Source organism: Photinus pyralis, unplaced genomic scaffold (assembly GCF_008802855.1).
Source record: "Photinus pyralis isolate 1611_PpyrPB1 unplaced genomic scaffold, Ppyr1.3 Ppyr1.4_LG7, whole genome shotgun sequence".
Lineage (NCBI taxonomy): Eukaryota > Metazoa > Arthropoda > Insecta > Coleoptera > Lampyridae > Photinus > Photinus pyralis.
In genome coordinates this window covers 12,108,461-12,167,716 of record NW_022170738.1, presented here as the reverse complement: position 1 = coordinate 12,167,716, position 59,256 = coordinate 12,108,461, and the positions used below count along the sequence as shown (strand labels likewise).

At 37.6% G+C, this 59,256-nt stretch overlaps 3 protein-coding genes and 1 non-coding gene across 4 annotated transcripts; 2 read left to right on the top strand and 2 right to left on the bottom strand.

Annotated features, from left to right (window-relative positions):
* The first annotated feature begins 7,384 nt into the window (after nt 1-7,384).
* Nucleotides 7,385-7,467, top strand: Trnal-cag. Its single transcript has one exon. It is a non-coding gene; the product is annotated as a tRNA-Leu (tRNA).
* Nucleotides 7,468-40,103: 32,636 nt separating this feature from the next.
* On the top strand, nt 40,104-41,102 carry LOC116175646 (zinc metalloproteinase nas-4-like). The gene is made up of 3 exons (XM_031493871.1): nt 40,104-40,477; nt 40,522-40,942; nt 40,990-41,102. Exons 1-3 carry the CDS (start codon nt 40,104-40,106, stop codon nt 41,083-41,085), a joined length of 891 nt encoding a protein of 296 aa, XP_031349731.1. The 3' UTR covers nt 41,086-41,102.
* A 4,982-nt stretch (nt 41,103-46,084) lies between these two features.
* LOC116176638 (aminoacylase-1-like) lies at nt 46,085-47,590 on the bottom strand. The gene is made up of 7 exons (XM_031495292.1): nt 47,478-47,590; nt 47,262-47,431; nt 47,048-47,219; nt 46,855-47,001; nt 46,629-46,810; nt 46,358-46,584; nt 46,085-46,311 (listed from the first exon to the last, which is right to left on the bottom strand). The coding sequence occupies exons 1-7, from the start codon at nt 47,569-47,571 to the stop codon at nt 46,107-46,109; spliced, it is 1,197 nt and encodes a 398-aa protein (XP_031351152.1). The 5' UTR covers nt 47,572-47,590; the 3' UTR covers nt 46,085-46,106.
* Nucleotides 47,591-50,312: 2,722 nt separating this feature from the next.
* LOC116176639 lies at nt 50,313-51,523 on the bottom strand. Its single transcript, XM_031495293.1, has 5 exons — nt 51,480-51,523; nt 51,087-51,415; nt 50,864-51,044; nt 50,637-50,813; nt 50,313-50,591 (listed from the first exon to the last, which is right to left on the bottom strand). Exons 2-5 carry the CDS (start codon nt 51,362-51,364, stop codon nt 50,400-50,402), a joined length of 828 nt encoding a protein of 275 aa, XP_031351153.1. The 5' UTR covers nt 51,365-51,415; nt 51,480-51,523; the 3' UTR covers nt 50,313-50,399.
* Nucleotides 51,524-59,256: the final 7,733 nt, after the last annotated feature.

Here is a 59,256-nt window from a genome sequence, read left to right as displayed (position 1 = left end):
TAGAATTGAACCCTTGCGGAACTCCACACGCTATCGCTAGATTGTCAGATATGCTGTTGCCTACCGGATAATCGGACCCTTCGTTTGTCCGTTTTTCCTTATAGATCTTACAATGAAAGATCGATTTGGTAAATCCATAGGTCCTTATAATATGCCAATAAAGGGGATATATTAAAGGGACTACAGCAAGTTTTAGAAATACGGAAATATCAAACAATAACTGACCATGTAAACACACTTCACACGTAATATTCACTTTCTCCGATTCTCCCCCAAGTTTGACGTAATCAGGTATTTCCATACGTTTTAGCGCCTCGTAAAAAATTCGCATAAGAAATTTAATTGTTAATCCGATTAATATTTATTCAATTAGTTTTTATAATTTAATAGCAACATTATATAACGTCAATCCAATTCTAATTACCCACGCTCGTTGGAAATGCTTACATCAATATTAAAGTTGGAATCATTGACATTTATTAGGGTGTTTTAATGAAAAGAAATTGTCTTAACAACTCTAATTACGGAAATCAACATAATTAGACACCGAACTGTAATACCTATAAACTCCGCTTTCCAGTTAGCTAAAGGTCCTTTTCCTTCCACGTTTAACTGAATTTTCTTTTTAGAGGGTAATTTATTCCGAATATAAGTAGATAAGATCTTTGGTTTATGTAGATTGTTGTCTAACTGTACCTACAGAGAAAGTCTTTAAAACTTATGGCTGATAGTAACAATTTTTATAAAGTGTTTCCGGCGTCTCAAGACTGACTTTGATTTGTATCAAAATCCCACAAATCAAAAAATTAAATTCTGTGAGTATTATTGCTCTGTATCGCGAGAATTATTACCCTAACCCTTATAACCTTGTAACAAAGCGATTACGAAGAGGAGCTTTATTAATCGTAGCTTATGGTTATTATGTGCTACATCCAAGGTACAATACGAAAAGTAGGGCATCACGTGCCCTTATGGCGTCACTGCGTCGACGGAATTGGGACGCTCTTACACCCCAAGAGAAATAAAGCTTTTGTGCGGAGTTTTTTCGTGTCTTCGATATTTTCTTGTTGTTTTCGTTTTGATGAATTATTATCTGATGTCGGTAACATCCTATTACTCATGGCTTGACTGTACGAGGGATGTTTTGCACATAACACAGCGCTAAAACGCTCCATTTTCGTTGGACCTTCAAATTGTATTTTTGTTTAACAAAATATCTGTTACGCTTTGTAACCGAGATGCCGAATAGGGCACTCACAAAAATTGATTATAAGACGGCCTTTATAGGGACGGAGGATAGGATAACATAACAATGCACCCGAAACACAAAGAACAGCCACTTTAAGTAGAAATCTAAACCGTAAACATCTTCAGTCTAGAAGTTACATCTAATATTATATTACCCTCCATTTCGTTTTAGGTATAGTTGACGTGTTTTCGTGTTAGATACTCATTGTTCCTTTCCAAGATTCTAAACAAGAAGCAGTAAACGTTTATATAAACAAAGGAATTCCGGTGATAAAAAGTTTGCGGGCATAGGAAAAAGGTGTTATTTTATGAGCCAATGACCATGACGCTTCAACCCCAAGGGCGTCCCAACTGTCGCGACGCTAGACGTCATTCACCTGGATGTTCATATGCCCTTATTTTATTATTAGCGACTTTATGCAAAGTTAATGGTGATTTATCAGAAAAATTGTATGTTACCATTTCCAAGTAAACGCTCATTAGTACTTATTACCATAAATTAGGCAGTTTTATAACAAAGTATTTTTCCGCCACCTCTTGAAGGGTCTAAAGGCAACGGACTTCTATTACAACCCTATCACGGTAACATACTAAAAATGAACGAACCACCATTAATAACCTTCAAAAAGAAAAGTTTTTATCGAGACTATAAAAATGAAAATATAGCGTGCATTCCGTGACGATGTTAAATTTATAGGGGCCAGTGCGATACCACCTTAACCCCCTTTATTTATTATTTATAAACATTTAGATCGCGCAATTGGCAAAACCTGTGGTTAGTTATTCGAACTAAGAGACGAGGGTGGTGTGAATAATTTCGCGACGGTCGCGTATAAAGTGACAGGATAACTTATCACTCGTTTTCGCTCGAATAAAATTTGTTCAAGGATGTTTACGAGAAAGCTTTCCGATGATTGCAAATTTTTGGTCTTTTTCTCCTTGGCAGCATCTAAATCTGCTTTTTCTTGAATAATGACGACTTTCGTCGAAAAGTCTCGGCATTGGGTACATTTATAACGTAGTTTATGATTTCCAGACGCTAAACTTTCCATCCCCTTCGGTGACCATAACGTTAGTCTTTATGAAACTCGCACTCTTTTAGTGATATTTTATATTTTGAGACCGTTACGATCGTTCATACTAAAAGTTTTGTTACTTGTCTACTGTAAGTTAACTTCGTTACGACGTTACGGCACTTTTATGTTAGTTTGACGTTTTTATACTGAAAAATATTACACGGTGCAAGATTTTGCTAATTTAAATCGTGGTTGGGAGAATATGCACCCTCAACGTAGGCAACTTATCATACACGATAGCCATCCCTGGCTCGAATTCGCCATACATTATTGTTTAAAAAATAGCTAAGAAAATTCGCTTTCATGGTTCATTTTGAACTGCTCAGACCCCTTTAAGCGTTATAGTTATACCGTAGAAAAGCCAATCAAATACTGTAACGGTTTTTTTGCATGTTTGTGGCCTCTCCACTCCCTCACGTCACACTCAAATCGCCGATTATTGAAATGCAAACTTTTCAACACGTAGTGAACCCACCTTACTTTAATCTGGCGCGCTCGAGTGAATCCCAAAGTGCCCTAGTATAGTCCGTAAAATAAAGGAATTTCAGTAAGGGGTTATTATCTACTACACTTGCAGTTAGGTTTCTTGACGTTCGAACACGTTTAAAACGCCCATATTGTAGCCTCGCTCTTAGTTTACCGCGAGATCGGTAAAACACAAACCCACATACGTCTTAGCGGAAATGTTTGATGTATGAACAGCAACGATATATAACCTCAGGAGAAGCAATAATATAAGTGCTAATCCGTTATTGAAATTCATTCAATTTACGGACTATAGTACGAATGGATGATATTGCTAAGATCATATTTTCAGAGCTTATAATTTTTATAAAAGAGGAGCTTTACTCCAATCTCTTTCCCTTGTTGTTTCTTCACGTATTCTGGACAACCAGATTCCATGTTTTTGATGCTGTTTCACCCTTCTGCTTTGATGACTCCTCCACGAAAGATTCACGCCTAGTTTACGAATTCTTTTCTCTCCCTTGCTTCACCCCCCAATACTACCATGCTTCTTTTCTGTATACATATCTGCTTGAGAATATTAATTCCTGCGTTTTCTTCAGGTCTTTCTGCCTGGTCCATTTTTTACTTATCGTTCTGCGTCGCTTTTTTTCTTTACGCTTCATTCGCACTTTCTCCCTTCTCGAGATTTTTTTGGCTCTCGTCCCTGTTTGATATACGTTCTCTTAGCGTCTCCCTTCATAATTTCCTTTTCACATCTGCTTCTGCTTTTTTCTACGCCTCCCCTTTTTTCCACTTTTTTAGGGCTTCTTCCTTCTTGCCTTCGCCTCTGTTTCCTTTACGCCTCCTCCGAATATTTTTTTAATACCTTCTTCATGCTTTTCTCTTGACTACTTTACGCCTTCAAGACTCATAATTCACGATTTTGTCACACGTTATTTTTCAAGCCTCCTCCTTATAAATCTCCTACCTCCTTAAGTCTTTTATGCATGTATTCATGTCTGTTTTCTTTACCCTTCCTTTAAACCTCATAATCATGCGCTTACAGCTCCCTGGCGCGTTCACTTACCTTCTTCAGGCACTCTTCGTGCTTTCTTTACTCCTTCACGACCCATTCGCACGTCATTTGCTCTTTATCGTAACGTGTCGCTTTCTTAAAATGTTTTCGCGCCTGTTTTCTTCGTCATATGCCTTATACACCTCCTTGAATTTGTCTTCCAACATCCTTGTTCCTTAACCTACCAATACTCATTTCACGTTACATCTCGTTCAATCACTTGCATGTGTATTTCCGTGTATTTTCTTCATCTATCCTTCTTTCACATCCCTCACGCTGTTTTTCACCTTTTTTCTTGTGACACTTTTATACCTTTTCTTTTATGTTTTTTCACGCCATCGCTACGATTAATTCATTTTCCTCCACGCGTTCACCCCACTTTAGTCCTTTCTCGCCTTCTTCTTTTACACTTTGTTCACCACACCCTCTTTTCGCATATGCCTTTCCGTCAAACCTTTTTCGTACTTTTTCATACCTCCCTCATGTCCATATTCGTAAGGGATCCGTTTGACTCCTCTTTCATACTTCCTGCCATTATGCCTCTTTTCTTTCTTAGTGTTCCAAATATCATAAACTCCTAGGTATGACACCCTCATTGAGAAATAATCATGCATTTTCATAGCCTTAAATTCACCAATCTCAGGGACCTTAAATTCAGGTACCATTTTCCATTTGATGGATGAGTACTATTATTCTGAGTGACTTAAAATGTTAAATCCTGTACCTAAAAAAATTGAAATTATACACATACAGGGTGACCCATCAGTATTATAGGTGCTTATACCAAATAAAACGTGAAAAAAAGAAAGCAATCAAGATTGCTTAATGAAGCAGCTCAGGTTGATCTTCTTGACCAATTTGCCATAAATCCCTCAATGTCAACATTTAGTTTTTTTTTGTTAATTATTAAATTTTTGTTAAATTGTCTTAATGGATATTGACTTTGTTGGTACCACTGGAAAGCATTTTTCAGTAGCTTTCCAACAATGTGTCACAAGTATTGGGTTTCCATTTAGGATTTTTGAAAAAGCTTGTGCACAGATGATCTCCCCGTTACAGATTCAGTTTGATCTTCACTACTCTTTTCCCTATACTCAATCGCAATATATTCTTTTTTACATAGTGATGAAATTATCGAACTTTTTTTTACGAAAAATCGTATGGAATGTGATACATTTTTTAATGGAGTTTAGTCCTGTCTATGAACAATAGCATCCATTTTTGAGTGACAGTTAATCGCGAATGTCAATAAAATTATTCAATTGTGGGTTATTATTGATCACTATGCAAAAAAATTTCGTGTACAACACGTGTTGAAACTTGAAAGTGTCTTTTTTCCATGAATTTGCAAACTGCAAATTCATGAAAAAAAGTATGACTTTCAAAACCAGTGGCTTTACTCATTTAAGTTTTATTGTTGTACTATAGGGGTGGTTCCAGTCGGTTCCTGCACTGCAATCTTTATAATAATCTGTTTCCTCCATCTCCTGCGATTTCTCTTACCTCACTTTGGTTTTCTCAGCCTACTTGAAATTTTCTATAATATTCTTCACACTCTGAAAGTAATATTATGTGGTCTACTTTGTGGGTTTCGTTTGATTTCAGTTGTTTTATGCTTCTTCAAATTTCCGTAGATTGCGATCTTCCTTAAACTTTCCACTTGCATACAATTTGTCATTTTTCTTCTCTTTTCCACTTCCTTGCTAATTTTCGCATCAATTTTGCGTTCAATTCCGAGGATTGTGTAAGGTGCTAAGGCAGATTTTCTTCCCTTAGCCGACGGATTTCAGTTTTCAAGCGCGGAAGACCGCCTCGTCCATTTTCTCTCTTTCACCTGCTACATAATTTACACCCCTTGTACACCACGTGGTCAAGACGTGGACGTGAATATAGAATTTTAACAGAAAATGTGTTCATATGCATTTAACCTAAACTGAATGATAGTGACCCTACCAATTGTTTACTACTAAAATTCATACTGGGGGTACTAGACAAAGAATCACCTCCCTAGGAGTGACTTTAGGCATACAAACTCACTGGCTACAGATGTGACGCAGTAAGCTTTTTTTTGGAAATGATGCGACACAACGGTGGTGATATCATTAACCCCCACCCCCATAAAAAAAGACTTAGAGTGAAATATGTATATCATGGCGTTCTTTAATCCGAATTCTAAAATGGTTGTACTAAATTAACGTGGAAATTGTGTATGGGTATTTTTCACAATATACATTTTTAAAAAGACCTTACAATTTGAATTTGCACATTTGAAGCGGTGGTTTTATTTCAGCTTAATTCCTTTGAAGCATTTCTGTAAAAGTGTTTTAGAAATAATGTAGGTATTCTTTACGAAGGGCGAATTGAAATCTATTGAAAAAGTGTTCTACGACACCCCTATAATTTAATGAAAGGGTAGCACTAAACAACTGGATTGGAATGTAAGTTATATCGTGGTATTTTTCTCGCCTTGCCTTAATATTATTGATTAATTTCGTTACTACCCCTTCGGCCTTGACCGATCGGTTCATATACTCACAAACTACACCCTGGGGAGAATGTGACATACTCTTACTGCAATTGAAGTTAGAAATGACATTTGTCGAGTCGACATCCGAAGGCTAAAAATTGAAGTTAAAATGGCAGGAAAATAGTGTTTCTAGATTTATTGGAAAACGTCCAATCCCATTCTGCAGAAGGAGAATAGACGTACGGCCTTCGGGGAAGATGCGTCATATTACTTCAACCTCCAGAGTCGTTGTAACAAAGATTGAAAAATCTTGTTCCATTTTAATGGCACCTTATGGGAAACCGACAACGACGCTTTAACGATGATGAATTAGGTTTACATGTGAAAAGTAGAGGGGTAGAAAAACGCAATGAAAGTATAGATATTCGATCTAGAGCGGGTGTGCGACCTCCCTCAAGGTCGGAAAAGCGTCATTCCCTGGGCGAGGCGAGGGAGGTGTTTGTGTACAATCAATGATGCAGCGTCGCGGGCGTCGGCAGGCGGGTCAATGTCATTGCCGTCTCGCCAGGAACGCTGCCGAATTATTCTGCACTGTTGGCACATTTTAGAGATTTTCGCCGCTTACAACGTTCGGATTCTTTCACTTTGGGGCACTTATATAATCTAATTGGAACGTGCTTATGAGATGCACCGCTTTTGTGCGTGACGCGAAAATAATATTTCCGCGAGTAGGCAACCTGTTAATCAGTAAAACAACGCTGGTTTCGAACCGTTTCGTTTACAATTGTTGCATTTTCGTTCCTTATCAAATTGTCTATGTAGGTAGTTCGAACGATATAAAAATTAAGCTAAGTACTAGCATCAATTTAGATGCAATCAATAGTTCATACGGATGGATTTAAAAAGGAAAATGACAAAACTGAAAACAAATTCCAAATGGAATTTTTGCATCCCTTAAATTATAATGTCCATTATACAAGCATTGAGTAATTTCCTAATCCTTCACTCAACGATACAAGTATAAAAGAAAATTACCAAACGTCTCGCACGTTTGTCACCAATTTACCACAAGTCAGGATGGCCGAGCGGTCTAAGGCGCTGCGTTCAGGTCGCAGTCCACTCTGTGGGCGTGGGTTCGAATCCCACTTCTGACAAACTTTTTTTTCCTTTTGAACCTGTAAGGTGCAAATTTTTAATGTACTTTTCCAGTAATGGTAAGAACATAAACCACTCGTAATACTTTCTAGACATGGTAGCTGCTTTCACCCACAGAGCAAATGTACCCATTCAGTTGAAAACAATACGAGGGGCAGTGCCAAACATGGCCTGACTATAGAAAGGGCGTAGATTAAACAATTCAAGAAACTGGAGTTTCCCCAACATTAACAACAATTCAATACCCCTAAAAAATATGCCTTCGATTTGTCCTCAAAATGTGCCCAGCAGGTTTCACCTCTTCTTCGTCCCCTTAGACCCTTTCCCAATTTCCTAAACAGGTGGGGCCTTATCTGGACTATACGGGGGGTGATCACTTCTTGAAAACCGCAATCACTAATTGCGACTTGCGCAAACGAACAAACGCACTTCTTTTCTTACGAGTAGTCTTCTGTGCAGAAGTGTTGACTGTGATGATCGTAGCCATCCTCTTTCATATCGATTGACAAACCCTGAACTCGGTGGTGCTTCTCTTTTTCTTCTCCATTCCATCGACTCCTTTTTAGACAGTGAACCATAAGTTCATCCTTGGTCTTTAAGACGTCCACAAGGTTTTCTTCACAGAGCTCCAGAACACATTTAACCCTACGCTGGCAGTAAACTGCCGTGAGCTGTTGAGGGCCGCACCTTGTGCTAATTTAATTCATCCCCAAACGGTCGTGGCTGCTTGGGCGACCGATTGTGTCAGAAACCTTGGACTTTTCTGCTATTTTTTCCTCTACAGTGGATCGTCTAACAAGAGGTCCTTACAAGGGCAATCTTTGGTGATCACATCCGCCGTCCTTCCCGCTCTGACATGGTGTTAAACGAGTAACAATTGTAAAAAACCTAATTGACATAAGTTCGTGTGTTGTTTTTAGACCTATAAGACAATAAGAGTATTGTGTCTATACTTTGGGAAGTTAAAAAACTAATACCTCCCACTCTCATTGTCTGAACCGGAATCCAAAGACAATCCAAATCGCTGATTAAATAATTCTTTTAACTAAATTCGCAAAATTGTGCACTCTAGATAATTTAAATCAACTGTTTTTTGCCTTATTTTTGGTAATCCTTGGAACTATTCAATTATATCTTGTTTAAGACACTAAATCAACAAAACTTGTGGAAATCCATTGCTTTGGAGTCGGCATTGATAATTTGGTACAAGGCCTAATTGGCGTACCTACTAGTAGTACATTAGACATACACTTTTTAGTTTTATGGTAGCTATCCAAAAAGTTTGCCACCAGTCTTTACTTTAAAATTATAGGCAGTGGCGTACCTGTGAAGAATCAATTTAGATTTTTTTATTTTTTTAATAGTAAGCACTATTTTTATTACATATTCTTGAAGTGCACACCTCCTTAGATATACAAACGTAAAAAAGATATTATCTACATAACAAAATTTAATAGAAAAACTAAAATTAAGGAAAATAGTTGTTAATAATAAGTTTATAATTTTACTAGTTCTCTTAAATTTAATTATGTAATATAATAATTTTTTTACGCATCAGCACCATTGCCAATTTGTGAGCTCTGTGGTTATCTCACAACTCCTATTTAAAGCTATCTTGCTGCAGCGCAATCACCCCCTATAAATTAACTTGTACTTGTCAAATTGACGATAAGTTAACATTAACAGAGCGTTTTTTTAAAAATTAATTTGTGAACTAACTACTGGAACAAAAAATTGCAAACGGTGCCGTTGAAAAGTTCAAAAAAAGCTCATGATTATTAACCGATTTACATTTTTTTTTAATTTCCTTATTGGCGCTTTTTTTCTTAAATAATTATTTAGACCAACTGGCGTGTCTTGCGTTCCAAAGTTCCAATTTTTCTTCATCTGCCTCATTTTTAACTACTTTTAAGTTTTATCTATTATGATTCCCTGCATAGGTACTTCGCAATAATCGTGTTTATTTTCATTGACTTTATTTCTTCCATCAATTCCTTGATCTTATTTCCATCTTTCTTTCTCTCCTTGCTGCATCCCTTGCTTTGTTTCTTATATTTGACTAACCGCTCTTGCTCTTAAAATTTTAACTCGCAACTTCTTTCCATCTTTAATTCTTCATTAAGCTTCTTTTTGTCTCATTATTGTCTTTCGTCCCTTACGCCTTTCCAACTCATGTAGGAAGGCGCTATTATGACCACTTTTTCCGTCCCTCCGTCCGTCGGTCCGAGGCCTGAACTACTCTTACAGTTTTCAAGATACACATTTAGTTCGTTCTTTTTGCATTCCTTAGCTTATAGATAGCTCTGCAGACTGCGGAATGTTATGCACATGCCTTATGTTCCTTTGTACTATGCGATCAAAAATGAGTTGCTGTCGAGTCACCTTTGGAAGGAATTTTTATTTACATTGGAAAATCGTACTTAACTTGAACTTCCAAAGGCGACTCGCAGCAACTCATTTTTGATCGCCCGTTACACATATAGACCGTTATACGACCTTTTGGGAAGGAGGATTTTCTTTTAAACCTCAATCAAATTTAAAATTACGACCATTTTTTTCCTTAAAGATTCAAACCTTTAATTTTACATAAATGAAAAAAATGGTACCTTTTAACGGACCTCTTGCATGTGACAATGTTGATACAGAATTGGGTTGGATACAATCCTCCTTCAGTAATCATGAATATTAGAATAGATCTTGTATTTTAAAAGTTACGAGCAAACCACAATTTTTATTATTAAAACTGTTTGGTGTTAACGGTTTAAGTAAAAATTTGGAGTCACATGGATAGATTATGACAAGTAAGACAAAACTTCACTACGTAAAAATTTTGCACTTTAATGTTGGTTACTTAATTTTTTCTAATGTGTCAATTAAGATGATTTTACGAACAACCAGAATTTAATCTCTTCTCCGGTTCACGACAGTAAACGTTTACACAGCAGTTTTGGCAATGGTTCTTTGTATGTAATAGCAAAATACAGGGTGTTAAACATGCGGCAAAAATTAAAGAGGTAATTCCTTGATCTGTTCTGTGCATATTTCTTCTGTTAATGAGTTTTGAAAAAATAATAATAAACGTTAACAAAAGACGATATAGTAATTTATCAATCTTGGTTGTCCAATTTCGATGGGATTAAATAGGTAACTTTTTTATTAGCGCAGATAAACGAATATGACTTCGTGGCCTCTTTTTAGCGCATTTTTGCAAAAATTTTTTTTTGTAAAAAGTAGCTTTTAATCTCACTTTGGCTGGCTGGCTGGCTGGTCGGCTGGCTGGCTGGCAGTAAATGCGCGCCCGTAGAAAAACGCTTGTAAAAAGACAAGGAGTGTACATGTAACTATCGGGGCCGTGTAATTAAGAACGTTAGGGATGGGGCTACAAGATTTGGAGTCGACGACATCTGGACGCCATCCCCGAGCGTATTATACTAACCTGGAGATTTTTCAGTTTTTATCTATCTTCTTCTACAGTTTTTCTCCGATTGTTTTCAAATTGGTGTCGTCGGGAAGATCTTGTCAACGCGCACAACTCCTGCGTGGCGGAATTTTGTTTTTTTTTCCTAGGGGCGAAATAAACCACCTTTTGCGCGGCGCGCTTCGAGGGGTAGTCGACTTTGGGCGCCCAAAAGTTTCTTACAGCGCGAATCGCGGTCTCTCTTTCTCGTGTCACTAATAGAAGGTCGAGCTATGTGAAGTACCCAAAAGTTGAATACGATTTTATGCCGGGATTTTAGCGAAATCTACCAAAATGTGAATTACGAATGAACGGGACGTCGGAACTGTGTATCGACAAAGGGAATGTGGTAACCCCCGACGAGATCTTACTGATGGTGGAGTCGAAACTTCAAATCCGAATTGTTGCGGGTGATCAGAAGTGGGTGTCGACAAAGGGAATATGGTAACCCCCAAAGGATTTTACTGATGGTGGAGTCAAAACTTCAAACCGCGAATTGCAAGTGCACGGTAAGTGAGAAAATGGTACCGACAAAGTGAACGTGGTAGCTTTCGGCAAGATCTTATTGATGGTGGCGTCAATATTGGCTAATAAAACACTGATCTGCCACACAAAAATGCGCTGAAGTCCCTTCGATCTCACACGAGGACTTTGATCATTTTTTCATACTTATTCCATTTCCGTTGCCAGAAATAAGTCCCGTCTTTGGTTTTTCCCCTACAGAGAAAAATTGAAAAAAGGCCGATTCCTTCAATTTGCTCTAACTGCTTTATTTTTGAAGTTTTGAAATTGGTAGCAATATTCAGGCAATTTTTAACGTAGAAATCAATGCCGTCAGTCGTTTGTTTCTAGCCCTTTTAGTAATTACGCTGTAACTCAAAGTTAATTTATTTTAAATGGAAATTATAGTTGGCCATGGTTCTAAAAAATGCTTGTTTTACTTAGAATGTAGATATATCATACTTGTTTTCAATAATAAGTGCTTTACAATAAATTTTGTTTATTAATACATCTTGCCTGAAGATAAATAACACAAAATGTAGTCGCCTATGAAACAGTTGAAGAATAAGTTTCACCAACATTTAAAAAAAAAACAGTAAACAAAACTGTGAACTAACTGATATTGAACAAAATCTACAAATATTTTTCAAAGTGCTCTCAATTGTGGAAAATGCACATGTTGGATCTCTTTCTCAAAGATCTTGTTGGATTCAGGATTTGTAGTGGTTGGACTGCTTCATACTTTTTCTAGACTTTCCCGTAAATCTTCCTCAGTTATATAGAAGGATATTTATAAATTTTATCAAAAATCCAATGCGTTTTAGTCGGGTGAACGTGTTGCCCATTTTATTGGTCTCTGCGTCCCCATCCAATTAGTTGATTTTGAATAATTTTGAACAATTAACGCATTATGAGCTGGAGCACCGTCTTGCTGAAAAATAACCGTTCGTCTCTCGTCTAAAATAATATTATGGGGTAAATCTTTCAGGTTGTGCTCTAATGTTTGCATATATCTGTCAGGTCTAAGCGTGCCTCTACAAATATAGTATTTTTTTCACTACTAGCGTCTGATGACATGATTATTAACCTTTTTTCCACTTGTAAAGTAGGCTTTCTCGGCATTTGTTCAAAGTGGTTAATAATTTTTTATTATTAACTAGTAGTCAATAATGAGAACTGTCACGCTGTCACTTTTAGAAAACACAACCCGAAATTTCGCTCAATGAACGTTTAGACAAGTTCTCTAAAACGAATAATTGCCACCATTCGCAATTTCCAGAGAAATTACATACCTAAAATTATCACATTTTGAAAAAATTCGAACGAAATTACTCTTTGAAAAATCTCAATGACAGAACAAAATACGGCCTGTTTGACTTGTACTTCCACGTACTTGATTGACATGTTAAATTAAGAAACAAACAATTCTGTCCAACCGTTAACTCTCTTATCAATATAATATGTTAATTTAGAGGATTTCAAGTGCTAGTAGTGAAAAAAATAGTATATATACCACGGTAGAGAAGTCTATTATTGCCTTCGCACCTTACACCCCTCGGCGCAAGCGCCTCGAGATGTAATCTTGGTGCTCAGGCAATAATAGTGGACTTCTCTACCTTGATATATAATGTACTATTAAACTATGTCGTTTCAAGCAACACCACACATTAAACGCAAATTTAGTTAGATGCGGGTTTTCATTTGCCCAGTAGCGGTTATTTTATCTATTAAAAATTCCAGTACTTGATATGTGTGCTTCGTCACTCCAAATATTGTTATCGCTAAAATTTTGGACCTTATTTTCCTTCCTAAGAAACCCATGACGAATCTCGTGCCATTTAGGTAAATCTTCAGATTTTAAATATTGGTTCTTATGATATTTATATGATTTGTATTTCTGCGTTTTAAAATTTGTAATGTTTTAGTCCTCGAAACCTAAAATGTATATGTTTAACACATAATATTATTTAATAACAATAATAAATAACAAGAATTTACTGTCTAAACATGATTTTACATTTAGTTGTATCTTTTTGGGAAATTGTAACTGATGTTGAAGACCTGCTGCTCTCGAATTTTCGCTGCAATGAATAAACACTTTTAACATGTCATATTTTTCATAGTTAGCGTGTTTGGTCATTGTAAAATGTCACTAACATGAAGAATCCAGACAAATCTACTTCGACAAACAACTTTTCCAAAAAAAACAAACTACAGCTCTCAAGTGTTTTTCATAGGCGACTATATATTTTTACTTTCAGACAATATGTACCTATGTACTAATAAACAAAACTTATTGTAGAGAACTTACTGAAAGTAAGTAGGACATATCATATACTTTCGGAAAGGTCGTAAAACTAGCATTTTTTGAAACCATGGTCAACTATAATTTCCATTTATAGAAAATTAACGTTGAGTTACAGCGTAGTTACTCGACTAGAAACAAACGACTGACGGCATTTTTTTTACGTTAAAAAGTAGCTGAATAATGCTAAAGCGATTTTGTTCTAGCTTCAAAAATAAAGAAGTTAAAGCAAATTGAATGAATCGGCCATTTTTCAGTTTTGCTCTGAAGGGGAAAAACAAAAGACGCCAGCTTATTTCTGGTAACGGTAATGGAATAAGCATGAAAGAAGAGATCACGAGTATAGGTACTCCATTTTCGTTTATCTGCGCTAATAAGAAAGTTTAATCCCATCGAAACTGGACCACACTGTACATAAAAACCGAAAAAAATAAGTTTTCATGCACCAAAGCAGTACTGTAAATACAATAACATTTTATAACGAGTTCTATTTAATTATTAGTATGTGTTTATGATGATGATAAGATTGATTACTCATAAGAGGCGGTGATAAATTGGTGCACTTGGTAAAGTGAAAATACCTACAATTTGTGATAAGTACACATATCTAGTTTAATACAAATGTACCGAAGGAGGAATTGCATATTCTTGAAAACAATCGGGCGACAATTTTTTTCAAACTCGAGCGGTTTTCTATGAACACTACAATCTTTTGTAAGGGGCAAATGTAATGTTTTATTTAGTGTTCGTTTTAATGTTTGTTGTTTGTTGCAGATTGTTACTTCAACGACCACAAATATCCTAATTTTGCAGTTTCAACGGGGAGCCTTTAATGTGGTGAGTTTCTTTATATATTATTTTTAAAGCAAATAGACAGAACGTGTATGAAACCAAGAATTAAAAAATGTGAAATGCAGCTTTTTCCTAATAGCGTGTACTAAAACAAAACTAAAAAAATTAAGGTTTTATAGCTCTAATACTAGAGGGCAGATTTTTAATATTGGAAGAATTAGTAATGCCATTTCAAATGAATAATATATCCTGTAGCAACCACAAAAAAACTTTCTTGCACTACCCACCAATAACATGAATAAAATAGTGGTGGCATTGTGAAATCTATAATGTTATGTTTGTAACGGTGTGTAAAAATATTCCATATTATATTAGACATATAATTATTATTCTTGTACTCGTACACATATAATTTGACATGTGTGCGGTATGTACCTTCACCAGGCTGATCGACGCTTCGCCCCTTGTATCAATTATGCCATGTATATGTACTATAAAATTAAAATGCCGCAGATGTGTGGTTTACGTTGTTAATTTTGTGTTTTGAAAAGCTTGGACAAAGCCTATTTGCCATCTCCATGTTATTTTCATGTGTAAACAATACCATTCACAAAATTAAACGTAAATAACAGAGCCTGTGTCAATGAATGTTCAATCCTGAAAATAAATCAAATTACGATTCAATCGAGTTGTTACACCCACCTGTATAGATACAATAGCGTCTTGGTGGAAAAATTAAGAGGTCCCATTTTCGCATATAGTAAAAAAAAACAACCTTGACGACAATTAATCAATTTTATTGCTTAACAATTAAACGTAATTAATTGCCGTACCCTTTTAGGATTTCCGTCAATTGGTATACTTATACGTCCTTCTACGTTTCAGTCGATTTTTCAACCGGCGAGTGACCTTATTTGTTAATTTTACCAAATAACCTTTTAAACTTGTTGGCATTTCCGCCGTAAACAAATTTTTTTAATTTGTAATAAGCGCATTCGTCGCACGTCCCGAAATGCCCCCAATATAAATTGTGGTCGTGTATGGAAGTAATTGAAATATATTGGCTAATAAAGTAGCAAAATGATCAGATTTATAGGCCGACCTAAATTACAACGAAAGTAAATTAGCCGCGGCGAGAAATCACCTACACGCCATTCTTCTTTCGGATCGAAATTTTACACTAAATTGATTGTCGCCGTGGACGCGCGACAATTTTTCAATCGGATTAGCAATATAGGTATCTATCGATATTGACGTGTTCAAATTCAACTTGACCCAGAATTAAATGAGTCGACATGAAAGAATTGATCGCTCTCCATTAAACAGGAATCATCCCTTTCTTCGAATGTAAATGAGGTTCAAAAATTCTTCCTAAACTATTTACAAAATTTTCACATAATTATTTATTATTGTAGGCGTTAATGTTACGAAAAAAGGAACAATGCAAAACGTCTTCGTTGATTGCACGTTTAATAGAGCAAAATAATACAGATGATAATAGTTTTATTGCCCCACCGAGATTAATCCTGTTACACAAACTTCACAAGTAAGATAAGGCTAATTATGAACGTTAACAAAAAGGTATGTAAAAAAATGAGGTGAAATAGAAGAAGGTCCATAATGGATCGTTTGGAAGCTACGTTTCAAAAATCCCAAAATTTCAATTTCTTTTTTCCCCTGCTGCTGCCATAAAATGCTTGAATCGTTTAATGATGATACAAGCATGAAATTTGGTATGAATGCTCCTATAAGGGTACTGTTTTATATGAAAACCGTGGCCACTTAAGAAATTCAAGATGGTCGCCGTTGGCGGCACAGATCATGCAAATATTAATCGCTTATTATTAGTGATAAGTAAAAACGGCTGCCATTTTGAATTTTGTTAATGTCAAGCATTTTCATATAAAACGATATTCTTGTGGAAGGGCTCATCCAAATTGCATGGTAGTATATCATCATTTGAAAGACACTTACCTACCGCTAATAAGATTCAATATGTGCCAGTGTGCCACCATCTTGGAAAACGGCGTCCATATTGAATTTATTATTATTAAATACAGTGACCAGCGTTTTTATATAAAACATGATCATTATATGGAAGCATTCAAAACAAATTTCATGCTTGTATCATCATCTGAACGATACTTGCCATTATCTGCCCCACTAACATAGGATTTTTGGTTATGCGCTTCCTATGTATGCCGCACCCCTGAAATTGTTCTACGTAGCCCCTAAATTTCATGAAATTCTGAGAATATATTTTATTTGTTCTTGCTTCTCTCACGCACAAAATGAGCGTGATTCAATTCCCTACCAGATTTTGTCTCACGTCCCAACACATACAAGAACCGATTACACAACGTATAGTGCGATTCACACTGGAGAGTTCAGTATTGGTCTTGTGCAATGTAACGTTGCCAACTGTGTTGTTGCCTCATAAGAAACCCAGGTTGGAGAAACCTATTAGCATAACAATGGCAGATACCATTGAGTACATATAATAAATGAATACAGTACATTTATTTCAAGGAAACAAGCAATTTTGGTAAACGTTATAGCTACTTCAACTCACAACTGCAACAATAGACAGGTAAAGGTATTGTGGCAATGATCTGTACTGTAATTTACGTACATAAAGAATAACATTGCCCTTTTACATACTGAACGTTAAGTGTGAATCTGTGAATCGCAGTATAGGAGTTCATTCATCCATATCGAGCCGACTTGATTATTATGATTATTTAAAAAACGCAGAAGAAGCTATGAGGCAATTAGTGCCTCCCACATTCATTCTAAATTGAAATGGCCGAAACATTGCACTTAAAAGGGAATACCTAGACACCAAGAGACTAAGAGAGTCACAATGCCCTGACAGTTTACACTCGAACGAATTGCGCTCTTATATATCATGTAGTTTTATGTCCACATCAGAACATGAAATCCCTTTTATTAGATGTTGAACGCACTCTTTAGTTTTTAAGTTCTGAGAAATGCTGGCGATTTTTTACAACATAAAAAGAATTTATGTGGATTTATAGATTATATGTTAAAATTTTTTCACTATAGTTTGGATTGCCAGGTTTCACCACAATAGTTCAACCTTAGTTCAGTTGATTGGCATAACCAAAAAGCTTGGTTGATGATTTTTTACTTTTTAAACAATCGCCTGAAGTTTGGTTCAACTATTGTGGTGCAATCGGCCCTTTTTATGATTTTAATTTATATTACCTACAGTTTAATTTCTTTTTAATCTCGAATTTTGTAACCATGTACAGTATTGTACATGTTTCTCACTTTATGAAAACAAAGGTGTGTCCTTGCACTGCCAATTGCACCAATTCCGTTAATGTATAATGTATCCGTTACATTTTTTAGTTAGATTTTGCTTAGTTTTCATTGGTAATAATAGTGTTATTCACCTTATTCATTATTAGAAAAAATAAAATTGTCTAGAAATACTTCACGCTGTCCTGATATTTTCTTCAATTGTTAAGATTAAATTACACGTGATGTCAATTTATTCTTTACTAAAATTGAAACAATAATTGAAGGTCATTAAGTTTTATTGGGCATTGTTTACATTTGTCTATTTATTTGTCAATTTTCTAGAACATAGCAACCCAAATGTGTAAAGTTGCTTCCAAGTTTGCGTAACACAATCATTTGGTACTTGGTAATCAATTGGTGACACAGAAGCAAAAGTAACCAAAAAAATGATTGATTGATCAAAATGAATGAAGGACTAGGAATAATTCTCGCATTAATTACTTTAACTGTAACATACGGGGTTCTGTGTGTTAAAACTAAGGGTATATCGTGTACTTACATTTCACTCAAAGCTTCGCATCAATATTTTCATCGACCAAAATAACAAATGGTCATTCACGAGCGGTTTCAGAAAAATCGAAAATAAGAGTAGATTACTATTTCCTTCATAAGCGCGTGTCAAAATAATCATCTCTTGTTAAATTTTAGTTTCTCCTTTAATACATTTGCTTTTATTTACCCCTACCTGTGATTAACACTACCTACCCTGTAATTAATCCTAATCAAATTTAGATAGCAAAAACACACCCTACACACTTTTTCTCGCCACGAAAGCTAAATTTCTACACCTAAGCATCCTACAAATTCCTATGAACACTAACTTCAACAATACAAATTTATTTTCCCTGGAAAATAACATGTCTGGGTACCAAAATAGTTTAACCGTATAATAAAAACGTCCCTAATCTGAATTTAAATTGGCATCGAAGTTTCGCGTTTCCCTATTTGCCTCACGTTTCGGGTGCCAAATAAAAAATGCTGTGGTCCCACGTTGGGCGCCACATAAACAATGCTCTGAGCAATAGCGTGCGATCAACTACACCACCGACAAAACAACCGTTCAGCTAGCTCAAATAAATCATAAATTTAAACTTAGAATCTTTTCTCGTACATCTTCGGCATTTTTTACAAAACAAAATCCTAATAGTAACTCAAAATTAATAATTTAGGAGACTCAGTAGCCTCGATCAAATTCCGAAATTCCAAACAAACCTATTACACAAATTTTGTTTAACACCTGAGATAAATGTTGGAACAAATAGATAAAAAATACTGAACATGAGAACTGTAGCTGGATAGTACAATGGATTCAAATAAACACACAATTAATTGATTAACAAAGAGAAAAGAATTTATTTCGAAATTCGTACGCAGACACTACTAAAGAAAAACCTGAAACAAAGATAGGCATAAACAATGATAACGCAAACTGGTTTAATTAACACAATTTCTAATGTTCAATGCGATGACAGTTCAGACGGGTGACACTTTGACTTTTATTACACGAAAGAACCTTCTCAAAGGACTCGTTATGCACTACAACCTGCTTTTTCGACAACAAACCACATTACTTTCTCACAAGACTTTAACTTCAACTGCATCTGCACTGATTGGTCGACGAAATTGCGTTTTTAAACACACAGAAATAACAATTACCTTTCTTCCTTATTTATTTATTTTCCCTTTCTTATTCTGGGCCCGCAACAAGCTTTCGCCCAATTACAGTGTGCTTTTTAGAGTTCCCCTGCAGAAGGTCTTAAGTTCTATACTACTCCGGTATTTTCCTTACGAATTAGGAAAACTGCAAGAAAACCTAATTCGGAGTAGCCGGCAGAACGCTCGAAACTGGTCTAAGGTAATTCCCACCTCTGCTACAGATGAAAAATTCACCTCAGCTCCTATTTAAGGTAAACCACCACCATTACTGTATCTAACTCCTACTTCCGCCAATTTCAATCACCAAAACAGAACGCGTCTAAACAAAAATGAAAACTGGTCTTACCATTTGGATACGATCATAAACCCTTCCACTTATTGTATTCGTTATTACTATTTCTCACACCAGGTAAAGACATAGTGAATTGAAATTTTTTTCTACTGATTGTAAGTATTTGTAGGTAATGAACTTGATGTACATCTTCATGTTGTCCGTGGCGTAAATTAAGTGGAGGTAATAGTATTAAGGAATTAAAAAATAAATGCTATTTATCCGTTTTTAATTTGTTAATACTATTACCTCCACTTCATATTTGTAGGTACTTTTCTAAAGAACATTATGACTGGCAAAACTATTTCTATGCAAATGTATTATTTTCTTGGATTGAAAAAGCGCAATTAAATAATTTTTACGGAGCTATTGAGCCCAATCTACGAATTTGGGAGTGGATACCTATAAAGGCCTTGTCGAAAAGTCTAATAAATCCTTGCATCTTTCAGAAAATTGTATATTATTTCAAGCTAATCTTGTATGTTAATATTGATGGGGTTCACATCTAAACTTCTAAAAATTTGCTTCGTAGTAATTCGAGTAAGTTAGTAATTCTGGTAATTGTCAAGTAATTCGACGTAATCGTAATGCAGAATGCAATTCGTGTGCTTTTGAGCTTCAATACTTTACATATTTATGGATTAATGACGGTTTGCACCGACAAATTTATACTAAACTTGACTTAATGTAACTTAAAATCTTTGTCCACGATTATTGCAACAGCGTATGTCATGGATTTTAAGCTACGATTAGGGAAACCTCAGCTTTAATTTGTCAAAGGAAACGGTCATAATTCATTTCGTTAGTAATCAGAAAAGGAAACGTCAATTTTAATGCAATTTTCTAATTTCTTCATACACTACGAATTCACTATTTTGCCCTTTGGGGCCAAGTACTTTAATTTCCGAGTCAAGTAGTGTCATTTTACTGACGATTTTTGTATTACATTTTTCCCGAAATCGTCTTTTTTACAATAAAATTTCATTTTTATAGAGATTTCTATATGTAATAAATAAGTCACGAAAGTGTCTTGTCATGGAAACTAAAATTTGTTAACATAAAGTAACCGAGAAAATGAAGGTTTCGTGACGATTTCGGGAAAATTATTTCAAATATAGGTACATCTTTTATGAGGGCACTTCAACATTGTTTTATTTGGAATTTTCTGAAAATATATGGATTTTAATATCTCATTATAAGGGCCCGTCGTTTATGCTTCTGTTAAATTTATGTGATATGAAACACACTTGTCTGATGTCTCCATGAACATGTCAGATAAATTTAAGGTTAAGATGAAAGACCGGCCCTTAGTTACAAAAACTTAGGAATAGTTGCATTGAGATTTAAATAATTTTCTCAACAGATTGTCCCAATTTGGGTTTTACACAAGAAATTTTATATCCCGTGCTGCCGTATGTTAACAATACTGCATAATGGGCGTAACAGTTAAAAATACCGTGAGTAGAAATTTTCAAATCTCAAGCAATGCAGCAATCAGTACCCTAAGTAATAATCTCAAGCATAACAAATCCGTAAGTTCAAATGTTAAAAAAACTAAAAAACACTTTTCGTGAACAAGACACAGAATCTGAACCAATAAGTCAAATAATATAAAATTTTCGTTGAAAAAATGTTGGGATCTTAAGAATAGATTGAGAAATATGAATATTGAAAAGACCCCAACACTTTTTTAAGGAAAATTTTAATTTGGGCTTTTTAGTTCACATTATGTTTTTTTAAACGTTTTTTTTATATTTTATTTCAAATGATTGGTGTGTTTTTAACTTTTGGGGAATGGGCCCTTTACTAAACTTCTACGTCCACAATATTTACACCGTTAATTTATAAAATCCAGGTATGTGCACTTATACTTTGTGTAAAAAAGTTATGGGGTGCAATCTTTTTCTACTGTTAAGGGGTAGAAAAAGCTCGCTGTGGAGTTTTTTATCAGTGCGTTCGTTCTGCCTTCACCTGCCCACATTCCCATTTTATAATAAAGTCAAACGTAACGTCGCCAAATTAAACGGAGAACTGTTCCCAAATTTGAGTCAACTTGGAAAAATGTTAGTAGCATGATTTAACTATGTATAGAATATTTCGTGCCATATTTAATACGCATATATACTCGTAGCATGACAAGTATGTCGCAAAGGGTGATTTTCCCTTTGCAGTTTCTAATAATTGCAGGTGGTGTGACGGTGCCACCGAGATTTCCTTATGTTTCTTCTAAATATCTTTCGAAATAAGCCCAAAATGTTTTATTTGAGAATGCCTAAAATGTTCGTTCCCTAATTTTTTCTCATATATAACACTTAGAGGGATTGAACGAAGAGATTTAGGGCGGGTTTATAAATATGTCTTAGGGTTTTTCCACAATTGCTATCTAAAGATCTTGCACGCCGCATCCTTAAAAAGGGGTTTTTCTGTAATAAAAATTTGTTTTGGGCCCTACTACCAACGTTATTTTTAAATATTTACACGTTACATCCTGTATATTTATTATAACATTCTGATAAATACATATATTCAATGATAACTCAAAAACTAAATAAATATTGTAGGGAATACAGTAAAAACTAAGAGTCATTCTTCGGATCCGATTAATCCAACTCTGCACTTCATCCGGATGGCATTGTTTGAATTTTGGGATTATTTCAGATTGTCCCGATTCTTCAGAATATTCATTTTCAGATTCTGTTCTTTGCAGACTATTCAGGTGCTTCATATTGTTGGAAGTCCTCTTCCTTTCAAAATTTCATTTTGTCAGCGAGTAGTACCACTGGTAGATTCAGTACTCTAACCAGACCTAACTTTAGTTTTACTTTTATATTTTAATCGCTTTAGTGCAATAAAAATACATTATTATTACTACGTCTTCCAGTCAGGATTCCAGTCCTCTTGTTTTGTTTACTCACGAATTTCGCCTAGAATCAATTGTGCATTGATCAATTCTTTGTTACCTTGCCTTATTATCAGGTCGGACATTTTTGCTTTTCACTTCTTAGCGCAGGGTGAAATCGCCAACATAATTTCGCTTTGTTCCTCACAGCAACATGACTATGAAGTAGAGGTAGTAGTAGGTACTGTAATTAAAAAGTAATTTTAATTTGAGAATTGTATGCGTGTAGCACCACAAACCTATTATTAGTTCAATTTAAGATAGAATGGAACACCCCAAGAAGGTGTACTCCGGAAACATGGCAAAAAATGAGATATCTAATTTCGTTTCGAAAATAATACCAAGTATAAGTTAAAGTAGCTGTAACACTACAAGTCAGTATAAGATATTCACAGCTACAGCATACTAACTACTGCATTTGCATTGAATCCAAAGAATGGACCATTAACTCACCGATTACAGGATGAATAAATAGTTTCAATTTTTATAATTAGAATATTAGAGGTTTAGTTTTGACTGTATCCGTTGTCCACGTCCTTAATTTGTAACTCCAAGTACACCAGCATAATTTAGAAACGTGTAGCTTTTTTCCCGAGCGTCATTGGTTTCGCCATCGTCTCGTTTTAATGTTATATACTTACTCATATGAATTGGAAAGATTCTTGTATAGTCGCATTATTTGTTCCTTTTTTGCGTTCAACAACTTTTTTAGTTTCGCTCGGCGCAGACCGACTGACCTTCAGACCGCTTCTGCATAGATGCATTATCGGTGACCAGTACCACATAGTCGCGATCTTTTTTTACAAAATTAGTCGCTCGTTAATTTTATCTCGTTTTGGCCGAGATACCAGAGGAGAAAAGCGATATTTTCTGCCAAAAAGAAATGTCAATCTCGCTATTTATAAGCGGCGTGAAATTCTTAGAATGCCGAAAATAATTTAATACCTGCCCGGTAAATAAAAAACTTTAGTTTTTATTGCTAATCATTTTCAAGGAACTTGAAGGTTAATGATTTCTTTTTTATATAAAACAATATCTAAATACACTGAACAGGTTCCAGCAGCGATTTTTATCTTCTGGTTCCTCTCTCTCGTTCTGTATCAAAACATCAAAATAGTAGCTATCCTTGAATATAGATTTACAATACCATAAAAAAAAATTTATATATCAATCGAAATTTCGACTACCTAAAAACGGCACTGTTTCGAGTTTGTTGAACCCATCAAAGCTGTCATTATTATTAGTTGCAAAAACTTTTCCACTACACCTATCACTTTGAAAACCTTTTTTCTGTAGGCGATTGTACAATGTGCATTATTTATGGAGTGTACCAGTCGAACGACAAGCCGAGTTCTGTATGTCTTTTCTGTTTCACTGACCTTGAATTCTCGCCAAGCCCGAGGCGCAAAAAAAAGTTGGCTGGCAAAACTGCATACTTAAAACGAGCTGGAACAAGTCTGCACAATCGATTTATGCCGCGCTCGCTTGTATAATTACCTTTAGAAAGGAGATAAATGAATATTGCCTCCGCCGGTTTGGGTCAGCCTGATCAAAATGAGGATTGGCCGTTTATGTATGGCTTCAATTTCGAACGCCTTCGCACCGAATCCTTAGATCGAGCAACAAAAATGAATTTGCACAGTTCCTTTTTTGTAAATCGATTAGCTCGAGTCGGTAGCTATTTTATTACGTTTATGTGCCTCTAACTAGCTACGGAGCTTCTTAATTGTCCTTCGTATCGGATTGACTAATGAACGTAAACAATTGCAGAGTTCCAGGAAGTTAAATGTCACCGTTTTACTTGTTGAGCTTCTAGGATTTACCGGGGGTGGTCAATTTTTTGCTCCTCAAAGCTTCGTATATGTCTCGTTATCGCAGCCTAAGATGCGACAATAAATAATATTGTAGTTACACGTTTGTTATTCTAATTAACCACACTGCCTATTGTCCAGTAAATTTTGAGGGGTGGTAGATATGTACAAGAAAGCTGTCAGGTAATAACTGCGTCTCATAAACAACCCCTTTACAATTTTAAACGGTAAACCCACATATACGCATTTTCCAAAATACATTTGGATAATTGGCTGTTAGACGAGCTAAACCAATGTAATCATGGAGATTAGCGAGTTTGCGGATGTACATTTTACGTTACAAAATTTGTCGTTATATCTTATAACGTAAAAAAGCTTAAGAATTATACCGTATAAAGACACTATTATACCTTATGTTTATAAATAACGTAAACCAATCAAATTCCAGCAACAATAAATTTATCCGCAAGCGCGTTTCACTAAATTTCCCTTACGTTATATCATAAGAAAAAATGGCCGTCTAACGTAACGGAAAATACGTGTCCGCAAACTCGCTAATAATGCAAAAAAATTTACGTTAATATATTACAGGGTGTTGCTTTTAAAACTACCAACTTTGGGTTAAATCTCAGGAACTGTGGGCAAAAATTTTTACCGCATTTTTGCAAATTTATTTGTAAAAAGTAGCTTTTAATCTCACTTTGGCTGGCTGGCTGGCTGGCTGGCTGGCTGGCTGGCCGGCTGGCTAGCTGGCAGCAAATGTGGGCGCGTAGAAGAACTCTTGTAGAAAGACAACGGGTGTACGTGTATCTACAGGGCCGTGAAATTTGTCAACCTTAGGGACATGGCTACATGATGTGGGGTTGGCGACATCTGGGCGTCATCCTCGAGCGTAGTATACTAACGTGAAGGTTTTTCAGTTTTTTTCCTATCTTCTACTACAGTTTTGGTCCGATTCTTTTCAAATTGGTGTCGTCGGAAAGATGTTGTAAACGCGCACAACTCCTGCGTGGCGGAATTTTGTTTTTTGTCATAGGGGCGAAATTAACGACCTTTTGCGAGGCGCGCGCGCGCGTCTTCGAGAAGTAGTCAACTTCGGGCGCCTTTTACCTTCCGTTGCGAACTCACGCGGTTTAACGTTTCGTAAATCTCGAATCGCTGTCTCTCTTTCTCGTGTCGCCAATAGAAGTGAATTGCGAGTGAACGGGACGTCGGAAGTGGGTACCGTCAAAGGGAATGTGGTAGCCCGCGACACGATCTTACTGATGGTGTAGTCAAATCTTCAACCGCGAATGGCGGGTGAACGGGACGTCGGAAGTGGGTACCGCCAAAGAGAATGTGGTAGCCTCCGACACGATCTTCCTGATGGTGGAGTCAAATCTTCAAACGCGAATTGCGGGTGAACGGAACGTCGGAAGTGGGTACCGTCAAAGGGAATGTGGTAGCCCCCGACACGATCTTACTGATGGTGGAGTCAAAACTTTAAAAGCGAAGTGACACAGGGTCGCGAAAACCGTCTCTATCTTTAAAAACAGCGGAGATATACTGTAGTATCAATCAAAATGGGACACACGGTACTTATACTTTGTTTCACTGGTGCTGAACCTGACGTCATAAATGTGATTCTCTCTTCATTACATTTAAATCGATTGAGACAAAAAAATTACGTCATTAACGTAAGTCGTGACAAATAAACCAATTGATCTGTCATAATATCAATCCGTCAAACGATTTCCGTTATAGACAGATTTCCAGTGTTGATTAGATAGTTTGTGTTAAAAGTGAAGTAAATATCATCAAAGTTAAAAACGCTTAGGCAAGTCGACAGTGCAGCAACGCCGTTAATAGACAAGTATTTTAAAAATTTTACCGCATAATGGTTCGATTCGCTCATATCATGAATTTAGGTCATTCCAGTTACCATTAGGTAAATATGACGAACCGATACACAGAATGAAGATGTTCGCCAGAACACTTAGGTATTGAATTGATTTTATAGATGAGAATGTTACACTCCGTTCCTTACACAGTAATCTTCAACGACTTGATGGCGTAGAAATATCTGCTACCTCTTTGTCCCGCAGTTTGAAGAAACTGAAATTCACGTGGCAGATGAGAGATGCACCGTTTCCAATAGATTATTTTTAATGGAACAGCCCTATGCAGTTCAAAGAAGACTACAATTTTTGAGAGACTTTAAACACAACGAAACTTCACTCTTTGCATTACGAGCTGTGGTTTTAGACGAAACGTGGATATACAGTAAAGGGTCTTTTAGAAGAAGCTGGCAAGATGGTACTCTCAAAACAGTTAGAAAAAGAAGTGGTGAAGGGGTCCGGTATATACCTAATACTCCATGCAGGATCAGAAGATGGATTTGTGGTGTAGTGTCGTTTTTTCTTTTGTACATACGATTTGAATATGAACATTTGAGAGTTTTTTCTTCACTATCTGTTTTCTCTCACAATTGCGTTTTTTTTTTTTAATAAATCGGATCAGAAGATATTCAAGATCCTTATGCGAATATCTCGACTGTGTGGCAAAAGAACAGAAACTGTATGTATGCGTTGTTATTTCAATGAGCCAGTGGTATATAATGACTACGCTTTATCTCAAATTTGTAAGATGTATAAATGCGAAAGGCTTACCGATAAACCATGGCCTATTCTACTTCTGCAAATGGCTAGTTAAGGGTCATTAAAATTCGCGCAACTTAACGCGTATTCTTCACATTGGTAGCATACTTAATTTCACATCAACATTATGTAAACAAAATATTAATTTACGAACTGCCTAAACAAACTTTAAGTTACAAATGTTCCTATGCGTTTTCTGTAACCATCATACACTCCATCTCAAAGAGTTTCGGATGCTCTGGCAGTATATCCATTTGGATTGTCGGTGCAAAGAATCGGTTACATGAGGTGATTACAAACGGTGGAAAAGGTTTAATTCATACCAACGGACATCCTCTACATAAAATACATGACCATTTAACCATTAGGTATAAAACCTACAAGTGATTGTCAACTTGGGCGGTCTAATAATGATGAACGATAGTGACACCTTAATAAATAAGTTGAAACGTCAATGTGACAATATTTAAACCCACTACTAATTTACGACCTGCCTTAATTTTGCTATGACGTCAGATAGTGTGACGAAAGGTTCAGCACCCTTGAAACAAAGTATACCACTGATCAATTTGCTACTTTCTGTCGCATAGGTAATCTACAACTTGTATTTGTAAATAAAATATTAACAACCGTACTAAATAATATAAACAAACAAGAAAATCTTAGGATGAAACAATCAGAAATCACTGGCGGGCTCAAAGAGCAAATGTCACCCACGTCATGGCACTCTATTTAAGCTTTGCGAATGGATGCTTCGTATATCTCGAAAATGACAATGTCTATAGTGTTCCTGCAATGGGGCTGCATATGTTAAACGTTACATGATAACAGGAGAAAATAAAACCATCAATTAACCATAAGTGGCCCGATGCAGTAGATTATTGCCACAACCTTACCACCAATGCCATCAGTTAACCATAAATCGGCCGTTGCTCATGTGTTTATTAGGTTTTAACGTACAAGTGGGGATGGTTGTAGGTTGTAGGGAATTAAATTTCCTTCTACATAGAATCATTGATAGGTGTGATTTTTATGCTTCGACAGTTAGACTTTACCTGTAACCAAAATGAAGTGAAATTTCGTGAGCGAAGATAATGTCCAATAGTCCAATTGGGATGTAGGGACAATTCCTGTCCATGACGATTGTCTACGTCCTCTTCATCTTCTGCTAGGATTGGGTGGAGAGATTAAACAGCTAGAGATAAAGAGAACGTATACGATCGTCGTAGATCTGAATTGGACATTATCTTCGCTAACGAAATTTCACTTCATTTATCCGTCAGAGCTCTATTATAATAACTAAAGTATACCTACTAAACTAAAAAGTTTACATATTTTGCAAGTTGGTGCAGAGAAATTCACTGTATGAATAAAATGCATTTTTTGACAAAAATAATTTTGTCCTGTTTTTAAATGAATTGTAAGGTAAACATTTAATGTTCGGTGGAATACAATTATAAATTTTTTTTGTCATGAAATCAAAACTATTTTGCGTTTTAGTTAATCTGCAATAAGGTACAGATATACAATGTTTGTTGCGAGTATCATTTTGATGAATATCCAATTTTTTTACAAATTTCTGCTCGTTACGTTTAGCAAAACAGAGGCATGTATGTATAAAAATACAGGGCAATGCGAGAATTTTATAACTAATGAATGCCTGACGACAATCTGCTTGAAATGGAAGATGAGCAATGATTCTTACACTTTTACGTTGAAGTTTGAATAGTGGTTTCCAACATGCATAGTAACCCCATACATTAATGGAATATGATAAGTGACCGTGTATAAGAGCAAAGTATGCAATCCTTAAAATTTGAGCAGTAACGTTTTCCGCTAATCTGCGTAAAACGAAAAGGTTCCTGCATATTTTTGCTCGAATAACTTCCGCGTGAGTATCAAAATTTAGTCGACAATCAATTGAAATTTCTAAAAAGGTGACATGGTTTAATGTTGGTAAGTTATGAGAACGTAATGATAATATCATTGATGCTGTTTTAGTGCTATTGATAGTTAACATGTTTGTTTCGCACCAAGTACTTGCCCGTTGAACCAATAAATCGGACTGATGAATTACCTGATCAATATGTTTAGACCCCACAAGCAATGTGGCGTCGTCAGCATAAAGTAGGCAATTGTCGCTGCTTGAAATATATCCCGGCATATCATTAATGTAAATTAAAAACAAGAGTGGCCCGAGAATACTCTCTTGTGGCACACCTTTAGTAAAACAAAGTTTTTCAGATAAAGTATTGTTAATTCTTACACACTGGAATCTATTTGTTAAGTATGATTGAATTAATAATTTGCTGGTCAAATTAAAATTGTATACTTTTTCTAACTTGTGTATTAAGATCTCATGCTGAACGCTATCAAATGCTTTTGACAAGTCTATAAAAATAGCGCGGGCGTACTCCCCTTTTTCAAAGTAGTCAAGAGTGAGCTTTACAAATTTGGCTATAGCGTCAGAGGTAGATTTTTCTCCACGGAAGCCAAATTGATTATTAGAAAAAAGATTGTTATCCTCAAAATATTTAGAAATTCTTTTGTTAATTAGTTTTTCAAATACCTTGGAAAATGTTGGCAAAATGGATATGGGCCGGTAGTTTGCAACGTTGTTGGTATCACCTTTTCCTTTCCTTTTAAGGAACATTGGATCTCCAGGCAAGGTAAATTTGTATCTTCTGTATGTAATAAGGCAACATTTCTTCGTTTACATCATACTTTTATTATTATTTGGGCAAAAGTCATGTGCTAAGGTCTTCATTGCAGATAACCCACAAAATGAACACAAATAGATTATAATAGTATATTAAGGTACAAGTGTATAATCAAGTCTTTAAAGCACGCGCAACGAGTTTAATGGTACGACGCGAAGCAGAGTGCCTTTAACGTTGCAAGTGCTTTAAAGACCAATTATACACGTGTATCTTATAGTATTTTTATTATACCTGCAGTTTAATTTAAAAATAGGAAATACAATGAAATCATATTGACGTTATACTCGAATACATGTCTAATTAAGTGGGCCGGGTGTTCGTAATTACACGATTGCCATGGAAATGTCACTTGACGTTTCCTTATAAAAATCATCGTCTTTGCGAATGAAACGATTTCCGTTGCAAAAGATAATACACCGTCCATTAAATCGCTTCTTGTAAAATCGAAAGAAAACTTGGTAGGTGTAAAATCCAAATCCAATAAAGCCCGTTATAAAGAATTTGAAAAGTTGTTTCCATAGATGAATAGGAAGTTACTTACGAATAAAGTTTTAAATGCATCGATAATGCTGGCATATGAAGGAAATGTCAAAGGTATTTAAATCTTCTATCTTTTGGTGCATTCATTCAAAACTTCAAACAATGCTGCGATTAAAAAGTGGAACAGATTTGGAAGCATACCCAAAATTACGCGCGTTTGTGAAAGCTTCAACCAAAGGGTAGGTACAAGCCAATGAAATGTTCCGTATTTACAGAAAGCGACCTAAGAGGATTTTTTATTTCACCCACATGCGACAGTTTCAAAAGTCATACTTGAGTATCATTACTTAGCAACTTTAAAGCACGTGTGTTTTAAAGGCCTTTTTTCGCGCGCATTTGAGTGCTTAAAACGGAGATTGTGATTCAGGTATAATAAAAAAGCGATTATTTTGTGTTCATGGGGTGTTGCTTTCAATGCAAAAATCACTTGAGTTTTAAATATACATTAAGCATCCAAATTGGCATATTGGTATCCCCTAAATGCACAATTTGGCGCGAAATCATCCCCCATGGTGACCGTATTGGTCGTTGTTGGGTGTTGTGATCGCGATCGCTATTACCAGGGTGGTCGTAGGGATCAAAAACTAACGTTGGCTGGTCTGAACCCCATTCACAACTTATGACTCAAATTATTTAGCTGTACAAGCGAGATCTTGAATAGAGGGTGTTACAGTTCTGTGAAATGAATGCATTTTTAGACTCATTTCTTCAGAATTATCTACTCTAAATCTAATACGAAATACCGATACGTAGTCAACGTCCATTTTTCCGTATAGTGTTCCTAAACTATAAAGAACGCTTGTCTCAAATGCTGTTTATTGTACATTTAAACGATTATCTACATGCTACAACTGCTTTTAACCCTGTTGCAACAGTTTTGACCTGCAATACTAGCATTCTGTTAGGTAAATGCCACTTTCTGTGCTACCGTGTACCTATAGATAGGAAAAATTCAATTTTTAACAGGTAGGGGACACTTATTAAAGTAGAACGCACAACGATGGGCATCACTTTAAAGAATAGTTTATGTGGTGGCAAAATTTGAATCTAAACATTCAAGTTGATGATGGTCCCTTGCCAAAAGTGAACGAGCTGCTAAGACAGAAGGAAAAACTACGAAATTGTACGACTGCTGTAGACAGTTGGAGTAAATCTCCCCTTATCAGTGATGTGTAGCATAAATTTTTGTCTATCTACCCCTAACTGATAATTAGGATAAATAAACTATATTTAAGCATGTTGATAGCATGACAATCGCGACCGAGGCGAATGAAACGGTTCTATTTATAAACGTAGTTCTATTCCTTATATAACAGGAAAGAAGAATGTCGATAATAAAATAGTAACGCGACTGTATAAAGGCATTTAAAGCACGTGCTTAATAATGTTTTGTTGATCAACATAGTTGGATAAGCAAGTATGAAGCGCAAGCACATGCACCTATTAGATTAAAATAATGGCATTTGTTGACATTTTGTATTGGCGGGCTGCTATTTAAAAGGCGCATGACCGGCCACCATTACATTTCCACGAAGGATGAAACGTTCATGCGCAGGAAATCAGTTGGTCGTGTCAGTGATTGTAGTGTGGACGTTTGTGTATTACGGCCGTACGTTAGAATTTTATTTACATGCACAAAAATTTATATATATAACTCAAAGGGTGAATAACTGTGTGTATATGTGACACTGTTTCAAGTGAACCTTCACTAAAAATAGCGAGTAAATGGATTAATCTCGTCGACATCATTCGAAAGTAAGTTTTTTTACACAACATCATTTTTGTAGGTCGCTGCTCCGAATATTTCTTATCAAGTCGGTCATGTGTCTATGCGCTCTTTTTACTACACTCATTGTGATCCAATCTTTCACTTTATTCCTTCCGACCAGATCAATTTCCCTCAATTATTTGCTCCAACATTTTTTTTAAATTCGTCTCCCCTCCTTCCCCACCCCAAAATGTATTTTACTGGGACGTATTCGATGAAATTGACCTCTTTAATCTAAAGAGTCAGGGTCATTCGTTTCCTTTTACTCTTCTTTTTTGGAGCCATTTTAATTTATTTAAATTCGAATCGATATTTTTCATTTGAGTAGTAGCTTGCAGCTTTCCCTTTTTTTCGTGTTTTTCTAACGGGCTTCGTTTTTATAATGTTAATGTTTATGAAGGATTTTTACTGTTCTTGTCGTAAAATCCTCAATAAAGTACAGCACATTTTTTTACGCTTAAAAGCGTTTTTTAATGTAGGTTGCTGATGTGCAAGGTGTTAATCTTTGTGTTGTTTCCTAATGAACTTATATATATTTTTTTACAGTCGGCACTTCTCGCAAATGGAACAATTATTATCGCTGTTAATGTTGTGCTTTGGGGAAAAATAAGCCGTCAGGATTTATTTTTGCCTTGAACGTAGAAAAAGCCAGACGAGCGGCAAACAAAACACGCTCGGTATGCATAACTGCTCTGTTAAATATGTCGTAGTAAAGGCACAAATGAGAGTTGCATTTGTTTATTTTGTTATGCCGGCATTGCCAATGGTTTAAACCGGAAGCCGATCCGAGTCGAAAGGTAGTCAATCAAAACCGGCACCGGTATGACAGCAATTAAATTTCCAACTGAGTTTATGATCATCTTCATAACAAAATTGTAAATTTAAAAACCCGCTGTAACCTATTTAATTTATGGCACTTAAAGTCACTTTCAACTTGAAGCACTGTCACTAAATAAAAGTTCTGAAGCGTGTCACCGTTAGCTGCAGTACCGGTTAAAATTGTGTGTAGAATTTTATATTGCAACCAATGATTACTTTACTATTAGGTAATTTCGTTATAACAAATTTCATAAGACGCGTCAACAAAAAACCACTATCACGTGTTGACAAAGGGACTGATCGGAAGTGGTTTCTGATTCGGTACTCAATAATGAATCGCTATTCTTTTATCCTTTCAAGGATCAAATGATCGTCTCACATGTTTACTCAATTTTACTATACACCTCGCACTCGCTATACACTAAAGACGCTTGAATTACACGGCACTAGAATTTACCAGTCCCTTTTGACGTACATATATAATTTAGACGTACCGTTGCGAATAGTTTCTTTGCTTAAAATCGACTGAGATCCCTTTACAAGAAGACCGAGTATAGTGTTAATGCAGTTCTGTTTATCTCGCCAACACCTGCATTTCGATAATGAAATCGAGGGTTCGTTTATGTCTTTTAACCTGCCACATATATCAGATACTAAATTTAAAATATTGAAATTAAAATCCTTCTATTTTATACTCGATTTTATATGTTCCTTTACCGAGGATATCTACAAAATTGTTTTTACAGCGCGCGTTTGGAAGTATACTAGCTTTATAATATACCGTTTGATATAAAAGGCTTGCTTGATGGAAAATTTTCGTTCTAACAGTAATTAAAAATTTAAACATTTCGAACTTTTAATTGAGGTTCTATTTACACCCACATTTGAAAATTGTTTATAGGGGCAAAATAAAATGTTAAAAGGATTGGCTGCACTTCCATGTCCAACAATCCCAAGTGCCATTACTACTTCTATTTAAAGCAATAATTGATGTACAGTTCAGTCTATTTTCTTAACAAATCACAATCTAACGAGTTTAGGTTGATAAAAATCGTCACGGCATCCTCATTCCGTATTCCTTATTCCCCATCTTAGATCTACTTAAATTGTTGTGCTTGGCATCTGCAGCGTGTCTACTAATTTGACTGAATTTTTATGATTTCTTCCAAATACACTCACAATAGGTATACGATTCTAGATAAGTTTAAAAAAGGATCTTTAAAACCGAGGGGGAAATCCCAGATAGAAATTCGTACACCAAACATCCATTCAATGGAAGTAGATCCATGGATATGCCCCAGATATCTTCGGAAATCCTTGATGGCCATCCTTTGCTCAGGTTTTCAAGGATATCCTCGAGGATATCCTTGGGGTCTCGATGAATATCCTCGGACATCCATTATATTTCTCTGTAAATCCGCCAACATCTTCGAATTCCGCCTTTATAAAGATACCCGTACTAGACTCGGTACTAGGATTTAGAATCCAAAACAATTCGTACTTTTTCGATCAGACTTCTCAATCAAAAGTTATAGACTAGAAACCAATTTCGAAAGAAAATTCAAAGGGCTGTAACTTTTGAACTAGTAGCCCAATCTTGGAACTGTTGAAATTATGGATTCTACAGGCCACATTCTATAAGAAAATTTTTTTTCCGGGTCGATCTGAGACAATTTTTTTTTCGGGGCTCAAAAAAAGGCAGTGTATAACCTTTCTTTTTTACCAAAAATCGACTACACCAAAATTTCTCGGGAAAACACTTTTTCTTATTAATTTTGGTGCGTAGAATCCAAAACAATTCCTACTTTTTCGATCAGACTTCTCAATCAAAAGTTATAGACTAGAAACCAATTTCGAAAGAAAATTCAAAGGGCTGTAACCTTTGAACTAGTAGCCCAATCTTGGAACTGTTTGAAATTATGGATTCTACAGGCCACATTCTATAAGAAAATTTTTTTTCCGGGTCGATCTGAGACAATTTTTTTTTCGGGGCTCAAAAAAAAGGCAGTGTATAACCTTCCTTTTTTACCAAAAATCGACTGCACCAAAATTTCTCGGGAAAACACTTTTTCTTATAAATTTTGGTGCGTAGAATCCTAAACAATTCCTACTTTTTCGATGAGACTTCTCAATCAAAAGTTATAGACTAGAAACCAATTTCGAAAGAAAATTCAAAGGGGTGTAACTTTTGAACTAGTAGCCCAATCGTGGAATTGTTTGAAATTATGGATTCTACAGGCCACATTCTATGAGAAAATTTTTTTTCCGGATCGATCTGAGACAATTTTTTTTTCGTGCCTTAAAAAAGGCAGTGTACAACCTTCCTTTTTTACCAAAAATCGACTGCACCAAAATTTCTCGGGAAAACACTTTTTCTTATTAATTTTGGTGCGTAGAATCCCAAACAATTCGTACTTTTTCGATCAGACTTCTCAATCAAAAGTTATAGACTAGAAACCAATTTCGAAAGAAAATTCAAAGGGCTGTAACTTTTGAACTAGTAGCCCAATCTTGGAACTGTTTGAAATTATGGATTCTACAGGCCACATTCTATAAGAAAATTTTTTTCCGTGTCGATCTGAGACAATTTTTTTTTCGGGGCTCAAAAAAAGGCAGTGTATAACCTTCCTTTTTTACCAAAAATCGACTGCACCAAAATTTCTCGGGAAAACACTTTTTCTTATTAATTTTGGTGCGTAGAATCCAAAACAATTCGTACTTTTTCGATCAGACTTCTCAATCAAAAGTTATAGACTAGAAACCAATTTCGAAAAAAATTCAAAGGGCTGTAACTTTTGAACTAGTAGCCCAATCTTGGAACTGTTTGAAATTATGGATTCTACAGGCCACATTCTATAAGAAAATTTTTTTCCGGGTCGATCTGAGACAATTTTTTTTTGAGGGCCTCAAAAAAAGGCAGTGTACAACCTTCCTTTTTTACCAAAAATCGACTGCACCAAAATTTCTCGGGAAAACACTTTTTCTTATTAATTTTGGAGCGTAGAATCCAAAACAATTCGTACTTTTTCGATCAGACTTCTCAATCAAAGTTATAGACTAGAAACCAATTTCGAAAAAAAATTCAAAGGGCTGTAACTTTTGAACTAGTAGCCCAATCTTGGAACTGTTTGAAATTATGGATTCTACGGGCCACATTCTATAAGAAAATTTTTTTTCCGGGTCGATCTGAGACAATTTTTTTTTCGGGGCTCAAAAAAAGGCAGTGTACAACCTTCCTTTTTTACCAAAAAAATCGACTACACCAAAATTTCTCGGGAAAACACTTTTTCTTATTAATTTGGGTGCGTAGAATCCAAATCAATTCGTACTTTTTCGATCAGACTTCTCAATCAAAAGTTATAGACTAGAAACCAATTTCGAAAAAAAATTCAAAGGGCTGTAACTTTTGAACTAGTAGCTCAATCTTCGAACTGATTGAAATTATGGATTTTACAGGTCACATTCTAAAAGAAAAATTGGTAGTCTATTATGGATTGCTAATTACCGCTAAAGGCTACAAAATCTCTAGAAAACTGCTAAAGGCTCTTACAGCTTATCTTTTAGACCTTTTACTGTTCGTCCGTTAAGGGAATTTTAAAAATTACGTTAGATCTGTTTCCTTGACGTCTCTGAGATATTTGTAACCATTAAAAGCTCCTTACGACCCTTGAAAACTCTTTAAGGGGTTTAGAGGTTCAAAGAGGATTGAAAGCTCTTAGATGCATTACAGGTTTATATAAAGGTTCAAATCTGAAATATCCGATTATCATGAAAGCTCTATAAATGTCTAGTTAGTTAATGAGATCAATGAGACTCCTGCTTATTACTCTTCGAACACCATTACTTTAATGATCTTTAATGACGCCTAAAAGACCCTTTGCCAGTTCGTCTCTTTAGGCTTGAAAAGAGAGTCCTAAATACCCTTAAAGTACCAATAAAAACTATTAAATACTGTAGCGAATATTCCAGATATCCCGATAGACATCGTGGGGCAATGAAAGATGAGTCATCGGCGATAAAGAACGAAGGCTAAAATATTTCCGAGAAATATGACGTGTTTGTTCTAGAACATTCTGAAGCGTCCTTGAGCACTCGACATGCTATATAAGCAAATCCTAGAGCAAATCGAATTAGAAACGTCGCTGTAAGTTTGTTGCCGTCTTTGCATCGGCATGAGGCGTCGCTTGGCTTCGAAAAAGCGTCTCTCTACAGCATCCAGAGAAGACTCTCTTAATTTTTTAGAAGCTGATAAGGCTCTTAAGTATCCCCTAGGTATTTTACAATACACCACTCCCTTTGGGGAGTGTTTTGGGATTATTAAATACTTTTGGAGACTGTTGAAAGCTCATGTGAACTTTTCAAGTCCTTTAAGGTGTTCTTCTTTAATGAAGCTCCCCTAGAGTATCCTCCTCGGGGGAAACAACTTTGAATTGTTGGTCTACACCCCTCTGAATTAATTAGAATTAACGTGAATTAATTACAATTGACATGAATTAATTTGAATTTTCGTGAATGAATTTGAATTTACGTTAATTAATTTGAATTAGCGTGAATTAACATGAATTAACGTAAATTAATTTGAATTTGAATGTTTAGGGTACACCAAAAATTGTACTTGTTCTCCTTAAGAAAAATTCGTTTCTAAAAAATCATCGATTCCTGAAAAAATTGCCCTTATAAATCCCCAGAAAATTCGCTGCAGGAAATTTGGTTGCGCTTATAAAATCGCCTTTGGAATTTTTCATTCCTAAAGGCTTGTTCCCGGAAAAGTTTCTCACTGGAGATATTCGCTATAGAAAAATTCTCATCCTGAAAATGTAGCCTCGAGAAAATCACTACTGTGTTTGATCTTCAAAGACTTGTTCCCGGAAAATTTCTCCTGGGAAAATTCTCTATGGAAAAATTCGCTTCCGGAAAATGTAGGCTTCAAAAAGTCGCCCTGGCGATAGGCGCAGTGGAAAATTATTTCCTGGAATAATTGTATTCTTGTCCTGAAAATTTAAACACAAAACGAAAACTTTTCCCTGGAATACGTGCGTGGCAAATTTGCCCCCAGAAAATTTAGTCGCGAAAAAATTTCCGTTGGAATATTTGACCCACAAACACTCGTCCTGACAAAATTTGCCCTGGGAAATTCGTTTCTCGAAAATCGCCGATTCCTGTAAAAAAAATCGCCCTTAGAATCTACCTGAAAATTCGCTAGGAAAAATCGCTCTCATAAAAAAGGCTCGTAAAAATCTACCTTCGCTAGAATACTTGCGTGAATAATTCCGGAAAATTCGATGCGCTCTAAAAATCGCCCCTGGTATATTTGACTCCTAAAGGCTAGTCCTCCGAAAAAAATATACGAGACAAATTCGCTATGAAAAAATCGCCTTTTTAAAATGCTTCCGTGTAAGATTCAACCCGTAAATTCATACAGGGAATATTCGCCTCTACGAATTTTCCTCCCGTAATATTTGCGTGACAATTCAACTCATGTATAAAAAATCGCATAAGCCGCAGTGCAATTGTCACTTTGACAGCGGCAAAAGTTACCTGCAACTTTTCCAGCGACAAATGCACTAGAGGTTTTTTCACTTATTCATTTTCGAACCAATTATCGCATTATCCTTTCCCATATGATTAGTTTGACGTTTGTCAATAATTGACTAATTTGGTGAATTTCTTGTTCGTTAAATTGTCCTGCCGAATTACACTCGAGGTTAGTATTTAAACCGAGTAAATTTGGGTTGTTGCAATTCAAATCTGTTTCCTTTTAGCAATTGAACTCGAAAAACTGTCAACCTAAAAATGCTCCACCTTCGGTGTCGCATTTTTATTAGTTGACAGTTTTTCTCGTCTAATTGCTAGGCAACAGATTTTCATTACCTTAACAACCCAAATTTACTCGGTAAAATACAAACCTCTTGTGCAATTATAAGTGAAAATTTCACCCCCAATTTTCGGGAGGGTTCTTCCTGGAAAACTTCTTTCGTAAAAAATTCGCCCACCGAATAAAGTCGTCCTTGGAATATTTGACTCCCAAAAACTACAAGAAAAATTGTTCTGGGAAAATTCGCTGTGGAAAAATTCTCTTCCGAAAAATTTACCTAGGGAAAATGTAGGCTCCCAAAATTGCCCTTGAAACATTCGTCCAAAAAAGGAAATTCATCTACAGAAAATGTTGAAAAAATCATCTTTCGAATCTTTCTACTCCCCCCGGAAACTTGCGTGGAAAACTTGTCCCCAGAAACGTAAAACAATCGCCCTTGAAATATTTGACCCACAAAAATTATCCCCTCAAAATTCGTCTTGTGAATATTTGTCGTGGAAAAATTCATTTCCAGAAAATTCGCATACGGAGAATTTAGCCTCTATCAAAATAGGCCTTGGAATATTTGGCACTTAAAATCTCCGAAAAATTCGCCCTGGGGAAATTCTCTATGGAAAAATTATCGTCTTGAAAATTTGAGATTGATAAATTTGCTCTTGGAAAATTTTTCCCTGGTATACTTGTGTAAAAAATTTGTCCCCAGAAAGAATCCGCCGTTATTTTACTCGCAAACTCTAGTCCTGGTAAAAATTTGCCTTGGAAAAATTCTAGATGAAAACAACTTTGAATGTTTGGTGCACACCCCTCTGTGTTAATTTGAACTAACGTGAATTAATTATAATTAACGAGAATTAATGTCAATTAACGTGATTCCATTTGAATTAACGTAAATTAATTTGAATTTAGTGAATTAACTTGAATAAACGTGAATTAACATGAATTTACGTGAATTATTTTGAATTTGAATTTTTGGTGTAGGTACACTAAAAATGTTACTTGTTTCCCCCTAGGTATCCCCCAGGAGTTTATGGTAAATTGTAGTCGTCTTTAAAGGCTCTTGAGTTTTAAAACTTTGACTACAAAGCTCTTAAGGGCTGCCACTGGGTCGGAATTTTATATTATTCCTTAAATTGGGGAGTTTCCTTCCTTATTAGTCTATTTGTGGATTTCATTTCACGCCCACTTCGTTTCCGTGAACTTTCGTCGCCCGGACGGGTCAAGGCGAAAAGTAGGCGTCCGCCGCTGTCGTCCCGCTGTCATGCTTGTCACGCTAATCGCCATAGCTCTCGTTCTGGAGACGCGCGGTCGCGAATTAACAGAGTCCGACTACGAAGAGGGTGGCATTAACTTCGCCTACCTCGGCCGACGGATATTCGGAAAGCCGAACGAAGAATCGGGCCGTAACGTCGCCGCCTGGACTCCCGGCTATCGGGAGAATCCCGAATTCCTCGGCACATACGCCGAGGGCGATATACTCTTCGGGCCGCAGCGTTTGCGCAGTGCCGTAAAATCGGAATCGAGACGATGGGTGCATGGGATCGTACCGTACGTGTTCAGCTCGAAGTTTTGGTTCTTTCAGAGGTTCATGGTGTGGAGAGCGATGGCGGCCTTCCATCGGGAGACGTGTATCAGGTCAGGCGGGCTTTCTCTTAACCATAAGTTCAGCTTCAGTTCAGATTTGTAGAGCGTTCGGATCGGGATCGAGACTACGTGCTGTTCATCTCGCAGCATTGGGGTTGCTATTCCAGCATTGGTCGCGTGGGAGGTAAACAGGTTGTCAATTTGCAAAGGCCAGGCTGCCTGAGGAGCGGGACGATCATTCACGAGTTGATGCACGTCATCGGATTCGCGCACGAGCAGTCGCGTTTCGATCGGGACAAATTCATCAATATTTCTTATGAGAACGTGCATCCCAGTAAGAATTGGGTTTCTTTGGTCACTAATCCAGGTCGAACTTTTGCAGATATGACCAGCCAATTCGATATGTCACCGAAGCAGGACTTTACCGATTTGGACGAGCCGTACGACTTTGGCTCCATCATGCACTACTCCTCGTATGCGTTCACGTGGAACGGGCTCATGACGATGATTCCCCTCGTAAGTGAGCAAGTCAAACGTAAACCCAATGCACCCGACCATTTCAGGATGGAGTTACGAAATTGGGACGCGCCCATTACTTTAGCCCTATAGACATCATTAAGGTGAACAAGTTATACCAGTGCGCACGATCAAGCACTTAGTTTTGGTTAATCCTTGCCTTTAAGATCTACATAATTGTATTGAGGATAATAGGTTATGGTAGAATATAGAAACACTTAGAAACTGCTGAAGTCTTATGCAGTGGATTCGAGACTTTTAAACGCCTTTAAGTCCCGAAGGGCCCCAAAGACCGTTGAACGGTCTTAAATGCTCTCTCTCTCTCTCTTGCATTAAAGAACTTGAAGTCCCTTAGAGGCCGGTATAGACACCCAATTGCTTTTAAACACTCGGCACTTAGGGACCATTAAAAGCTAAACTTCTCGTCCAGAAGACCTCTTAAAGGTAAAAAAAAACAAACTCGAACGGCTTTTGAACCTTCCCACTATTCCGATGAGTCCGAAAAACTGATACAGCTTCTGATAGGTATCTAACGATGTCCATGAACTTGGCAGGCCTACTACAGCAGACCATGGCTCTGCTTACTCATATCGTTAGTGTTCCGTTAGTGCACGTTAGTGCCGCTGAAGAAATCGTTAGTGCACAAAAGGAAACTATTGGAAAAATATTGGTGGGTCTGCTAACTTCATGCCAGCAGACCCATTTGAGAAAATCGATTCAATCTTTACACTAGTTAAACTAGCAGCGTTAGTGCTCGTTAGTGACGCCAATATAAACGTAAGTGCTCAAAGTGTAACAGCTCAAAACGTTGTAAAAAGGGGTCTGCTAACTTCATGCAGCAGACCCACATTGGTTAAATTGGCTCTGTCCTAATGCGAATTTGAAGCGGCTCGTTAGTGCTCGTTAGTGCTTCACATGCGAACGTTAGTGCTGCAAGGAATCCGCGTCAAAAAGGTACCAAACCACCTCAAAATTGACCGGCCAACTTTATGCCAGTAGACCAATGAACGAGATCCGTTTGATTTTCTACTTTAATCGACCGGTAAGTATTAGTGCTCGTTAGTGCCGCCAATATAAACGTTAGTGCTCAAAGTGTAACAGCTGAAAACGTTGTAAAAAGGGGTCTGCTAACTTCATGCAGCAGACGCAAATTTGTCAAATTGGCCCTGTCCTAATGCGAATTTGAAGCGGCTCGTTAGTGCTTCACATTCGAACGTTAGTGCTGCAAGAGATCCTCACCAAAAAGGTACCAAACCACCCCAAAATTAAACGTGGCTTATTGGGACCTGCCAACTTCACGCCGGTAGACCAACAAACGAAATCCGTTTGATTTTCTACTTTAATTGATTGATCAGTATTAGTGATCGTTAGTGTCGCAAAAAGCCCAAAGCGCAAGAGCTCAAGCGTGAAATTATGGGTTTGCTAAATTCATGCAGCAAGCCCACATTTATTAAAGTAGTCCTGTCTTAATGCGAATCTGAAGCTCCTCGTTAGTGCTCGTTAGGACTTCACTTGTACACGTCAGAAATAGAAACCAGAGCTAATAAAGACATCACTAATTTAATCGTTATATAGTTTTTCACAAAGCAAACTCATATTTTCACATCTAGAGCTGTTGTGCTTTGAGCACTAACGCTTTTTTTTGCGACACTAACGATCACTAATACTGATCAATCAATTAAAGTAGAAAACCAAACGGATTTCGTTTGTTGGTATACCGGCGTGAAGTTGGCAGGTCCCAATAAGCCATGTTTAATTTTGGGGTGGTTTAGTACCTTTTTGGTGAGGATCTCTTGCAGCACTAACGTTCGAATGTGAAGCCGCTTTAAATTCGCATTAGAACAGGGCCAAATTGACAAATGTGCGTCTGCTGCATGAAGTTAGCAGACCCCTTTTTACAACGTTTTGAGCTATTACACTTGGAGCACTAACGTTTATATTGGCGGCACTAACGAGCACTAATACTTACCGGTCGATTAAAGTAGAAAATCAAACGAATTTCGTTCGTTGGTCTACTGGCGTGAAGTTGGCAGGTCCCAATAAGCCAAGTTTAATTTTGAGGTGGTTTGGTACCTTTTTGGTGCGGATCCTTTGCAGCACTAACGTTCGCATGTGAAACACTAACGACCACTAACGAGCTGCTTCAAATCCGCATTAGCACAGGGCCAATTTGACAAATGTGGGTCTGCTGCATGAAGTTAGCAGACCCCTTTTTACAACGTTTTGAGTTGTTACACTTTGAGAACTAACGTTTATATTGGCGGCACTAACGAGCACTAACGCTGCTAGTTTAACTAGTGTAAAGATTGAATCGATTTTCTCAAATGGGTCTGCTGGCATGAAGTTAGCAGGCCCACAAATATTTTTTAAAAATAGTAAGTTTCCTTTTGTGTACTAACGATTTCTTCAGCAGTACTAACGTGCACTAACGGAACACTAATGATATTAGTAAGCAGAACCATGGTCTGCTGTAGTAGGCCTGCCTAGTTCATGGACATTATCTAACGCTATTAGAGAATTTTAAAAGCCCTTAAAAGGGCACCAGTTATTTTTCAGTCTCATAGGAACAACTAACTATTGACTCTTAGATACCCTTAAAATCTCGCATGTACGTTAGAATGGTATGAGAGCAAGTACAGGGTGTCCCATTTTCAACATTTTTACAGGGTTTTCTAATTAAATTATAATTTGTGATTTCAAAAACTCAATAAAAACAAGGATTTTTTCATTAGCAACTAAAAAAACGTTATATGTAAGCATAGAACTTTTTTTGATTTGCTTGAACGCTTTGGTTTTTCTTCTTTGTACTATTTGAAATGAATAATTTGTCATTTTTTAGGAGTAGCGTAGGTTTTCAATATGGCATCTATCTTTTACTACCCTGCTTTTTTCACTCGGATTATTTAACTTATATGGAAGTCTATCCAATATTCTACTAACTTCTATTTGCAATAATAATAATGAGAAAAAATTGCACTTGCATCACAAAACACGGTCACTCCTTAGTTACGTGACTGGGAAATCCCTTTTACCAAAGCTTCGAACTTGCACCACAAACAAGGTCACTCTTTAGTTACCTCGGCAGATAAATCCTTTTTCAAGACGCCTGTCATGAAAACCCTAAACCCAACACATGCCTTTAGAAGACGATTATCAACCTGAAAATTAAGGGGGGTAAAGGCCTGGGGAAAGCGGCGTAGGTTCTGGAAGAAGCAGACAGGTGCTCCCAGTAACCTAGGGACCAAAGCTCGGTTCCATTGGTCCTGATGCTCGGGCGACAATGTCCGACTTAAATACAAAAACCACTAAAGTCGTAATGGAGGAGTCGCTACCTCCAACCACCACCGATCAAGGCCTGTCCGACATCGAGAGGACCTTATTGGCCTTTGACGAAGACACTAGCCTAGACCCTCCCTCCGAAGAAACACCTGAGGACTGCAAATTTTCGGGTAACAAAGCCTCAGAAGAGACAAGCTATAGAGGACATGCAATTAAAGGTCACTTCATCAAGTAAAACTTTGTGGAGCAGCTCGCAAGCGGTTCAATAAACTAATAGGTGCTGGACATAACCCAAACGAGACTAGGATCATGGCTGCAAAGTCAAGCAACACCCAACAAAAGCCTCAGGAGGGCCAGCAGGCTCAAGGCTCAGTGGTAAAGCGTTGGGCTGCCTAGCCGGAGGTCGGGTGTTCGAACCTGGGCTGAGGAAAGAATTTTTTATCTGTGGCAGACCAGTTTCGAGCATTCTGATGGCTACTTCTGAAAGTTTTATTAATTCGTAAGCACCTCTAAAAAGCATTAATTTATGCGGGTCAGTCTGTAATTGAGCGGAAGCCTGTTGAAGGCCCAGAACAAGAGAGAGACTATAAATAAATAAAGAAAGAAAGATAGAAAGAAAGAAAAAAGAACTAAAGAAAGAAAGAAATAAACAGTTAGTAGTTCTGTCCCCAGATGGGAACGCAGATAATTCCCTTAAAAAAAACCCGTCCTCATCTCCACATCTTCTTGAGCCAAGGAGGAAGGCGGAGGCGCCTCCACACCTCCAAAGAAAACCTTTCAGGACGCTGTCCAGGGCATCAAGGTGGGATCTTCTCGACAAAACATGGTCAGGAGAAAGAACGGATCCCCTCATTCTGCATCATTTGGATAATAGCTTGACCTCCTCCTTTCCTAGCAGGCAGAATAGTGGGATGGAGGGTGTCTGACGAGTTGTGCATGTACGAGGAGTTAATGAAAAGCATTACCGCAGGCCTCTGCAGGAGGGTGATGGATCAAGTTGACCTAGAGCGACTTGCTACATTCCTCGCTGATGCCCTTTTCTTCTCGTTTGAAATTCCCGTATCCTCTCGCCTACGGAAGGTGCTCTCAAAGGAGAAGAACAACCCTTTGGGAATGATGGTGGAGGCAGATGGTGACCGTGCTCAGCTAGAGAGTATTTGCAGCTCTTGAGGGGAACCCATTTCGCGGGACAAGAGGCTAACTTGGAAGCCTCACATCACCATGGCGGTCAACAAGGCCACTACGGCCTTAATGAGCTGTCGACGCCTCAATAACCTCCAAGATGCTTATGGAAGAAATAACCAGGCGTAATTAGTGTGGGTACTAATTCACGAGGGGATAGCCGGTAATGAGGAGGCTAAGGTCGGCACTAAACATCCCCAAATTGGACCGGAACCCCACTGTGGAGCACCACCAAGTCTAGCTGGAGGAGTGAAAAGAAGTCATCTCAGAAAAGGAAGGAGAGAATCTTCCCCAGGACTAAGACAATCCAAGAAACTGATCGGTTTCCAGGAGACCAAAACCGGCTCGCTGCTAGCACTCAGCAGAGGTGAACTAACGGCATCTGCTTTGAGGAGGAAGAGACGGCAGAACACCTCATCTGATTGGTGAGACTGTCACCGGACCTGGGTGAGGCTGCAATAGCACCTCAGCAGATCAGGGAGTTGCAGCCGGAAAAGATCCTCAGATTTTTCAACAAAACTGCCTCCCTCGGAGTAAGATGCTAGGGGCAAGCACAATAGACCAAAGGGTCAAAGTGGATCCATACTTGGGACTTAAGGCGGCAGAGTCAGATTACAGCTTTTCAAGCTGCTTAGAAGGTGTTTGTTCCTTCACTTTTAAGTGAAATCGAGTACAGTCTAATAAAACTACGTCAGGCGTTTAATTAAGCATTCGCAACTGCGATAATAATTTCTTTGTAAATTTGGATGCCCTGCAGGAACACATCTACGTTCAGGAACTCGTCGTCCGCATGCGCTCTAATCGGCGTATCCTGTTTCGCACCAAAACCAAAAGTGGGAATACCAACGGACCTTAGAAATCTTCCATCCGTATTTCCCCGAGCTATGATGAGCTGTATCTCGTACCCCCTTCAACGAACCGAGTTAGAAAGTGCACGCTTCAAAACAAAGTTACATTTTTTTCGACGCCTCGTTGAAGGCAACCCAAAATACGTTCGACTCATCAGTCGCCGTATTAGGAGAATCGCCGTCCTTGAGGATATCTTCAATCCACACTCCTTCCCCAGCACTCTTGCACCACTCCTTCACCCTACCCTCAACGCTGTCATAATCCTCAACCGGAATGCGAAGGTCGAACACCAAAACGAACTCCTCGGGAATAACGTTCCCCTGAACTCCTCCCTAAAACACCTTCACAACACCCGATCAGATTGGCCTCAACGCACCCGCATTATGGTAAGGTTAACGGTCGTCACGTGATCTCCACTTTTCTCTCTGTCCTCCTTCGCCTTTTGCTCTGCTCGAAATGCGTAAAGCTTATTCAGAATGGCCCGCAGTTTTTCTCCCGGAGTGTTCTTCAGCAGAAGCGACCCATGTCCAGATTTTCCCGGACAGTGAACGGCAAACTCTGGAAGCAAGGGATTAGTGAACGATTGTGAATTGTGAACTTACTCCAGTTTCTCTTCTCGCCGTACTGGACAACAAGAGTTTTGCCGTTACCGCTCCTCCCTTCGTCTATGGCGAACCCGACCTTCAATCCTTTAAAGTTGTCAGTCTCGACGTACTTCATGACACCTTCACCTCCACCAAGTTCCTCGTCTGGAACACGCCGAAGGTAAGCCATTGGACTCAGTTTAACACTCACCTGGCACGAAGGTCACGTGAACCGTTCGCCGAGGCCGAACGCCCTGAATCTTCAACCTCCTGATCGCCTCCAGGTACTGAATCCCCGTCGATTTCGTATCCTGAGCGCCGCGCGCGTAGATATCCCCCTTCTCGTCGATGTCGGCGTCGAACGGCCTATGCGTCCAATTCTCCTGCAAGCCAACGTTAAAAAAAATCGCGCCGAAGGGACCAACCTCGAACACGGGCACCACGTCCATGTGACTATTCAGCATGACGCTAGGAAGCGACCGCTCCTTGCCCGGCCACGTCAGTACGACCATCGGATTCTTCGGCACGTCCCGAAAGACCCGGAACTGCAGCCCGATGTCCTTCGCCTGCGTCTCCAGAAATTCGACGCACGGCTCTGCGAAGAAGGTTGATAGCGGGGAAGCAAAACCGCGCGTACTTACCGTAGTCGATGTCGGGATGCACGGACGGTATGCGGAGGTACCGTCGAAAATTTTCGACGGCGATGGTGTCCAGTTCTTTCGACGACAGATCCATGGCGTTTATGATACCGAAATATCTTCGATGTGTTTATGAATAGAGCGAGCGCGAGAGGATGCGGTTAACCAAAACCGCCTGTTGACAATGTTTTCAAGACTTCGGCTGATTGAAAGGAATGTGACACAAACAGATCATCCTAAAGCAATCTTAAAGTTCTAATGCGTGTCTACTACGTTCACGTGATACCTGCTGTGCTCCTGGTACAACCCACTTTTGTCACGTTTAGTATTAGTACGATCACCATTTCGCCAAAGGAGTTTTAGGAAGAAGACAAAGCACCTCAATGTCTTCATTTTAATTCCATAAGTTAATATCAGGAGAACAGAGGTGAAAATCTCCTGTAGAGAATTTACTAGCATATGCGTTCCGATTGCCGATGAGAATCTCACGGTTGCGTTGTTTCATTAGAAGCAAATGGCCGACAAAGTTGAAATAAAATACACCTTCTCGCAATAGGACATATTTATGAACCCCTAATTCAATAGCAAAACAGGAATTTTCCATTAAACGCCATTAAAATAAGCGTTTTAGGTCTACACAACATAGGAATTTCTCTAACAAGTAAAAAAAATGCTGCTATCCTAATTCCAAAAATTTCAAAAAGTGTTAATGGTATCAGGAGCAAATAATTCGACTGGAACATAGCTCACGTTTCATATTCCCCAAAAAATTTTCATTTTCCTATGTCAAAGGCGTAGGATGAACAAACAGAACCAAATACTTCGTCACCGATATCAAAGCGCTAATAAAAATAATACTTTCCCACCATGCAGTTTATCAGGAGCGTATTTGCAATTCTCCTGATACATTTTTTTAAAAACAATAATAGAATAAAAATTGTAACAGGTATTATAAATGGACTGATAAGTCCCAACAAGCGGACCTGTAATCCTAATAACACATTTTTGTAGTCCGATGTCCCCCGGGAATCCTCACACACAATTGGGATAATGTAAGGATCGTGACATAGCTTTGTTACAGGAGAACATAACTTTAAATGGGTTTCTGTGGCCCTGATACAAAGATTGCAGCTTTGTCCGTCATTTAGTTAAAACCTTCGTCTATCCTGTTACATTAGGAGGTCATATAATGCGAGACGGTTTCGTTTCCGTTCCGTGTCTGCGATTCAAATACAAACTCTTCTGGGTGTGTCTGGAAATATTGCAAAATGGCATACGCACATGTATTAGAAGCGTGTAATGCGTGAGAGAGTGTTTTATCAATATATTCTTGACTTACTGCGATTCTGGATTCCTGGTATCCTTTAAAAGAATCCTGCCTCCGGAGACAATAATACGCGCATAAGTGTTGGACATGAGGTTTGAAAAGTTTTGGGTCTCTGTTATCCTGATACAAAGTTCCTTAAATAAGATGTATCAGGACAGCATAATACTTGTCAATGTTTCTTGTGGAGCATTCGAAATCTTCTTGCGGCTTATGTGATCCTGATACAAAGTTCCGATAAATAAATTTTGGATTAAGCGAAATAATTTTGGCTATAGTTCTAATGCATGTAACAGGAGACTGTAAAACGTGAAGAAGGTTTCGGTCAGCAGATTCGAAACATTTCTGCGACTCCGTGATTCTGTATAATAATTCAAGTTCTGAAAAGAGATTTAAAACGTTCTCACGTGTTTATGATCCTGATACAAAGTTTCATAAAAATAGAGTTCGGATCAATAGAAATTATAGCTCGCATTAAAGGAAATAGTTTTACACTTGTTTGCAGATCTGGGGCAAAATAATATAAATATTGTATTAAGGGACTATACAATTTAGGAAAGAGTATTGTCAATAGATTCTAAGAACTCATATTTACCTGTAGTCCTGATATAAATATTCTTAAAAAAGGATTGAAACGTTCTTTTGTCTCTATGATCCTGATACAGAAATCCGTAAAAATAGCTTTTAGATCATGGTTGTGGTTCTTATGAAAGTATGTACATATTGTATCAGGAGATTATAGTACCTTAGAAGGTGTTTTTTTGCCAATAAGTTTAAACATTCCCGCATTTTTGTGATTCTGATATAAAAATAAGAGGAATTTGTATCAGGATAACATAATACATGTCAAGAGATCGAAAACGTCCGTGAGTTTCTGTGATTTTGATACAAAGTCAGTTCTGTTGAGAATACTACTTAGCTGGGGGGTACTCCATACCCCCGGTGCTTACAGGGGATTAAAAACTTACTTGCGTCTCTGAGATCCTGATGCTTGTTGTATCAGGAGATGTAATACGCCAGAAGACGTTATGACTACAGATTTTAGAGATTCCTGCATTTCTCTGATCCTAATACAAACATTGTTTTATAGAAAAGCACATATGAGGGGAAGATTACGCGGGAGAATTAAAACGTTCTCGTGCCTCTATGATCCTGATGATTCCGTAGAAATAAATTTGGGTCTTGATGCGAAGATCTGTAAGATTTTGTATTAGGAGATCATAATACTTAAGAACGTATCTGATTTTAAACAGATTTCTCGTTGTATTAGCGTTTTTAATAGCGTGTGTAGAAGCTTTATCTTCCCATGAGTCGCGGAAAAACGTTGTTCAACAGATTTAAGTTTTATCAAGACTCCATGATGTGACTCTATCTAATATACATTTTTTGTGGTTCTGTGATCTTAATACAAACGCTTGGGAAAAGAAATGATTTTCCGACCTGTACTAACAATGCGTAAAGACTTTTTATACCAGGAGCACATAATATCGAGATGGACTTGGTCAGTAAACCCCTTCGTCCCTCTGTGATTTAATAAAATCCTCGATCTTTTCAATACATTTAACATTCTATCAAGGGTGCAGCAAAGTGTGAAAAACCAACTACCGATGGCCGGTCCGCTGTTTCTCCTCGGCGTCGAAGTAATGCTGCAGGTCTCTGACTTTTCGCATCGTCCTCTCGTGGTAGACCTTTATCGAGCCTAAATCTCCGCCGATCTCCTTCGGAAAGTACCTCTTCGGTATCCATTTTTCGTAAAAGTCGCGCATCCCGTTGTCGCCCGCATGGAAAACGACCTGGAAAGGTGGGCAATTTTACACTGCCGATTCGCGGGTACTCACCTTCGTTGCCAGATCTTTATGCAACCACGGTTTGATTATGTTGAATGCCGCGAATAGAGCTCGATTGGCGTAGAGGATGTGAAGGTTCTTAGTTATTAGCGGTATTGCCGTTTGAATGTAATTGAAATACACTGGGATTACATGAAGGTTCAGTTTGAAGATGTGCATGAAGCTAAACTAAAATTGGAAGTGAGCCCCTAAGATAGTCGGTACCGTTAGCTCCGTACCCCTCTGACATCAATGATATAAATTGAATCTTGAGGATTTTCATCCTGAAGTACACTCTCCAAGACCATACAGTTCATCTTCAGGAAACTAGGCGTGTCAAAGTTTCGGTAGTTGGTGTCTTGAAATGACGACAAGAACAGCGAGGAACCCTGGTAGCGTTCGGGCAGCACTGCGAAGTACCTGAAAGAAGTTTTGGGCTGACGTCGAAATTTGAACACCTACCCAACGCCAGCGATGCGTCGCAAGTCTTCGTTGAGCACGTTGCGGTCCCTGAAGAGGACGCACTCTGCCGTTTTGCACCTGAAGTAGTTCTCAACGGTTCCCTTGCAGACCTCTACGTCATTGTTGGTGGAGATCAGGAACAGGACGAGCTGCTCATCGTTCAATTTCGGCAAATCCGTACTACTCAGCCAGTCCCTCAAAGTCCGAAGATCGTCTTCGGCCACGTGACCTTCGCGAATGATATCGCGGGCGTTAAATCCAAACTTAACCTCCGACATGTCTGCTTGAGAACTGACTCCTCGATTGCGCAGACGGTGTCATAAACTCGCCTGAGAACCCGACGCACAATGAGTCATTTAAATTTTATTGGCATGATTTAATTTAATTACAAACCTCCTCTCAACAGTTCCTAATTTAGGAGCTCTAATTGTCCAATGATTTCAATTAAAGTTATTGCTAATTTAAGTAGATTAGAAGATTTTCGAGAAGGACAACAAAGGATAAGTGACAAGGCAGTAGTTATGTTCCCCTGATATCGCGAATTACCTGTGTCCAATCCTGTTATAAAGTTAAATACAACCTTCTATCTACGTTTTACGACGTTCACATGGTACGCTTAATGCTGAGAAAGCATACCAATCGAAATAAATCTTTGCTCCTGGTAATGAGATAATATCTTTAAATGAAGATCAAAGGTGAGGTCTAGTCACGGCATCAGCATGTGATACAGTTTTACACTACAAAAAATGTCACCTTTTATTTGCACTGAAACATTTCTGCACGCCTGATACATTTTACTACAATAATTGGGTAGGCTCCACTGACTACCGACGGGGTGTCGAGAGCTTCCGAATGATTCACGATGACTTTGGCTCTAACGGGGTGAATGAAGATCACATTCACCATCACTGTGGTGGTAACGGTCTCAATCATGGCCATGGTTCTCGATTCTGATTAATTCCGAACTTGATTCTGATCCCGATTTTGTTACGATCACTGCTGGGTCGAAACCTGATCCTGATTAGGTTTAGGACACAGAGGGCTAAAAACTCAACAAAACCTAGGATTCAGGACTCAGAACTCAACGCTTATTATTCACAATTCAGGATTCAACGCTGAAGGTTTATCAAGGTTTCGGATTAAGACTTCAAACCTCAAGAAGGTTTGCGATTAAAAATTTGGGATTCAGAATACTCGAAACACAGGCTCGAGGCTTTTCTGAGACTTACACAAGATAAAGGGCTCAAAATTGCGCATCAAGAATTTACGGTTCATTATAGGTATTGAGAATTCGGGGTTCTGGAAATAGGGATTAATAAATTAATCTCAGCTCAACAATCAAGATTCACGGTTCAGGATAGAGGTCTCAGGAATTAGGACTAATGGAGGATATATACAAGATCGGGATTGGTATTCAGAATGTGTTGACTCAAGATTCAATGATTCATGGGTGGGAACTCAAGATTTAACGCTGAAGATTCAAGAAGACTTGGAATTCATGACCCAAGGTTCAAGAATATTTGGTGTTGAAAATTAATGATTGAGTGTTCAGAACACAAAGAGTCAGGGTTCAGGATCCAGAGTATTGATGCAAGAATTCATTGCTCAGATCTTACGGATTAAGTCGATTCTCAGTGCATAGGGTTCGGGATACTAGATTAAACCAGTACTCAACAATCGTGATCCAAGTCTTAAATAATTTAGAAATTCGGACCAAGTGAAGAATTCGGGTCTTAGGAATCACGATTAGAATTCAGGATTCAGGAATCGAGCTTGAAATCCCAAAAATATTCGGGAACTAGAACAAAGGACCCAAGCCTTGGGAGAGAAAATTTAAGGTCCAGGATTGGGTACTAGAGATTCAGGGTTTAAGATCTAAGAACTTAGGGTTCATGACTAGGAATCCTTGACCCAAGGATCAAGAGAATTAGGATTGAAAATTAATGATTCATCGTACAAAATCCAGAATTCGTGTGCCGTCATTCACATTTCAGGAATTAGTATATGTAAATCAAGGTTCAAAAAAACTCGCAGGTTAAGCACGGATCATTGAGAAACATGGTAGGGAGTTCAGGATCCAGGGTTATTGGTTCGGAATTCATTGTTAAGAATTCAGGTCGCGGAAATGCAGGATTGAGAACCCGGAGTTAAAGACAATGTTCAATTCTCCAGAAGATTCAGGATTTAAGATTTAGGATTCAAGAGTCAATAGGATTAACAATACGTGATTCAAAATTCAGGACTCAGGAATTAGCTTCACATGTTTCACGCGGGACTATCGGTGCGGGATCTAAGAGACAGGATTTGGGGTTCAAGATACCGACAAATTGCGCACAGAAAATACTAAATCTAAAAGGGTTCAGATTTCTGGATACACGAACCAGGTTTGAGTGTAGGCTCAGGATAAGGAAATCACGATTCAGAGTTCAGATTTTAAAATTAAATGCTTGAGTTTAGGATAAGGGGCTTAAGACCCAACAAAAACTAGGATTCTGGTCCCCAAACTCAGAACTTAATTCTTATTATTGAGAATTTAGGATTCAACGCTGAAGGTTCCATAAGATCCAGGATCAAGACTTCAAACCTCAATGGTTTGCGATTTAGGATTCAGGATTCAATACTCAAAACACAGGGTCGAATACAAGGGTCAAAATTTTCCAATTCACTGTTCAGAATTCAGGGTGCGGAATTGCAAATTCAAGAACACAAGGGATTGAGCACTGGGAGTTAAAGACAATGTTCAATTCTCCAGAAGATTCTGGATTTAAGATTTAGGATTCAAGAGTCAATAGGATTAACAATACGTGGTTCAAAATTCAGGACTCTGGAATTAGTTTCACATGGTTCACGGGGGGCTAAGGGTGCAGGATCTAGGAGACGGGATTTGGGGTTCAAGATACCGACAAATTGCGCACAGAAAATACTGGATCTAAAGGGGTTCAGACTTCTGGATACACGTACCAGGATTGAGTGTAGGCTCAGGATAAGGAATTCACGATTCAGGGTTCAGATCTTAAGATTCAATTCTTGAGTTTAGGATACGGGGCTTAAGACCCAAAAAAACTAGGATTCTGGTCCCCAAACTCAGAACTCAATTCTTATTACTGGGAATTCAGGATTCAACGCTGAAGGTCCCACAAGATTCAGGATTAAGATCCAGGATCAAGACTTCAAACCTCAATGGTTTGCGATTTAGGATTCAGGATTCAATACTCAAAACACAGGGTCGAATACAAGGGTCAAAATTTTCCAATTCACTGTTCAGAATTCAGGGTGCGGAATTGCAAATTCAAGAACACAAGGGATTGAGCACTGGGAGTTAAAGACAATGTTCAATTCTCCAGAAGATTCTGGATTTAAGATTTAGGATTCAAGAGTCAATAGGATTAACAATACGTGGTTCAAAATTCAGGACTCTGGAATTAGTTTCACATGGTTCACGGGGGGCTAAGGGTGCAGGATCTAGGAGACGGGATTTGGGGTTCAAGATACCGACAAATTGCGCACAGAAAATACTGGATCTAAAGGGGTTCAGACTTCTGGATACACGTACCAGGATTGAGTGTAGGCTCAGGATAAGGAATTCACGATTCAGGGTTCAGATCTTAAGATTCAATTCTTGAGTTTAGGATACGGGGCTTAAGACCCAAAAAAACTAGGATTCTGGTCCCCAAACTCAGAACTCAATTCTTATTACTGGGAATTCAGGATTCAACGCTGAAGGTCCCACAAGATTCAGGATTAAGACGATTAAATATTTAGGATTCAATACTCAAAACACAGGCTCGAGTACAAGGTTCAAAATTTCCCATCGAGGATTTACGGTTCATGGTTTAGAATTCATGGTTCAAGATATAGAGATTTATAAACCATTGTGATATCTTACCCTTCAACACCCAAGATTCACAGTTTAGAGTACGGGGACTAGATTAAGGGTTCAATAAACAAATTTCTAAAAGTTCAAATCCCAAACCTCAGCCGTCGAATTAACACTCAACGCACAAATCCCAAGAGGAATCATAATTCAGGGACTAAAAGGCTCTGGATAGACACAGGATTCAGGACTTGGTATTCAGAGTTTAAGTCTCTGGACACAAGATTTAGAATCCGCAACCCAAGGTTCAAGATTCCTGGATTGAAACTCATGACCCAATTCGACGGTTCAAGAGGATTCATGGGTTCATGACTAGGAATCTATGACTCAAGTTCATGAATATTTAGGATTGAAAATTAACAAGTCTGGATTCAGAATCCAGAATTCATTGTGCAATATACAATAAATGTGATCCAAGGTTTACAAAATTCACAAATTTGGACTCGGGGCTCAAAAATATAGATGGGACGCATGGACACTCCACAGGAAAGAAAGATATGTCCATCAGTTTTCAAAAACTAGTATGAGAACCTCGAGGACTGGGTGGCCCTTGTTGAAAAATGTCTTACCGGGGGATATGGAATACCCCCCAGCGTATACGAAGCCTTGATTTCCTTGAGGGCTGGGCGCCCTTGTTTTAAATGACTTTACAGGCTCATTGGAACTGATACTCTTCAAACTACCTAAACGTTTCTAGGAATTAATAAAGAATCTTGAAGGATTTTACAGGTCATAGAATCTTTATATGAAAGGCTTCTAAAAGGCTCTATGTGCGGTTTGTGTATTTTCGAGGCACTGTATAGAAAGCACTTGAACATTTTTTAACTCTGTTAAGGTTCTATAGTATAAATAATAACGCCGATTTAACGACCTTTAATGCTACCAAAGGCTATTACGGACTGGTAATACTTTCAATGGATCTAACGACCATGACAAATGCCTCATTATTAATGACCTTTAAATGCTTCCTAATTCATCTAAGTGATACATAGGAAACTTGCCTCTGAAAATGGATTTGAAGCCTTTAGAGAGTGTTAAAAATTCATAATGGCCTTTATACACGTTTTATTAATGAATATTAACGGCTCTAAATGTTTCCGAAACGATTAAAGGCTCCTAAAGACTCCCATAAGGCCCGAAAGACGTCTGTACCTTTGAAACTATAGGGGCTGTCTGACATAAATAAAGGCTTTTGGGGCTAGTCTTTTAAACAAGTTTCCAGACTATTAATAACAGTTAAAAACTCTTAGTGCGTCATAAATAATGTTCAGGAGTTTAATGAGACCTAAAAGGCTCTATGTGCCTCTGAAAAGGCATTTGAGACCTTTGGGGCTGCTAGAAATTAATAAAGATTTTTCAATACTAAGCTTTTAATAACATTTAGAGCAAGAAAGACCTTCGCAGCTGGATTTTTGAACGTGTTTAGAGACTATTAATGACATTAAAAGCTCCCAATCATAAATGTTATTAAGGGCTCTTAAGTCTTATAAGGCTACTATGAACACATCTGGGTTTCTCTAAAGACCTATAAAATCTGTTGGAGAGCCATGAAGACCTTCAAAAATACTTGAAAACTTACTGGCTAATAAAGATATTTGAACGTTGAGCTACTAAAGACCTTCAAAATTTATGAAAGAGTGTTCTTCAAGGAATTCCGAAAGACTGTATAGACCTTAGAAACCCTTGAAAGACCTTTGAAAATCAGAAATACAACAAAAGGCTCTAAAGGCTGTTAAAGACCCTTCTAGGTAATGAAAGGTTCTAAAGTCTCTGAAAATTGCTCAAAGGCTTGACTTTTGAAATAACATTTAGGTGTGGAGACTGTTGAAGACTATTAGAGATTTTGGAAGATGCCCTTAAATGTTCCATAGCCTTTGAAAAGAACCCTCTTAAATGCCATTAAAGACTAAATAACCAAATATACCAAGGTAATCGGATTTCAAAAGTTCTAAAGAGACTGCTTCAAAGCTCATGAAACAATTAACAAATTGCCCTAATGGATCTTAAGGCTCATAAAAGCTCTTCAAACCTGTTTAGAGCTCCTAATCCTTTGTATTTCCTGTCAAGCGACCCCACACTTAAAGATCGGTTAAAAGTCCTTTTCAGCCGTTGAGAACCTTGAAATCTTCCATTGAGGCCTCAGGAGTGTTAGAGTCTCTTAGAAAGTGTACAAAATGGGGACATTTTTTGGGTTTTCAAGAGACCCCACAAAAGTGTTACAGGCTCTCTAAAGCCCTCTATGGGAGATTTTCTTAGCATCTACCGATTTTCCAGCGCACTCTAAGACCTTCTATGTCCTTTACAGCAAACTTCGAGAAGGAAAAGAAAATTGACCACGGTTTGAAAAAGCTCATATAATTTTGGGCACCAGACGTGTACAAATCACGCCAAAAAGTAAATAAAAATATAAAATTAAAATTAAATCAGAATACGAGCTTTGTGAATCCTCGGGCACTAGTGGGTATAACCTTTATCTTGGTAATGAACAATCCAGATACCTACACAAATAATATTTAACTGCATAAAACAGCAACTAAATTTTGGAAAATACTTCTTGGTTAGAAATCGGCATTTCAGATCCAAAAATCCAAAAAATTGCACTTTTTTTAATGTAAACACAGCAGAATAATTTACAAATTACGGCTGCTATTATTTTTTAATGCATCGTGTTTCATTTGTTTAATTTTCCAAGGCTTACCTAAAAGTGTATGGTCCTTTTCCAAACAATCTTTCGCGCTATCGACAAATACCGGAAATACGTCAAATAAGATACAATGCATTTTTATTAATTAATTAATTAATCTCATTTTCCCAATATTTGAGGTTAGGAACGAGATTTTGAAAAACGGTTTTCACTGGCTTCTTTCGGTGTTATTTGGCTACTTTTTCATAAAGACAACTAGCCCCCTGGCGGAGAACGATTCAACTAAATTAACTATATTTTGGTTGATTCTTGTTGCCTAAGGAATGCTCTTTTCATCGATACCAAATTTGTTACAATCGATCAAACGATTAAGAAGTTAAAGCAGGTTATTGCAAAAACAATTGAACGCCCCACGCTTTGTTTTTGAAATAACTGAATTTTTGTTTTTACGAAAATGGTAGATAAACTGGTTCGCTTTAAAAATGTGAAAAAAGAATGTTTAGTTTATTATGCGAAATTTAAAGAAAATGCAATTTTAAAATTTAAGATGGCAGTTACGCCCTCTGGTGGTCATTTTTAGAACTTGAAAATATTTTCCAGTGATTCTTCATAACCGATTTACCCAATAATTTTTTTTACCCCTAAGTCATATGACTAACGGTTCCCGAGATATGGTTGAGGAACAGTCTTATTGGGTCACCCGGTACAAAGAAAAAACTACAATGCGACAAATTAGACCTAATTCCGATGAATTTAAACTGCTTACTCCATTGATGGGTTTCACATTACGAGAGAGATAAAACAAAGATAGATATGACAAAACCTACTTGATATAAAAATAACTTTACCTCTAGAGGAATACAGCGTTACTCCATTCGCGTAAAGACGCTTAGATAATTATATAGTTAAAACAATTTTAGCGTGATGACTCTGGAATTTTCCAATTCAAATCAACATTCTTCGGAAAAATACACGTATCATTACTACGACAAAAGCTTTAAAAGAGGTCATGTCAATGCAAATGGTACCAACTACTTCCAACACACTAAAAGCGCATTCAGTCAGTCAGTCAATTTAGCGTTTTCTTTCAAGTATTCAATAGTTTTGAAGAGCTTTAAGAACGTGCATCTGTTTCTTTATCTGTATCGTAGCTTTACGATATTTAAGAGGGTTTAAAGTTATTTGAAAATGTGCAGTTTTTACGGGATCGGCAGGCTTGGTTTCATACCCCCCTGACCCACCAATATCACTTTTTCCCGCAAAAATTTAGCCCGTCATGGCTCTCACAGCAGTTTTTGAGAAGAATATCAGATCTTATTCTCCAAGAAAGTATTGCAAAGAACGTAGATCCGGGGGGTCTGAAGGTATGAAATTTCCCCCCCACCCCTAGCAGTACTTTCAGTACAAGAAAACTAGACAAGTCCTCTTCATATAACCCTTTGTACTCTCGTAGAGATATTCAGGAAATGAGAATGGAATTATCGTATACGGATGAGGGGGGAGGGGGATTGGAATATCCCTCAGACCCCCCCGGTAAAAATTTAACTCCTCTCAGGGCTCTCTCGAAGTTTCTGGGGAGATTATCACATCTTCTTCTCCAAAGGAGTATTGCAGATAACGTAAGAGGGTATGGAATACCCCCCCCCCCCCCC

Excerpts from the sequence above, each read along its gene's own strand:
- LOC116175646 (XM_031493871.1), top strand. The coding sequence starts at position 40,104 with ATGCTTGTCACGCTAATCGCCATAGCTCTCGTTCTGGAGACGCGCGGT. Across the intron at positions 40,478-40,521 it reads CATCGGGAGACGTGTATCAG|ATTTGTAGAGCGTTCGGATC; the intron begins GTCAGGCGGGCT and ends GCTTCAGTTCAG. Across the intron at positions 40,943-40,989 it reads TCATGACGATGATTCCCCTC|GATGGAGTTACGAAATTGGG; the intron begins GTAAGTGAGCAA and ends CGACCATTTCAG.
- LOC116176638 (XM_031495292.1), bottom strand. The coding sequence starts at position 47,571 with ATGGATCTGTCGTCGAAAGAACTGGACACCATCGCCGTCGAAAATTTT. Across the intron at positions 47,220-47,261 it reads ACGTGGTGCCCGTGTTCGAG|GAGAATTGGACGCATAGGCC; the intron begins GTTGGTCCCTTC and ends GTTGGCTTGCAG. Across the intron at positions 46,312-46,357 it reads AACGAGGCGTCGAAAAAAAT|GGGGTACGAGATACAGCTCA; the intron begins GTAACTTTGTTT and ends GGTTCGTTGAAG.
- LOC116176639 (XM_031495293.1), bottom strand. The coding sequence starts at position 51,364 with ATGTCGGAGGTTAAGTTTGGATTTAACGCCCGCGATATCATTCGCGAA. Across the intron at positions 51,045-51,086 it reads CGACGCATCGCTGGCGTTGG|GTACTTCGCAGTGCTGCCCG; the intron begins GTAGGTGTTCAA and ends AACTTCTTTCAG. Across the intron at positions 50,814-50,863 it reads ATATCATTGATGTCAGAGGG|TTTAGCTTCATGCACATCTT; the intron begins GTACGGAGCTAA and ends TTCCAATTTTAG.